This window comes from Mesocricetus auratus, unplaced genomic scaffold (genome assembly GCF_017639785.1).
Source record: "Mesocricetus auratus isolate SY011 unplaced genomic scaffold, BCM_Maur_2.0 Super-Scaffold_100027, whole genome shotgun sequence".
In the NCBI taxonomy this organism is placed as follows: Eukaryota; Metazoa; Chordata; class Mammalia; order Rodentia; family Cricetidae; genus Mesocricetus; species Mesocricetus auratus.
This window is the reverse complement of record NW_024429208.1, coordinates 19086583-19158671: the sequence shown is the minus strand read 5'-3', so window position 1 is coordinate 19158671 and position 72089 is coordinate 19086583. Positions and strand designations below refer to the sequence as shown.

General features: G+C 38.4%; 1 long non-coding RNA gene across 1 annotated transcript; it reads right to left on the bottom strand.

Moving 5' to 3' along the window:
- Positions 1-17441: 17441 nt before the first annotated feature.
- On the bottom strand, positions 17442-64149 carry LOC110341015. The gene is made up of 3 exons (XR_002382894.2): positions 64032-64149; positions 63774-63833; positions 17442-17648 (listed from the first exon to the last, which is right to left on the bottom strand). It is a non-coding gene; the product is annotated as an uncharacterized LOC110341015 (long non-coding RNA).
- Between the last annotated feature and the right edge of the window lie 7940 nt (positions 64150-72089).

Genomic DNA, 72089 nt, shown 5'->3' with positions numbered 1-72089 from the left:
ATGCTCTTCATTACTATTAAATTGACTCTGGGAAAATAATATCTAGATTTTAATATCTAAATTAACTAGATATATTCTGAAGGATAGGCTAGTAATAATGTAGGAAGTCATTTTTCTTTGGGTCTTTATGTACAGATTGGTTCAGCTGTGAATGACAGGTGTGTGAGAGAGAGAGAGAGACAGAGAGACAGAGAGACAGAGACAGAGACAGAAACAGAGACAGAGACAGAGAGGAATCAGAGGGAGAGAGAGAAAGACAGAGAGACAGAGAACAAGTTCAGAAAGACTCTGACTAGGAGACCAGGCAGTAGGAGGTCAGACAGTTGCTTGGTGATACCCATTTATTCCCCCCAAAGCATTCCTGTACCAGCAGACATCCTTGTGTTTGCTTCAAGTGTATATGTCATGTAAATTTATTCCTTGACATGCAATTCAGGAAATTGAGTCTCTTTTATAGAGTTCACTGATTGTAAAGTCCATGAACAGTTTATTGTGTAGTTTCCACTCAATCAGGCTGCCTAGTATAATTTCTCCCAAGGGACTGAAGCCCCATGTTTTTATTTCCTTCCAAGTAGCTCTACTTGCCTTGCAATCCTAGGGAACTCATGATTACCATCTGCAGTGACTTTCACAGACTTGTTATTAAATGGTTGTTTCTCTTTGTTGAATCTCTTAGCAGCAACTCCAGGAAAAAAAAAAACACTTGTAAATGAAAAAAGATTGTTTAGTGTATGCTCCATAAACTCAGAACCATCAGGAATATTATTTCTTGTTATTTTTCTTGTATTCTACACCAGAAAAAAAGCAAAAGGCAATTTGATACAAAGTTTCTGTTCTTTCTCTTTTAAACAGTAGCCATCTTAAGCATTAAGTCAATCATATTGACCACAAGTTAAGACACTTAGCAGCTACTTCAGAAATCTCCTTAAATGGTGAACTGTGCTACATTCAAAGGCTTTGTGGTATTGTTTGGTACATTTAGGCTTTATAATTTTTAATATACACTTCATAAATCTGATTGACTGATAAACAAATCAGCCAGTAATAGTTAGTCTGCTACTTTATGCCTTGTGCTGAACTCTTCACATTCAGGAATATGGTTAAAAATGTTAATAGATATCTTTCATGAGAAGAACAGGATTATGTCAATCGTCCAGATCCATACATTTCATGTGTACATATTTTAGCAATTTTTATCCAGGAAGGCCATATCCCCAAATTTTCTTTCTAAAAGTGGGTAGAACCCTATTTCTTTTATTTTTGAAACAATAAGTACATCATTTCCCCCTTCACATTTCTCCCTTCCAACCCTCCCTTAAATCCCCCTATGTTCTCTTTCAAATTTGTGGCCCCCTTTCTTAGTCATTGTTGTTACATATATATATATTGCATATACATATGTGTTTCTAAATATGACCTGCTCAGCCTGTTTAATGTTACTTATATGTATGTTTTCATGGCCTATTTGTTGGTATTAGATAACCACTTGGTATGTCCTTCACTGGAGGAGATGATATTTCTAGATTTAAGCATCCTTAGTTGACTGTAGTGCTCTGTGTAGGGTTGAGATCTCCTGGCCTTTCTTCTGTCCACATTAGCATGTCTATTGTTATTGTCATTATTCATCTCATGTTTAGGCAGTCAAGTTGGTGTGACGTTGTGGATATATCCTCTGACATTACTAGAAGACATAGTCTTAAACGAATGCCCTGATCCTCTGGCTCTTATAACATTTCCATCCCCTCACACAATTTTCTCTGAGATGTTGGTGCAGGAATCTATTGTAGATATATCCATGGGGACTAGGTTGGACAACTCTGAATTTTGATTGATTGTACTTTTTTTTAATAGTCTGTTTCATAAAGAGAAGTTTCCTTGATGGGTGAAGACTACACCTGTGGGTATAAGGACAAATATTTACAGTGCTGCTCGGGATTATTCTAGTTTAGGATATTTGTGGTTGTAGGTTCTTCTCCAAGAAGAATGACTTCACTATTCTTGGGTAGTTGGCTAGATTTGTCAGTACCAAACATGATTTCTCTCTTGTTGAGTGAGTCTTAAGTCCAATTCTACTCTGCCTTTAGGCTTATTGTGTCATTTTGGTCATTGCTGTGATCCATAGGTGCCATAGCCGGGCAGGACTGTTGCTTACTTTCCGTTTTCAGCCAGCATGGAGCCTTCTGGTGCCATGAAAGATCGTCTTCACAAGGGAGGCATTCAGGTAAGTTAGTTCCAGCTCAGAGGCCTCTGAGCCCTATGTCTGAAGTAAGAGACTTGCCTACCCTGTCTAGGGGACACCCCAAAGCAATAACAATTACATGCAATGTTTGGGGACTCTCTTTGACATTCCTAAACAACTCCAAGGACAGTTTTATGTCTGGTGTTGGGTTTTTCATTAGGTGGTTATTGGCTTTCTGCAGGTAGCATTGTCAGCCCAAATGAGGAAATTTCATTTAAAATTCATATTGTAATTTTTAAGTAAATAGTTAAAAGCATGCATGATTCTTCATGATAATCAAGTTTTAATAAAAAAACCTAGAGTTATAAGTATAGATTTATAATTAGTATATAGTTAGGTATAGAGCAAGGGACTGGAGGAGACACATATTTCCCTGGGAGCAGGAAAATAGAACAGATTTTATGGGTGGACTGGGGGATAGAGGGACAGGAGGGAGGATTAAGTGGGAAGTGAGAGAAGAGATGATATTGAGGGAGGAAGGCAGGAGAAACACCAAGAACTGAGGAGAATTTGAGAGTAGTATGGAAACCTAGTACAGTGGAAACTTCTTAAAATAGAAGAAGGTAATCTTAATGAAGTCTCCAAAATATGAGATGGAATCCAACTGGTCATCTCTTCTCACCAAAGGAAGCTTTACAGTACCAGGACTGGGTCACATCCAACTGAGATGTTGGGCAAATGAGTCTTATGAAAATCCACAAACAATCTAGGCTGTTGCCAAGAAAAGAGATTGCTCTCCACAAACTGACCACAAGGCCTAATTGCTGAAAACTGCACTTACATAACTCATTGAACACGGAGAGGTAGATCTGGGGCCTACACAGAACCTTCATTCCTATGTGTTAGTGTCTTTGGTACTGGTGTTGGGGTACCCCGAATTGAGGAGGGTCCCCAAGCTGGGTTCATCACCCCAAGAATCAAGAGTTCACGCGCCAATTGATGCAACACGCAAGAGGCTTTAATTAGGCATCTGCAGATGGGCCTCTCGGTCAGCTTTTAGACCGATTGGCCCCGAGGTTCAGTTACATTCAGCTTTTAAAGACAAAAATCACAAGCCTTTGGGAGGGGTCCCTATCTTGTGACGGGGGGGGGGGTATATGACTACTGACCAGGGGAAGTAGATGTCTTCCTGACCTACACGTTGTAAATTCCTCAAACCTTGGTATGAGTTAATCATCTCTCCCTAAGTAAATGGTGGTTCCCACAAATCTTGTTTGCCCATCTCTGACGCCCTGGTCAGTTCTTCACAGGTGATCAGCAGCCCGGAATTGGCCTTTTGTGGGTTTACAGCCCTTCTGCAAGTAAGGTTGCTAAAACATACATTCCATTCTGTGGTTTGGCCAGTTCCTGGGATGGGGTCCTTTGTTCATTTCCCAAGTTCTCTAGTGGGGTGCCCTCCCTGTTTAAGCTTATATTTTATTTCTATAAATTTGGGGTCTTTCACTGGGAAGATACACTAACCCAGCCAGCACAAAATCTTTGAGCTACAATCCATCCTACATACAAAATATGCTAGGGTAGTGGTGTCACAAAGCTGGTCAGAATAATCACCCAATGTTGAATTTGACTTAAAGCACACTCTATGATATGGAACTTATCCCCAACTTCAGTGATCAAGAACCAGAGACTAGACATCCCAGAGAAATGAAGTACAACTCAATACTACTGGATTAAAAAAGTATCAATAAATTGAATCCTAATGATATTATGCTATACTCATAGATTAGTACCTTATTCAGCCATCATTAGAGCAGCTTCCTCCTGCAGCAGATGAGAACACACACACACACACACACACTGAGGGGGGGCGGATCTTGGAAAATACAAGTCTAAATGGGATGTCTCCATCAAAGCCTTCCCTCAGAGTTCATAGAACCCACAAAAGAGGAAGTAGAAAAAACATAAGAGTCAGAGGCGATGGAGGACACCAGGAGATCAAGGCCCTCTAAATTAACTGAGCAAAGGTCTATGAACTCATAGAGACTGAAATAACAATCTCAGGGCCTACACAAGTCTGCAACATGTCATCTGTGTATATAATACAGCTTTCAGTTTAGTATTTTTATAGGACTCCTGAGTATGTGAAGGAGTGGGTTCCTGATTATTGTACCTTCTTTTGGGGACTCTTTTATTGATTTGCCTTGTCCAACTTTGATGTGATAGTTTTTTTTTTTATCTTACTGTGTTTTATTTTTGTGTTTTGTTTTAAACTCTTAGGATCCTGTTCTTTCCTAATGAGAGACAGAAAGGAAGTGGATCAGGATAGGAGAGGTGGGGAAGAGTAGAAGAAGGGAAAACTAGCAGGATACCATGTATGAGGAAATAATCTATTTTTAACAAAAGGGAAAATAGCATGAAGCAACTTAGGAAAACATGTCTCCATTTCGTAAATGTTAACATTCACCTACCATTTATCCCATTTATCTCACATGTAGGTATTTACCCCACAAGAAAGAAAACATGTATCTGTTTACAGGCTTGCATATGAATGTTTATACCAACTCTCTTATTCATAATATAAATCTAAAATTATCTAAATTACTTCAACTCCTTGTATGTAAGCAAAAGATGGCTTCTTAAAAAGGAATAAACCTTTGATACAAAAGTCTGGATAAACTGCGAACTAAATATGCTGAGTGAAAGATCTTAGGTGTGGACTATGCACTCTGTGATTCCACATTTATATAGAATAGATAAAGTAATATGTAGTGTGGTGTAACAAGATCACTTGGCCTTGAAGCAGTTAACAAGGCTTCCCAAAAGGACCAATGCTCCTTACTGTCCTGGACATCCTCTGCTTCTATTGAGGTTTGGGGATCATTTCAAATTTCCTTGTTTTTGTCTTGTGCTTTCATGACAGCTCTGTTTCCTTCATCATTCTCTCAAGGTAGAATAGAGCAAGTGTACTCAGAGCCAATATTGATTGTTTAAAAGTAGTGTTTGACAAGATTTTGAGCCACATAGCCATTGCTATTATCACACATACACACACACACACACACACTCACACCACACTGTGGTGATATCTTGCTTGTACAAATAAAGCTTGTCTGAAGATCAGAGGACAGAGCTTGCCACTAGCAAACCAAAGAGGTCTGGAGGTATGTACAGACAGACAAGAAGTGTGATATCTGGGCAGAGACAGGAAGTGAGATGGCTGAGCAGAGAGAGGATATAGCCAGGAGGAAACAACGAGGAAGCTAAAGAGGTAAGGGTGGCTTTGACTTGCTCCTTCTCTCTGATCTCTCAGCATTTTCTTCTGAATATGACTCCAGGTTTTTATTATTTAGAGCAATTAGAACCCTATTTACATACACCATATCACCAGCTCTTCTTTGGCTGTGGTAACTGTGTTGAACCTAAGTCTAGGTTTCTTTAGAACAAGAAGGCATGTGCTGGGCCTTGCATTCATCCTTCATTTGGAATCTGACTAAGGCCTCACTGCCATGTTGTTTATCTGCCTCTACAGACTGAATGACTGTGGGTCTCATCTATATCTTCTATTTTAGGAGCTACTTGGCTCTGCCAAGACTGAAGGGAATGTAAAGTAACTCAACACAAGTTATGCAAACAGTAAAGACTCTGTCAAAATGAATGGACAAAAATATATTGTGCCCACATCTCATTGGCCAAATTCCCGTGTCACAAAACCTTAAATCAATGAAAGGATGCAGTTCACACAGATACATGGGTGGATCCCATGCAATGGGTAAAGTGACTTAATTCTATCACAGGCAAATTAAGTACTAATAGTTTGGGAACAGTAATACAGTTGCAGACAACATTTTTTAGGACGATGTCCTGAGTACTAGTTAAGTTACATTTTAAGGGTCAAGTTCTTCTTTGGAGAATATAAGAAAATATTATATCATTTAAAATCATATAAAGGGTTTAGTTATTGCCATGTTGCCTCTGAACCAAAACAACTGCATGCTGTAATTTTAGAGATATATTAAACATTCTTCATATATAGAAGGACAAAGTATAGCTTCCTGCTACAAACTATCCTAGTTCCTCTCATTTCATTCTTCTCTGACAGTATAAAAATCCATCCCACATTTATTACTAAACATAAGAACAGTCCTTAAGGAAAAAATATCAGACTCTGTCACTCTGATGTGCATCCAAATGTCACAAACACCAGCCCTGCATGCTACTACTAATTCCCTTTTGGCAATGTCATTTCCTGTGATCCATCCCTATCTGTACAAATTTTCACATTGCCTATAACTACAAATCAGCATCTATAAAAGTAATTATTCCAAAACATTTGAAATATTTGGAATATTTTAAAAAATCAGACTTGATTTAACAAGTCAGATTTCGTGAGGTTGAAGTCCTTATGATGCAAATGGGATTCTACTATGTGAGTCAAATGTGCTTTTGAGGTTGTAAAACACTTTTCTAGGAAAAAAATGTTTTTCCTATCACCAATTGACTGCCCTTTGTTGATGGATGCCCTTGCCCTATGGGAAATGTCAGTTCATTGTTTCATCAGTGCTCATCTCTGGAGACCAAGATCAAGTTTTTACAGCTCAGTGTCAATCCATCTTCCTTTCTCTCTGTGGCTCCTGAAGAGCCAACCATCCTTCACCTGTTCCCCAGATGACTCAGGAATACATTTCTAAGGCAGCTGCCATAAGAGGAGATGCTGAGTCGAAAAGCTTTTCTGAGATACTAGGATAAATAACCATAACTTCCCCTTTTCTCTTTTCTAGCTTTCCTGTGAATACTAACTCAAAAATTTTATATCCAGAGAAGTTTAGAGTCCATATACACAAGGAATCCAATGTCTATAATAGGTTTTGAAAATTAAAAGGAAAAAATAATACATCTCTAAGGTACTGGATACTTTTAAACCATGACATATTAACATACTTTAAGTTATTTGGTTGGTTAAATTTATAATACTACTAGACCTTAACCATTAAGTTGTAGAATTAGTTGGGTTACTCATATTTGGTGAGAGCTTACATTTTGAAATGAGAAATAAAGATCTGAGGAACAGATAACAGGCTTAGTCTGAAAACTGGAAGTCTAGGCAATTTATGCTGGCTCTGGTGTTTTTAAACCAAATATTCTTGAGAACTTATTTTCTTCCAAAATACCTCTTGGCAAATTTATTCAATAACGAATTAACACTAACCTCCTTATAAAATTAGCCTCTCTACTTGGGATGTATGATCTGTTATTGTATACCCATTTTATAATTATTAATTAGACCCACAAACAGTATCTTTTTCTTGACATTTTTCATAAAATATTTAAATGTGTAGATGTTTGGCTACAGTAACCCATAGGTTAATTTCACTTGATAGATGAAGTTCTGATAAGATCAACATCAAAGTCTTATGTGAATAAGGGTACTTAAGTTGGTTGCCTAAATTTGTACCTGTGTCTAAAGAAATACTACTCTCTCTACAAATTAGGAAAGATATTTCAGAAAGGTTAGTCTTGTGTGAGACAATAAATTATATACTGAAGAAGCCATTTTCTTAGAATCCCAACCCTGTAATCTGTTAGGCATTTTCTTGATTAATTGGAGCAAGCCAATAAACAATACCTCCTTCTCAGTTTCTGCTACAGTTCCTGCTTCCCGGTTCCTGACTTGAGTTCATACACTGACTTCCTGTCATCTTGGAATTTGATTGTGGAATGTAAGATGAGTTAATCCATTTCTTCTGTGTGTGTGTGTGTGTGTGTGTGTGTGTGTGTGTGAAGATATCTACAGTTGCTTACTATGCAATGGACATTTTCTAGTCAGATATTGGTAAGTATCTGTGTACTTATTAATTTCTATCAAATTTTTACTTCCTTTTGTCTTGAATTTTAGTAGTTGTAATGAGAATTTATCTGATATAGAAATATTTCAGTCAACCTATATTTTCTGTTTAATCCAAAGCATGAACTTAATATACCCTTAATGATGCCCACCATTAATAATCACTTTATACAGCAAATAAATACTCATTAGTGACTAAAAATAAGACAACACACAGCAAAGAAGTCATGCAAATGACCCTACTTAGCCTGAAATACTCTCATCTGTTTCTGAGTTCCATGTTGAGGAAAAAAGCACTAAGTCACATTTTATCTTGTCATTCTAAATGTGTTTTGGTTACTTGCTAAAATTAAAGCTAAGTTTAAAGCTATCAAACATAGATTTCTAAAGTCTATTTGGAAAAAAATATGCTTGTAAAATCATGGTAGTATTAAAAGATAATAGCTGAAATTGTACTTGTGGGGATTTTCAAGTTTCTAGTGTTTCCTCTTGGAATCCAAGTCCCTGGCCATTTTGATATACAAATCACAGCACTGCCCAGTGTTTCACAGGTTCACCTACTAATGATTTTCTTCCCAGTCGGTGCAGACACTGCATAGGTAGACCAACACAGAATCTCTTACTGTTGTATTGTCCTCAAAGGTAAATAACTGAAAAACACTATAGAGAATCTCAGGGAAGTAGAAAGGCCAAAAATAAATGATGGTGCCTAATCATATCCTTTCACAAACAGCAGAAGAAAGGAATGAGAAATAGCCATGAACTAGGATTTTGTAGATTGGTGAGTAATAACCAGCTCTGGGTTGGTTCAGACCATTCATTTTTTTCCCTCAACACTGATTTTTTTTTTAACATTAAAGTGGAGTCTATCTTCCATGTCATCCTTTTATCACTCTTTATACTTTTCCATGGGCTTCAATAATGTTAGACATGGTGTTGTTCTACAGAAGAGTAAAATGTTTTCTAATACACTGGTACGATTGGGCGTGTGGAACGTGTGTGTTCCATGTCCAAACTAACTGCCTAGAAAATAGTTTAAAACTTCTTTCAACACTGGTAGAGAGAATCATTGCCTTTAGCTATCCTTCTTTAGTCGCCCTCCTCCCCTCCTCCCAAAAATTCTGTTCTCACTGAATAGAAGAAGAATAGTAGAAACAGTAGTTGTTGTGCTTAAGTATCAGGTTACTTTACTAAGCTCAATACTCCAGTAACCAGTGTGGGCATTCTACTTTATTAGGCACAGTACCACAGTTTAGTCAGAGGCTAACAAACTTCCTATTCTGTAAGAGTATCTAGGATATTTCCAAATGCGTTCTAATGGCCTTAAATTAGAAAATTGCAGACATTTTAAGGTCATATAGTGACAGAGGCAAAATATAACCGAGGAGAATATGGTAGTGATAAAACTTTAAATCTAATAGGAATTATTTAAAACTCCCCTTTTTTCACAAAATAAATGGTTTCATGAAAAAAAAAACCTGTGTCCAGATATTTGCAGGATTACCATATGAAAAGATAGTATGTTTATTCACTTCCCCACACAATTACCAATGAATAATGGTGAATAAGAGTTAGAGTGTGATTTCTTGTTTTGTATAATGATTTCAGTTGAGAAAAAAAATAAACTTCCTTTTTTTTCATGAGAAAAATTACTTTGATGGGGGAAGTCCTGTGTATATGTCAATAAAGCACTGTTGGCCAATAGGGAATCAAGATAGGTGGGACTAGGAGTCCAGGAGGATTCTGGGTAGGAGAAACACAGGAAGTCACAATGTAGCCCGCCAGAGAAATAAGATGTTCAGAACTTTGCTCCGGTAAGAGAAATACTTAAATTAACAATTATGGGGTAAATACTTAAGTCAGAGCTAGCGAGTAAGAAACAAGTAAGGCCAACAGCTTCATAATTAACATAGCCTCCTGTGTATTTATTTGGGACTGATGCGGCTCTGGAACCAGGCTGGCGAGAAAGCTTCTCTTTACGTTACTTCATGGATACCAAAAATTGCCAGACAAGGAGATAACATTGTCAAGGTTTTCACAAAACATACTGATGAAACATGCTGGCTAAGGTGGAGAGGAACAGTGACAGAAGCCTCCAGAAAGTGAGACTCAGAGCATGTTATGTATGTGACGATCCTGAGTGACTTTCGCAGGTCAACATGTGCATGCCTCACATTACATATTTCTAAAGTACAAACTCAGGTTGGGTATTTCTGAAATGAGGACTGAGATCCCAAGTTTCGAAGCATTTTGTCCTAGGTGGACTTTGAACCAACAGAGAGGGTTTGTTGGTTGAAATGCAGAAGAACACACACACACACACACACACACACACACACACACACACAAGTTTTGTACTCAAATCATCAATGATTTATTATTGTAGGGCTTCCGTGGGAATCTATGATTTGATGATTTTCTATTGAAATAGCCTGGAAATTGGAAATGTACATTATAGATCTCTGTCAAAGCAAACACTGAAAGACAAATTTCATGACTTAAGTTTTAGTTTTCAGGGCCATTTTTTTCAATGCTGCCAATGGTAGAGTCTGTTGGCCTCATGTATATGCACTTTTAAACACTACCTGGACTCAGTAGTTATATTTAAAGGAAACAAGAAGCTGCATGAAATTGGAAAGGAGATGTGTTGGGGATGATATACTACATACATATATCAAATTTACAAAGAACAAGTATTTTTAAAAAGAAAGCCATATGCTTACATGGAACTGTCTTATGATTTCATAAAATATATGACAAAATATACACACAGCTCTAGAGAATAGTATCTTGTTCTTGGAGCAGTAGAAGGAGGAAACAGGGAGAGCTCAGTGCTGTTCTAATGTGAACATTTCATCAATTATACAATGGTAGGTAGATGCCATTATAAATTTGTTCAAACCCGTAAAATACACAAGACCAGGAGTGACTCCAAATGTGAGCTGCATGGCCACCAGGTGCTAGTGTTGAATCAGCAAAGTGTAGCATGTGAAACACACATGCCAAACAGGCAGGGGAGTACTAATCACAGAAGAGGTTGTCTGTGCTGGAAAATTTGCTTTAAATACAAAACAGCTATAAAATGAAATCTACTTTTCTAAAAACCATCTTCACTCAGCACCATCATCTTAACAAAGGTTTAATGTACATTAACATGACCCAAAACAAAATGGAAACTTCCCAGGTGTGGAAACAATGATGTATAAGGTCAATCTTTTTGAAGAATGGAGAAACCCATGGGTTTCAGTATCTGAGGGATTTTAGCTTGATATGTACATTCCTGATTCACTTTACAGACATGGGTGACAACATAGTCTTTATTTTACTGTACAACAACATCCACATGGGACAAACAAAGCTAAAAAAAAAACAACCTGTATATTTCAAAATACTATATGTAAATTCTAGTCTCTAATAATATTATGCAATTGTTAACACATTTTGTTCCTCTGTCTGGCCAATATGTTTAAGAGTTCTTAGCATTTAAAAACAACTTTTTAAAAGGCTGTGAAAATACAATTTCAGCCTTAATGGTATTGTACGGTCTGAATAAAAATTCCAGAATGTTTGTAAAGGAAGTTCCTACATGACCAGTAAAGCAGCTAAAAGATTCTGTGGGCTGTTTAAGCATGGAATATGGAAAGCCTGAACAGTTCCTTGCAATTGCAAGACAGAAGAAAAATTAATTTCTTCAATACTACAATGATATGGAACCTTGCTATTGACTTAAAGGAACATTTTCCAAACAAAGCTAAATGGGCAGCAGCACATTTCTTTGTTGTTACCTTTCTGTGTAGAACAGATTAATTTTTGCATAATAGCGTTAGAGGTTACAGAAGGATCGGTTAAATTAGGAAGGCTTGTAGCTGCAGAGATATCACAGCTGATAAGCCAACAGCTACATAATGAAAAAGCTTTTCAGTCTATTCATAATAGGCAGTTTTTATTGCTCCTGTCATTTGTCTACAGGGCAAAAAGAAAACGAAAATCAAAGCAGTACAATGCTTGTGGAAAACTATTCGATCAGTGCCATAATTGTGAGGATAACAGTTCCCTTTCAATAAGTGACTATGTTAGTACATAGCATACATTTCCATGTAGTATAAAAAATATTAATGTGCACAAATGTATTTTACATATTATTGTGTCTTCATTTCTTTCTTAAGCATTTACTTCTTCAATCTCACCAATATATTAATGAATGGATGTATTGTCCTGAAAATACTAATTCTGTGTATGTTCCTTGCTATATCTGACTCAAGGAACATTCATGAAGTGATATAATCCTGTTTGATGGTGGAACACAGAAATGGAGAAGGTCTGCTGTTTTCATCGCTACTATGTACAATGTGGACAATTTGACCAACACAGTCAGGTAAGAAATACAAATAATTCCCACTATTGTTTACTACATTTAATCTTTGCTAATCATACATTCTCCTTACAGCTTTTTACTGGGAATCTGACATAGACTCTCCCCCTACTATTACCAAATACTTTTCAATACAGAAATGCAGAAGATAGGAATGTTTACTGTTTTCATCGCTACTATGTACAATGTGGGCAATTTGACCAACACAGTTAGGTAAGAAATGCAATAGGGTGGGAGGCTGGGAGGGATCATAGGAGGGGTGGGGGAGGAGGGGAGGGAGAGGGAACTGGGATTGACATGTAAAACAAGCTATTTAAAATTAAAATAATAAAAAATAAAAGAAAAGAATTCAAAATGCTGTCATATTTATGAGGAAAATCCTTGAGTTGTGAAAGTAAAGTTGAAACTGATATCCTTAGGCCTGTGAGATGGCCCAGTAGCTAAGGTTGCCTGCTGCCAAGCTTGATGGTCTGAGCTCTGTCCCTGGGACCAACATGTGACAAGAGAAAAGTGACTCGCACGAGCAGTGCAGCAACCTCTACTTGTGCACGATTACCCATACAAGCACACACAACAAATAAAAACGCAACTGAATCATTTCTATGAGGATCATGCATCCAGCAAATTTAGACTTCTTTCTCTCAATGTAAAAAAGGCAAAATGCCTGGGATTGAAGGGAGAAGTATCTAAAGGACACAACTGAATGAGTTTGATAAATTACTGGAAAGGAATAATGCAACAAAGGTCAGCAATCCTCTACGTCACGTTAAGAACCTGGCTTAATTCATCCTCTTATTGTTTCCTGCTGAGTCCTTTCCCTCAAGTTTAAATACAGCGTACTTTTAAACATTGTATTGAGTATGTTTTTGAGCAAAATGAATTTAAGGTCCACACTGAGTGTTAATCTGGGAAATCATAACATATTTGAAACCTAAAAATGTTTTCATGATAAAAATACAGAGAAATATTGAATCTATCAAAACAATGTTCTTCAAAACTATGTTCTTTAATATTTTGTAAAATGTACATGTATTTTTCAGTACTGAGCTTTTAACAAAAGCAAGTAAGATCAAGCAATTTGTCAGTTGTACTAGTTTTGAGTTGCTATAAACAAGTCCATTTTTGTGATTCTACTGAATGAGATTTTATTAGTTCTTTATGCAGAGCTGAACTTAAGTCAAAGTGTAGACATTTAGATAGAAGTGCATGAGATGCCATACATACTCAACATTCTTATAGCTTGTGTTCTAGTTCTCTGTGTAAGATGTGACTAACTTTAACAGCAAAACAGTGAAGTGTGCAAGTAAAGGTTCATTAAAAATGTGTATTAATTATTCAAAAGCCAACGGGTGACTCATTGCTACTTAAAAATAATTGAAAACATAGAGAAGAAAATGCAGAGGCTTCCATAAAAAGATACATGTGAGTAAATTCCAGTGTACCACCCAATTCTTTTTTTTTTTGCTTTTTCGAGGCAGGGGTACCACCCAATTCTTAAACTGCTCATTTATGCTTATAGAGATCACTTCTGAGATTCTGATCCATATACATCAATCTCAGATCAGACTCTATTCTGGAGGTAGCATTTTTCAGAATGTATTTTAAACATGGTCTTTTATCTTTGTTGAGGAACTCTTCATCCCTTATTTTTCAGAGTATTTTACCCCAGCAATTGAAGGAGAAAGCATCTCAGGTACCTAGCAGACAGCTAAGAGGATAATTCCTGCCAGCTGGTGGTGATTCACACTCTTAGTGCCAGCACTCGTGAGGCAGAGGCACGTAGTTTTCTGTGAGCCCAAGGCCAGATTGGTCTCAGAGCTAGTTCCAGGACAGGCTTCAAAGCTACAGAGAAAACATGACTCGAAAAAACAACAACAAAACAAAACAAAAAGGATAGAAAGGATAGTTCCCAGCCAGATTTAGAAGCATTGAGGTGAAGATCTCCTGTGATTCAGCAACGATTCTTCTACACACCAACCTTGTTCTACAACCCACTGTGAACTTCACCATCAGGATCATACTTTTGTCTCTCCCAATAGGTCTCTGACAGTTTTCTGGATTACTGCACTTGGGTGACAATGTAGGTGCTGGTAAAGAAACTTAAGTCATCTAGTAGAACATCAAGTGTTCTCAGGGGCTGAGCCATCTTCTCCATACCCCAGTAAATCTGTTTCATGAATTTTCCGTATCAAAATTACTGATGTGGTTTCATCCTCATGGAATCACGACAGATAAATCTAAAAAATTGGTGGAGTTTGGAAGCCATCAGACTTCATGAATGGCATGATCTCATCTTTAACAAAATTCTCTCTACTAGAACTTGTTGATTTTCAAGATTGTTTTGATTGTTGTTTTAGTAAGAGATTTTGCTATAGATGTATTTATCATCATTTCATAAAACTATATCTTAATTTAGCATAGTCATTTTCTAAACATGGCTTTCTTTTATAATTTTCTTAATTTTGAGGAAAACTTATGCAGAGATTTGATGCAATGCTTGTGATTGGTAGTTTGGCTTACATAGTACCTTTTATAGAACTTACTGTAATTAGGACAAAATATTTGAATTATCTATTAAAGTTGATTTTTTAGATAATTCCACATACAATAAAATATTTATTTGTACAGTTTTTGAAATATTTTTGGATATATTTTTCTACTTATAACAAAACATGATTTATTTTATTAGCTTTCATGCAATGTCTTTTGTCTACTGATTATTAGTTTTGTATTCTGTAGAAGATTATACTGCTGCCAGGCGGTGGTGGCGCACACCTTTAATCCCAGCACTCGGGAGGCAGAGGCAGGTGGATCTCTGTGAGTTCAAGGCCGGGTTGGACTGACAGCCTCCAAAACAATACAGAGAAACCCTGTCTCGTAAAACCAAAAAAAAAAAAAAAAGACTATACTGCTTTTAGTCCATCTTTCTTTTCATTTATGTGTCTTTCACATTGTGTATCTCCATCCCATTCATTTCCCTGTCCCCTCATCATATATATATCATCATATATATATATATATATATATATTATCTGCCTTTGCAAACCTCCACAATAAAATTTAAGAGGAAAATAAAATCATCAAGGAGGCTGTAGTGTGACACAGTGGGTTACACAGTAAACCCTTTTATCCATGTATCTTTACTTGTAAGTGTTCATTGCAAAGTTTCATTGGTCTAATTCAAGGCCTCTGGTTTCTGCAACACTACCAATGCTGGTCCCTCCCCAGAACTCCTCTTGGTTATCCTGCATTTATTCTGTGTTGTAGAAATCCTGCAGCTGTGGTTCTGCAGGATTGGTCCCTTCGTGTGCACCAGCAGATCATAGATGGAGTAGATGTTGGGGAGGGCCAATACATAACCCTGGTTCTGGGTCTGGGGTAGTAGCAGAATTGGTCAAATCATAGGGTGTCCCTTGTCCTCACCATCAGGATGAGTTCTCCTGCATGGCTCTGGCAAGTTCATGCCTCATGGCAATGAGCAAAGAGTAGGGCCAATTCTCCTTATTTCATGTCCTCAGTGTCAGATCTCTCACACTGACAACTCCCTGACAAACTCTATGTTGCCCAGGGATGATGTACAGGCCTCTCTCCCTAGTATTACAGTTCTCCAACCTGCCTCAGGCATTGATGGGGGGGGCATATCTCCCCTGTCCTTGCTGCCACTTGGCAGATGTGTAATGTGGACAGCTCATGAATGCTCACAACTTAGCAGCTTGTTCATCCACCCCTCTTCCAATGGGTTTGGTTCTATTGTGCTGCCCAGGCAAGGTGCAGGGCCTCCTTCCCCAGTGTTGTAGTTTATAGCAGGCAGGGGAAGCTCTCCTGCTCTTAAGGTCTCCCACCTGCCTCAGGCACTGATGGGCAGGGGACAGGGGTTAGAGCCTCTCTACTGTGCCCTTGTGAGTCCATCTTTCTAAATAGTTATGACATATGAGGAGCTCAGCATGAGGTCAATGTTGTTCTAAATAGAAGGATTTGATATTTGTTTATCAAGATTAAGACATAGATGCATCTCAGTGTCTGTGTGCTTGTTCTCAAAATAATATAATTTTATTATAGGAAATTAAAGTTTGTGGTATCTGCATATCATACAAATATGATAAATAAAACCCTAGAGAATAAAACTGGGTGGTGATGGTGCATGCCTGTAATCCCAGCACTCAGGAGGCAGAGGCAGGCAGATCTCTGTGGGTTTGAGATCATTCTGATCTACAAAGCTATACAGAGAGACCATGTCTCAAAATAATAATAATAAAAAAACCCTAAAGAATAAATGGAACCTAGTGAGATATGTATCTCCTGCTGCCAAAAGGCATGGCACAGAACATGTGTGCTTATATTATTGTAGCCAAGGAACCATATGTATGTAATGATAATAAACAAATATTTTAAACCTAAGGCATATTATTATCAGAAAAACACAGTCAAGAGTAAAGGACGTACAAGAATTTTTTTATGGAGTGATTATGCGATGTCTATGTGGATATTTAATAACAGGTAAGTTGAAAAAGGCTAGTTTATGGAAATAATAGATTTTTTTTCACACTGTTTCTTGGACTAATTACTTGTCAGGAGAACTGACAGAAACAGAGTTAACAAATTATTTTTCTCATTTTAAATACCACTTGCCTCTTTATTTGAACTATAAACCTGGCTATAATTTCCATTTTAACTATTTAGCATACTTGTTCATTCACTTAAGTTCAGTTTGTTTTTAGTTGATACGTAAAATAGAAGACGTCTGTATACATGGGTCTGTAGCAATAGGTCAATGGTTAAAAGTACTTATGACTTGATGGGGGAAGTCCTGTGTATATGTCAATAAAGCACCGTTGGCCAATAGGGAAGCAAGATAGGTGGGACTAGGAGTCGAGGAGGACTCTGGGTAGGAGAAACACAGGGAGTCAAGATGTAACTGCCATGGGGATAAGAAGTTCGGAACTATTATCTGGTAAGAGAAATACTTAGATTAACAATTATGGGGTAAATACTTAAGTCAGATTTAGCCAGTAAGAAACAAGCAAGACCAACAGCATCATAATTAATATAGCTTCCTGTGTGTTTATTTGGGACTGATGCGGCTCTGGAACCAGGCTGGCAGGAAGGCTTCCCTTTACAATGACTCTTATAGAAAACCCAAGTTCAGTTGACAGCACTTGCATACTGGTGCACGGACATCTGTAACTCCACTTGCAGGGGACGTAGTACCCTGTTCTGGCCTCCACAGGTGCTAGACATGCACATGTTTCACATAACTGAAAGCAGAAAAACACTCATATAGGCAAAGTTAAAATGAATCTTTAAAAATTATGTGTAATCATGGGTAAATTGCATGTTTATGTACATACATTCCAGGTACAGTGTTTAAATCAAGTTAGGTATATCTATTTCCTCAAGCATTTATGAGTTGTTTAACATGAATATTCTAGATATAAGCAGACAGAAGAAAAGTATTTGATTTGACCTATGAGAATTTATATCAGCTTGACATTAAATCCATATCAAACCACAACACTATGGATATTGATTTTGTGCATTTTAAATATCTTCATTCATCTCATTTTTTTCTGATCCTTTTTTTCCTCCTTGCCTTCTTTGTAGAAATCATCTCAATTCCCTATCTCATAGTTCATTCCTCACCCTCCTATAAATGAAACCACAGAGAGTTTAATAATCTTCAGGAGATCTAGGGGCAGGCTGACCACTGTCTGCAAACTCCAGCTAAAAAATAAAATACAAAATCGGGTATATTAAAAGAGTGAGTAATTGAGCAAACCAGACAGCAATGACAACAGGTGCATAGTAGGCTCCCAACTTTTAAACTGAAGTATAAATCCCAATTTTAAGGACCATGTGGGGTTAGTGATTTAATCATAGATTACAGAAAATATATCCACAGCACAAAAAGAAATTAGAGAATTTTAAAGGCCAATTTCAGATGAAAATGAGATCCATTATTCTCTTTTCTGATGTTTTTCTTTTCATATTTTCCATTTTCAAGCCCTTTATCTATATGCTTACATTCTTTAAAATACCATATGTTGGTATTTTAAAAAATTATTGCTAAGATGAACCAAATAATGCCAAGATGGTGAACACTGTAGACTAGGTCTCATGAAAGTAACACAAACTTGTTTAGATTTTTGAAACCCAAACATTTATGAGAAAATCCTTCCTCTAAAACTATAGTCTTGTGTCTGGCATCATATGAACCTATTCCTACAGTAGAAAACAAAACAAAATAGCATTCTTCATGGAGAAAGAACGGAGAAGTGATGAATCCTCCTAGGGAAATAGCAATCAAATTCCCTCTGTGTCCAAGACTTATAAGGGAATGTTTGGACTGGTTCTAAAACAATAAATACCCCCAATTATATGTATACAATAAATATATTTGTCACAGAAGAGTAGATGATTTAAGTAAAACAAAAATAAGATAAAAAATTAAACAAATAGAAACCTTAGATACTGTTAAAAATCCAGATATGGGATTTAAAAATATGGTAGGTGGGTTGCTGTTAGCAAATTATACTGCAGTTGAAGATATTCCAGAGTGAACATTAAGGTGCTGTTGATTGCAAATCCTCCTTAATGGCGACAATAAGAGCAACACCCAACTATAAAGTCAAAACAATGAAGAGAAATGAGATAATGGGGGATTTCATTTTTTTTTTCCTCCGTAAGAGTCTGCATGAATCTGGAAAATTCACTTAATGTCTGAGGATCTCATTCAGGTTATCTGCAGGATGAGACTTAAACTGGAAGGATTCCAGACTCATTCAAACCATCATTTATTAAATGAAGATATGTTTCCCACAAAAGATTATTTGAAATGTTGAAAGATCAATTTATTAAATGTCTTTCTATGTAAAGTGGTGGATTCTTACCAGAATGGTATTAACATCATTCTGTGAAAGTTAATGTTGATGAGTTGACCAGATTACATAGCAACAATTAATAAAATAAACAGAGACATCATTATTTCTTATAAAGGTCTATTTTCATCATCATATATTCTTTGTATACGTTTACAAGTTCTATTCTCTGTCATATTTTCCCAAATATGTGGTATCTGTCAGAAAAAACAAAAAACAAAACAAAAACAAAAAATATTCCTTTAATTGGGAAGGATCTCTTTGCTCTCCATTAACAGAAGTATCATAATAATTTTTAATAATTGCCTTTGGAATTAATATTGAGAATTAGTCAAATGTTCATAGTTAAATGTATATGTATAAGGATATGTTTTCTTTGAATTGTATTAAAATAAGCCAATTAATATATCTTATACATTTAAAAACAAACTTACAATCTCTTGTCAGAATTGAGAACAAAATTCCTGTTATTTTGAAATAAAAATATTAAAATGAATGATGACGGATAACTCAGAGCAAGTTCTCACCTTATTTGCTGTTTACTGAAATATTTACATGGTAAGTTTACAGAAACTACAATTTCATTATGTACAAATAAAAACACTGCAAGAAGAAAGGATTGCATTACATTTCTAGTTCATTTTCTATAGCAAGTGTGTGAAATCATGACTTCAATCCTGCCCTTTCCAACTCTAAATAAACCTCGAATCTTTCAACATACTATTGTTGCTTTAATGACAGGAGTTGTAAAGATGTGTTTTTGAAAAAGGCAATTTATATGTAATCTGAGATGCCTTTCCCTACAAAAACATGGCCATTTATGCATAGACTTACAGCTTCCCAAAATGTAGAAAATAAGTGAGGGCTGTGTTCCCAGCCTTCATAAGACATTTACACTCCTCTATTTAAGACTTGGATAACACAGCAGAGGAGGGTGAGGGAAGTATGTAAGAGAATGAAGACAGTGAAGGATTACAGATGCTATTCTCTAGAGTTGATAGAATTATTGTGATTATTAACTCACAACTATAGTTACTTGTACTGAACTAACACAGGGCCAGCCTTATTAACACTAAAACAAGATGGGGAAGAAATTCACGGTTTCATAGTCCCTGGCCCCTTTCTGTTTACTCCCTGTCAATGATGATGTGACCAACTTCTACCCCATGCTCCAGTCACAATGGTGTTCTGCCTCACCATATAAGGTTCCAGAAAGATGAAGTCAAGTGACCATGGAGCCAATTCTTTGAATATATAATATTATTATCATTCCTTCTTGCCAGAGCTAGTGGTCAGCTGTCAAGTTACCCAATCCAGTGTCACCTCGGAAGTTAGAACCTCAATGGGGTACTGCCTATATCAGAGTGGCTGTGGAATACTCATGGGGCATTTTTACTGTTAATTAATGGCAGTGCTACCTTTGAGTTGGAAGGTCTGCATTTATAAAAAGACAACTGGTCATTCCAGTCAGGAGTGTTCATCCATGATTTCTGTTCCAGGTTCTTGCCTTGAGTTTGCTTGATGATAGGCTGTAACCACTTATCTCCCAAGCTGCTTTTGTTCACAGACAGGTATAGTAGAACAAGCTCACGAATTGTATTCTCCTCTAACTTAAAAGGTGACAGTGAGGAGCAGTAACTAATGAAGACAGTTTTCCTTAGTTTCATGTCCCTGATTTTAAAATAACACAGAAAGTAGTGGTAAATAACATACATGATACTATTCTTAGGATGTTAAAAAAGGTTTTGAACAATGAAAGAAAAAGTTCAATAGTTTGAATAAAATACAGACCTGACTGACAATGAACAAAGTCACTTTTCAAACAGTGAAATTAATTCTCATTCTACTCTTGGGAACTGTTAAAGTTTGCTAGAAAGACTAGTGAGTTGTTCCTCAGTGAATGAGCACAGTATGGACAGGATTTCACTGAATGAACATATTGCCAATCATGGAATCTGCAAGTGTTGAGTAATTAAATAAAAGGGGTAAATTATATAAAAATGATGACCAGTGAAGATTATATGAAGGGCAGTCATTGAGACAGATAGTGATATACCTGACCAAATTCCTTAAAGACAAAAGAGTCATTTATTGAATATTGAATATTGAAGAGTACTGTTTGTACTAGCTTCCTGCCGCTGCAGCAGAATATCTGATAAAAACAAATTGAGAGAGGGAAAATTTATTTTGGCTCATTGTTTCAGAGGTTTTAGTCCACAGTTGGTTGGCACCATTTGCCATAGGCTAATAGCAAGATAGACCAGATTGTTGGGGAGGATGTTTAATACCAAAGATGGCCTAATGGTGGAAAGGATGCAAAGAGAGAGAACAACCAAGAAATCATATCCACAGAAGGCATAGCCCTAGTGATATATCTCCTCAAGTTAAGAGTCCTCTGAAAAATCTCTCACCCTCATAATGCCACTGGGCTCCAAATTCATCATCCATAAACCATTGATTATGCCAAATGTTCAAGAACCAAATCACCTAAACTTCACTTCTGAACATGACTGCACTATGAGCCAATGCTGCGCCACAAAAGCCTTTTAGATGTCTTCATATCGAAGCCATAACAGTGTTGTTGCATGGTTAGTACCACTCAAAAGAAATTTTAGAGAAGTGAGATATAAAATGCTACTTCTATTTCATGAAGTTATTTAACCACACTGTCAGCAAAGAAACATTTCATTTTCATGAGAAACAGCGTGACTCAATTTCTCCTTCATTCCCAACATGGTTTTCATGAAATAAAGTTACTCTATATTAGATATACTACTCTATATTTCAAATGACAGACAGAGGCTCCCAGTCACAAGGAATAGAGTCAAAAATATCTTAACAAGAACTTTAAAACCTAGCTGTTAAAAATGCTCATGGGGTGCTCAAAATTATAATTAATTTACTAGTGAGGAAAAATCATGCCAGAGTAAGACATGAGCAGTTCACCTTTGTGTATTAGAGTCTATTCAAACACTGAGCACATCTATACCTAAAATTTCATGTTATATTCTTTCATGAATAAAGAATTGCTATAGCTAAGCTGTAGATAACATTTTTTCAGCTTTGGAGGGCATTTTCCCCTTCAAGTGCTCTTATTGGGGGGGGGGGAATTAGAGGCTGGGATAACAGAAAAACACGAGAGGACCTAGGTTTGATCATCAGCATCTGTGTAAAAAAAACAGTCAGGGTTTGTAAACCCAGCACTGGGAATATGGAGAGAAGTGATGGTCCTGGGGTTTGATAGACAACTCCTTTACCTAATCGGTGAGCTGCAGGTTCAAGGAAATACCCTGTCTCAAAGATGAAAAATGAAAAGGATTAAGGAAAAACATATGAAATTTATTTCTACTCCCCACACGTGCGCACTCACACATGTGCACATGCTCACACACATACATGTGCAGCTGTACATGAACACACACATACATGCACATACAAGAAAGAATTTATTTCTTATGCTGCTTTATTATTCTGTGAAAGCAACCTGAAACTTAATAGAGCCAAGTAAAATCTGGTAGAACAAACATTGCATCTATTCAATTCTAAATTCTATCACAAATAGCCAATGATTTCCATCCTGAAACAGAATTTATTCCAAACTTGCTATTATCTAATGAATGTATGATTTATTAATGGTTGACAGCAAAGCAAATGGTAATGAAGTTGAACGAATTTTAATAGTATCTGACAAAGTTTCGAGACTTAAGACATAAAATCACATTCCCGAAAAAAATGAACTGTCCTCATTTGCATTCAAAATGTCCTCTTTGAAACTCAAATATGAACTGAGGAATGGGAGAGTTTTATAATGATACTAAAAATGTTCTTAGAAATTCTTAGGAGGTTACTGGCAGGAAGGGCCAGGAGATGGACTAATCAAAAGGGGAACATCTTAGATAAGTGTTTAAAAAACATATTTGTCCCTCTTTGGATGGTCATAAGATAGAAATTCAGATCAAAAACAGGAATGCTATTGATAGTCAAATCCTATGTCCTGACCATTGTAAGCCATTTACTATAAAAAGTATGGCTTGCTGTATTGATATGAGAGCTGCAGAAGTTCTGTCTAGATCCCTGGGATTGCCACTATTATTAGTATATGTCCACGTTATTGTATTTGTGGCCTACTTCCTGTTTGTATGATTGTTTTTCAACACTTACTGAACCACAGTATATAATTAGTAATTGAAGTAAAGGTTTTTTGGGGGTTGGAAATACAGTATATGACATATAAGTTATTTTATCCTATTTACGTATTTTCTCAGCACTTTATGTAAAATTGTGCTAACATTCACAGCAACATGACAGTGTACCTTTAACTAATGTTATACAGTCATGGATAAAACACAATTTAAACTGTGGCCTTCAAGAAATATGCCAAAGCCGGGTGTTGGTGGCACACGCCTTTAATCCCAGCAATCGGGAGGCAGAGACAGGCGGATCTCTGTGAGTTCGAGACCAGCCTGGTCTACAGAGCAAGTTCCAGGACAGGCTCCAAAACAATACAGAGAAACCCTGTCTTGAAAAAAAAAAACAAACAAATAAATAAATAAATAAGAAATATGCCAAAGAGGGATTTGGCACCTTTTCACATTAATAAATACATCTTGAAAATAACTCCTGGAAGGTTGATGTCCTCAAATCAATATCTTCCTTTTGATCTTCTTTATATCGGAGATAGAACACTGTTGACAACATTTGTATATAGGCAACCACATGGATCATCTAGCTGTTTGTGATAGCTCAACAGGATTTCATAATACTTATACCCAGTCTGGTACTGTTCACAGATTGACATTATGCAGAAGGATAGGATTATTCTGTATATTTATAATACATACTCTTAACAACTCATGAAAAATTCCAAAGTAAAATATTTTTAAATTAAGACAATTATATTTATTGTTTTCCCTTCTCCAAATTTCTTATGATAAAGATGCAAAATGCATAACCCAAGATAAACAGATTTTAAGAAAGGAAAATGAGATCTATTTCATTTGTTTTACATACTCATTTTCATCTCAATTGTGGCTAAAATTTAATGTGATTTGTAATGAGTTGAAAAGATTCCTATCACAAAAATGGAGAACATCTGGCAAATGAAAGAAAAGCAAGACTTTTAAAGCGAGTAAATATAATTTACTTTGCACAGAGGAGAGAACAGGAGAATATTCAGTAACATTCTCTCAGGATTCGCAGTGCAAGTGTCACAATTGTCTCTCAGTATCTTCCAAAAGCCTGTACTGCATGCGCTGAAGGACATGACTTTATGGTACACAGTTGAGTAGAAAGAGACAAGTGAAACGTGTAAGACTCTCAGAATATGAAATAATTATTCATGAGTTTAACACTCAGAAAGTATTATATAAAACAATATCTTTCCTACATCTCACTTAAATGAGAAAAAAATGACAAGATACCTATACAGTGGTGTCATCCCTTCTTTCCCGTCACTCTTTGCTTCTTTTCTTCCTCCATTTCTTTTTTCTTACTTCTTTCTTTCTGTCTGTCTGTCTGTCTATGTTTCCTTTGTTCCTTCATTACTCATTTGGATACCCAGAATGCATGAAAACAAAACAGCTTGGAGGCACATTTGCTAACAGCAAAATGGAGACAGAGAAGAGAAGGGTGGATTCCTTATACATCCTACTAGCCTGCATCGCATACTGGCTGAGCTACTTTTGCCTTGTTGCTGTTCATTCAAGTCAATGAGAGAAAACTTATCAATAGTACCATAGCTCTGAGACATGAAAACACTGACTGATGTTGTCTCAAAAGTAGATAAAGAGATAGATGATCATTTGGGCCATAATGGCTAAACCATAGAAACAGAGTAACAGAACAATTTGTGCCTTGCTCCTAGAATAAAGGGTTCATGTGCATCCCAGGGGATATCTGGGATTGCTGGAGATGTTTTTGGTTGTTATAAATGAAGAGCTAATACTATCATCTTGTGAATATACCCATTAATAGCTACTAAGCCCAGCTAATCTATATAGGACAGAAAGTGGTAAACACTGTAGGAAAGAGATGTGACAAGAAGGGATAGCAATCCTAACCAGCATAATGGACCCATTTTTAATGGATAACATAAAGAAAACTTGTACTAATATGCTTACATGTTCATTTTTCTCATTCAATCATATTTTCATTAATCACATGAAAGATATAGAGAGTATTAAAGCACAGTTTCATGGCAATGAGCAAGGAAGGCTGCATTCAGATAACTATCATTTTCCCAGAAAAGATCCAGACATGAACAACACATTGTAGGTACTCCTGAGATTAGTTATATAATCAAATAGTTTTTTCTAACCATCTCACATGAAAGAGAGGATGAAGGGGGAGGAGGAGGAGGAGGAGGAGGAGGAGGAGGAGGAGGAGGAGAAGAGGAAGAGGAGAAGGAGGAGAAGAAGAAAATTATTTCAGGCAATCTAAAACTAGGGCAACTGAAACCCTTCAAGTATTTCCCCTTTTGTACATTTTTATGTATTTAATATTTGGTTTTAGATAGAGGACAATAAAACTGGGGAAGTTGGATGAATCATCAGCATTTACAGAGGAAACTGAAAAGTATTAGTAAAGCAGAATTATTTAAAGTTAGCTCATTTTCTCTCTTTCTCACTGCTTATGAATCATTTCCGTGTTAAATAAAACAAGATCTTTCAAGCATGGCCATCAGCAGTTTTACCACCATCACGATAAAAAAGGTTTTAGTCAAGTATAAAAAAAACTTAAATGTTTGTACTGATTGACACTTTATATTAGTCATGAACTCTGATGACTTCAGGGTAATGCCAGATAGTCAAAGGGCTGAATCCGAGTCATTCACAAATAAACACTTCATTTAATCACAAATGCTTATGCCTCATTTACTGGGCTTTCATTTTGGTTTTCTCTGCATAGAGTGCTTTTCATTCAAAATCCCCTTTGCCCTAAATTCAAATATACTTTATACTTGAAACGAACAAAGCAAACACTAAAAACTTTGGTTTTCAATTTAAAGATCAGTGCTTATTAAAGTATCAATGGGGATTTAGTAATGTCTGTAACAACTATATCCTCATTATGGAAAATTAATGATTTTGGGTTTTTTGTAGTGAGTAAAAACATTAGTTATATTGTAAGAGATAGACTTGAAGTTATATTAATCATATCAATACATGACAAATAGATATGTGGATAGCCACCAGTATGGTTATTCTGCATAACAAATTGAAAGACAATTATTAGGGAGACATTAGTATGTAAGTACAGATGCCAGAAATGATCTGACTTCTCATTTAGCAGTGCACAGCATGGTTATGTTGCTATAAGAGTGTTTACTTCACAAAGACAGAAATTGAAATAAACTTGGCTTTCTCTAACCCCACAGTTTCTGGGGTGTTTAGAAAGCCCTATCAGAAAATAAGTGAAGCTTTAGGACCTTTGAAAAGACAGTAGGACTATAAATTAGAGTACCTGCCAGGGTGGCTGAATAGTAGCCAGAGTATGATCTGGAAAACCAACTAAAAGTTCTTGTTTGCAAACATTGAAATATCTCTTACCCTTCACCAACAGTGAGGGACAAGTCAAGCATCCTGAATATAGCACCTCCCATCTCATCATAGGAATAAATATACAGCCTCCTCACTCCTGATCAAGGACAAAGGACTACAATTTAGCATCCTGACCAGAGTAGGGATCCATCATTCAAAATTTTTGATAATAATTAACTGTTGTAAGAAGTTATGAATAAAAGTGTCTAATAATTCAAAACAATAAGAAAAAGTACATTAATAAAGATACTTAGTGAATATATGTCTCAGTCATTAAACAGTAAGAAGTTTAATTATGTTAATAAGTAGGACCTTCTGGATCTAGATCTGATACTGTATCCAAAAATTCAGGATACTTATTTTCATTTTCAAGCACATACAGAGCATTTTTTTTCTAATATGTGTCTGTAGCTGCTATAAAAGAAAGACAATTCATCTCAATAACTACCATCCTATTTGAGAAAGAGTGTAGAATATTATATAAATAGATCAAAGCATTGTGGGATTGGAGGCAATGTATAGTGAGAAACAAGCCATTGTAACTGATCAAAGAAAAGAACATATGATGTCCATCAGCCCCTTAGTAAACTAGACGAGTGGGCTGGCTTGGTCACTAAGATGTAGTTTCCTAAATCACTCCATATTACTGTAAATACATAGCTTCCTGAGCTACTACACATGCCAACTGAGTAAAACTGAAATTGGATTGGAAAATACTAACAAAGAAAAAGTAAAATATCTCTCTCAAGTATATGAACAAAGAAATCCATATATATATATATGTATATATATTCAGAATAATCAGCATAGCAGTAAGGAAATTGAGTAAATAATAAAGTAAAAAATGAATAAAATACATTAAAAGTAATCTTATATTCTAAAATGTAAATAGAGGTTTGTACAAAAGTACTGATTCCTCTGATGACAGAAAGTGAGCCAGGTACTCTCTTGTGAAGGCAGAAAGGGAAAACTGCTGAGAAGCCTCTGTAGTCGATGTCCGAGAGAGTCAGCTTTCTAAGAGTATTTTCCTCTCTGCTGAACTCAAACATTTTCCTCTACTATTCAGGGATGTAATCAGTCTATGGTAATAAAAAAGTTTAGTTAAAAAAGATTTCTCCTACAAGATTGAGACATTTTACACCAAAAATGGATGAAATGGAACATATTTAGCTAATAATGAATTATTAAATTCATAGTATCTTAAGCTTTAACTAAAATAATGAACATTGCTAACGACCATCATTGTACCCCAGAGTGTAGATGACATAGTTCAATAAGATTTAAAGCAGTTAAGCAGGTGGGTCACAGTGAAAGCGCTATCAAGTTTCCAAATGAAACAAACAGAAACAATACACACATTAAGGAAGTGATCAATATGATCTATGAAACATCACTTATAAAAGTCCAAATCTTCACCTCACTAGACCTCAAGATCAACTGCTATTTATATTCATTCAGAGATAGTGGGAGCATGTTAAATGATGTGTGAATTACAGTGGACAAATTCCTTTACACACACACACACACACATACACACACATATATAAGAATAGTATACATATTAAACATAATATATTATACATAGTATTATATACAAATATAAAAATGAATTACATTACACCTTCACAAATATATTGCAAAGGGGAAACTGGAAAACAAAGACTGGAGTTTAAAGGATTTTCTCAATCCTGAACAACATAGTACACCATATGAGTATCATATCCTTTTTTTCCCCCTGATACAGGGTTTTTCTGTGTAACTACTCTGGCTGTCCTAGAACTCACTCTGTAGCCCAGTTTTCCCTTAAAATCACACAGAGATTCACCTGCCTCTCCCTCCCAAGTACAGGGATTAAATGTATGCACCACATGGTATCATGTTCTTAAATTCTCATTTTAGCAAAATAGGTATAAAAGAAAAATGAAAACCTCACCCTCATCCGGGACTCTTGGGGGAGGGTCTAGGTCCTGCCCTGGATGAAATGACAGACTATGGACACCCCCGTGGAGGTCCTTAACCTCCCTGGTGAAACAAGGGAGTATGGGGGGGGTGGTTGGAGGGAGGGATTGGGAAGAGGGGAGGGAAAAGGAGAGGGACCTGGAATTGACATGTGAAGCAGCCTTATTTCTAATTTAAATTTAAATTTAAAAATAAAAATTAAAAAAGAGAAGGACAAAAAAATGAACACCTCAGAAACCATAGATATTGAGTGTAAATTTGTGTGTATCAAGGAGTTATTACATCAGGTAAGAGCTACTCCTGCAAGGGACCTGGGTTTGATCCCTGCTTGTAACTCCATTTTGAGGGGCTCTGGCCTCTGAGGGCAATGCACGCATACGGGCATCTGTATACAGATATACATGCAGGCAATACACTAATGTGCATAAGATAAAATACATACATATTTTTAAAAAGAAGTCATTATTTACAAAATGGAGAAATGGCCTAACAGTTAAAGACACTTACTGCTCTTTCAGATGGTCAGTTATTTTCCTTCACCTACATCAAACATTTCATGTCTTCTTATTAACCCCAGCTCCAGAGACCACAATGCATGATTCCTGACTCTGGGGGCACTCACACATGCCACTGAATTCACACAGAGACACTAATAAGTAAAAATAAAATATTGGTAAGCTGTTATTTAGAAAGGTAGATATGATGCATTATATGTTTCCAAAATCAGCCGATTTTATTGACAATTACTATCATATCTGTGGATATAATTTTATGGTATATGAATATCTATAGAGTGGGGATACATACCAAAAAAACTGATCATGAATTGGTCTTAAATCATACTATACATTGTGTGCATGTCAAGACGACACCACAGGAAACAATATAGACTAAAGTTCACACATAAAATATGTACTTGTATCTAGAGTATTCATACTGAAATTTCAGAAAAAGAATGCCAAACAAATTTCAGAGAATACAAAAAATTGATGTACGTTAGTTGTTAATGAACTAAAATGGAGGGATACAATAAAGAGACTAATTACGTCTCAGAAAAATTAAATTGATATAATAGGGCTCTATGAACACTTCAAGCCAAAAGCAAGAAAAGTTGCAAATGACAAAAATTCATGTCACAAGTTAAAGTGTTAGAAGATAAACGAAGGTGTTAGAACAGAATCTACACATTGCACAGTAAAAGGAATGTAAAAGCATTCCCACAATTTTGTATTAAAATACACTCAATTAGTTTAAATGGATAATTTTCAAGAGAAATAAAAACCTATTAATTATGACACATGAAAGAAAAGCTCAAGAGACCCATTTGTTAAACACTGAATTAATAATTTCAAATCTTTCTCAAACTTTGGTGAAGAACAGCATCAATTACTCAAAATATTTTACAGTCAATATTACTTAAGTTTCCCACAGGCAATTAAGACTTGGGTAAAGTGACTACCTTGTGTTTAATCTTTATGAATATCAAATAAAATGCATTAAATACAGACTATAAAAGAAAGCATCTTCAACAAATGGTGCTGGTAGAACTGGATGCTGGCATGTAGAAGACTGCAGATAGATCCATGTCTATCACCATGCAAAAATTTAATTCCAAATGGATCAAAGACCTCAACATAAATCCAGCCACACCGAACCTCTTAGAAGAGAAAGTGGGAGATACCCTTTAACGAATTGGTACAGGAGACTGCTTCCTGAATATAACACCAGTAGCACAGATACTGAGATGGACAATTAATTAATGGGACCTCCTGAAACTGAGAAGCTTCTGTAAGGCAAAGGACACAGTCAACAAGACAAAAAGGCAGTCCACAGAATGGGGAAAGATATTCACTAACCCCACATCTACAGAGGGCTAATCTCCAAAATTTACAAAGAACTCAAGAAGCAAATCTCCAAAACACCAAAGGAGCCAACTAAAAAATGGGCTACAGAACTAAATAGAGAATTCTCAGTAGAGGAGTCTAAAATGACTGCGAAGCACTTGAGAAAGTATTCAATATCCCTAGCCATCAGGGAAATGCAAATCAAAACAATACTGATATACCATATTACTCCTGTCAGAATGGCTAAAATCAAAAACACCAATGACAGTTTGTGCTGGAGAGGATATGGAGAAAGGGGAATACTCCTCTATTGCTGGTTGGAGTGCCAATTCGAACAGTCACTTTACAAATAAGTACGGAGATTCCTCAGGAAAATGGGAATCAGTTTATCACAAGACCAAGCGATTCCACTCTTAGGCATATACCAAAAAGATGGAGGCTCATACAACAAGGATGTCTGTTCCACTGTACTCATAGCAGCATTATTTGTAATAGTCAGAACCTGGAAGCAACCTAGATGCCCATCAACTGAAGAATAGATAGAGAAAATATGGTACATTTACACAATGGAGCACTATTCAGCAGAAAAAACAATGGAATATTGAAATTTGCAGGCAAATGGACAAAACTAGAATAAACCACCATGAGTGAGGTAACCAAGTCACAAAAAGACATACATGGTATGTACCCACTCATATATGGATTTTAGACATGGATCAGGACAGTGCCAGCCCACGATTCCACTGCCAGAGAGTCTGGGAGACAGGTACAATCCTAAGAGAGATATGCATGGTACCCAAGAAAAAGGATATGAGGCAAGTTCTCCTGAGCAGATTGGGAGCATGGGGGATAGGAGAGGGAGCCAAAAAAGAGAGGGGAGAAGGAAAGGGGAGGGGCAGAAATGGGGGACAAGGAAGGTTGAGTCAGGGGAAGAATAGAGGAGAGCAGGACAAGGAGGGAGTCATTATAGGTTTGAGGAGAGATCAATACTTGTGAGATTTCCAGAGATCTACAAGGATGACACCATCTGGCAAGCTAAGCAATAGTGGAGAGATTACCTTAAACGCCTTGCCCTGAAAATGAGTTCAACTATTTCCTTATATGCCATCCTAGAGCTTTCAACCAATGACTGATAGAAGCAAAGGCAGACACCTACAGCTAAACACTGAACTGAACTCCTGAAACCCAGTGGCAGAGAGGGAGGACTGATGAACAAAGGGGTCAAAACTGGGCTTGTTTAACCCATAGAAACAGATAACCTGAACAAGGAGGAGCTCTTGAACCCTAGACTGATGGCTGGGAGGCAAGCATGGGACTGATCCAGACCCTCCTGAATGTGGGTGTCAGTGAGGAGGCCTATGCAATCTATGGGGCCTTGGGTAGTATATCAGGATTTATCCCTGGCATACAGATGGACTTTGTGTGCCCATCCCACAATAATGGATGCTCTCTCAGCCTGGACTCTTGGGGGGAGGGCCGAGGTCCTGACCTGAATGAAATGACAGACTCTGGAGATCCCCCATGGAGGGCCTCACACTCCCTGGGGAATGGAGTGGGGATTGGGTTGGGGCCTGGGGGGTTGTTGGGATGGCATGGGAAGAGGGGAGGGAGAGGGAGCTGGGATTGTCATGTGAAGCAACCTTGTTTCTAATTTAAATTTTCAAAAAGTTAAATAAAAATTAAAATAATTTGACATTGTCCTCTTGAAATTGAAGCAAAGATCTCTACCTCATCATTCAAGAGCAGACATTGCACTATGCTTTATCTATACATGAAAGATACACAAGTCACGGGACCAGGATATAGAAAGCCTGAGGGACAAGGTGTTGGTCACTAAGCCCAAAGCCCTAAGTTCAATCTTTGGAATTTGCAAGGTTCGAATGACTGAATGGACTCCCACACATTGTCCTCTGCCCTCCAAACACTCACCATTGCACACTTGCATGCATACACACACATACACAATATATACATATGTATGTGTGTGCATGCATACACATAATGTGTAATGAAATATTTAAAGCACACATGTTATAATGATTTCATTAGATGCAAATGAAGCAGTTGGTAAAGACTTCCATGCATTTTCAATAACACAAAACTTGGAAAAACAGGCAGTGTTTTTGGAATGACATCACATCGTTTCACAAGCTGCAGAGCAAAGGCTATGGTGAAACACCCGGAGCTTTCTGTACACAGGAACTTCTCCCAGTCAGGTGAAGGCAGCTACTGTTCAATTCCATCTAGCACATTCCGTTTCCAAATTGCCTCTCCTGCTTCTCGGGCTGTCCTTGCTCCTTTACTTGACTAGATTCACCAGGGACTGATGCTAGAGAGGACTGGCAGATTAAGAACACACAGAGAATAATGCGTGAGCCCAAGGGTGGACCCACTGGAAGAGAGACACATGTCCCAACAAGGCACCTAGCAGAGGAGGTTGTCAGTCTTCTTTATTGGTTATTCCCTGTCCTCTTTTTTCCCCATTTCCTCACACTATTGCCACTTCAGTCCTCATCTCAGTGTCTGCTTCTGAGGGATCCAAACTAATTCATAGCACAACTAGTAAAGATTATTCACATTATTCACATAATAAATTCATACCTAAAAATTACAGCCTTAATATTCAACTATTCCCACCCCCCCCCACCCTTTGCCAGCTTTCTATTAAACATTAGAAAAAAAAACAAAATTCTGAGTATTCTCATTCAATTAGGATAGTAACAATACCCTGTTTTACTACATTATTTTTTAGCTAGGTTCAGGTTATTTATTGTCATAGAAACAAAATTCAGTAGGCAAATTTGAATGGGAGTTTATGCATTTGGTTGATTGATATCAGAAACTATTTCTACCACAAAATTTAAATCAGAGAGGGTTGGAGAGATGGCTAAGAGGTTAAGAGTACTTACTGCTCATCTAGAGGACAATGAGTTTAGTTGCCAGCACCCATGCCAGACAACTCACAACCAACTATGGCTCCAGCTAGATGGGATGAATGGAGTGATGATAGAAAGACAGATAAATAGATGACAATGATGATGATGATGATGATATACAGATAGACAGACAGACAAATAGATGATAGAGATAGAGAGATAATAGATGATAGATATTGAAGACATAAATAGATAGATAGATAGATAGATAGATAGATGATAGATAGATAGACAGACAAACATAGATGTAAAGCGATTTTAAGGGAACAATAAGATTTCCTTAAATGTTTGTGCTCAATCCTCACAGCTTACTGTTTGTTTCTGTCTGAAGCAAAGAATTATGTCCAATATTCAGGAGAAGGAATTCATCCTCACTAGCTCACCAGCTTTCCCTTTGGTATTAGCCTTTTCACAGATGCTTTAGGATTCCTCTCCAGTGAAGCCTTGGAGAATTTGCACTCTGAATGCCAGAAATGGTGATGCCTGCTAATTTGGAGCCCAGTCTGAGTCATCCTCTTAGCAAGAAGTTGTATCTGTATTCTTAATGCTATCAACTCAGAGCAATATTTCCATCCCAGTCTTTTCTATTCCTACATGTATCTCAGAATTCATTTTGAAAGAAGAAGGAAAGGAGTATTATGTATTGAAGCCCTAAAATAATGAAACTTTTAAGAAATATCAAGGAGAATCTGAGCCTTTTACCCTAAAATTTCACACTCTTTTTCAGATTATATGAGTACACATATAGCTCTGTTGTGAATAATATTATACTAAAACTTACCCTTTTAATTTTGAAAGTTCAATTTAAATTCTTATTCAGTGATCAATAGGATTTCTAAGAATCACAATTGTATCTACGTCATTAGCAGTAATTTCTGTCATTTGATTTCTTTATGACAGCAATTATGACTATTGGTGGTAGTATAAACTGGCACAACCACTATGGAAACTAGAGTGAAGGGGCCTTTTAAGAAGGCAGAAATGAAATTACCATGGTACTCTTCTCTACTATTTCCTGGTATTTACTTTGTATTGTATGACAGAGTGGCAGAGTACATGTTCACTCTTATTCATCCAGGTACATTTCTACTGTATACCCAACAGACAGGGAATGGAGTCAGCATAGTTGTCCATTAACTAATAAATGGATAATTAAAATGTATGTGTACATAGTGGAATTTTGTTCAGCTGCAAGAAAATGAATTATAAAATGTAATTGTGAAACTTAATAGGATTGGCTAATACTTCCATACACACACACTCCATCCAAACATGCCTTCTACTCTTGAATCCCTATTTTCACTCTCCCTTTCCCTTAAACATCTCTTTGATTTCTTATTCAAACAAGGTTGACTTATTGGGCTGCTGAAATGCATGGCAATGTGGTGTTTGTCTTCCTGTGTCTGGCTTGAATCAACACAGTGCTCTCTAGCTGCATCAATATTAAGACAAATGGCGAATTGCCTTCCTTTTATGGCTGAGTAGAGCTTTATTGTATAAACACACCACAATTTCTTCATTCATCTGCTGAAGGACATCTGCATCAGTTATTCAATATGGGTATCAAGTGCTGCCATAGTAAACATGATGCGCAAGTATCTTTTTTGGCATAAACTCTTCATCTCTGGATGTACACACAGTGAGGGAATTGCCACACCAGATGGTAGTTCTATTTTTTTTTTTGCTGTGTTGAGAAATCACCACCCAATTTGCTGTGATGGTCACACTAATCTAAATGACCCACCAGCAGTATATATAGTATCCTTTCCTCCATATCCTCACCAGCATTTTTATTTATTTATTGTCTTTTATATGATGTCCAATCAAACTTCAATGGATTTAATTTGCATTTCTCTGATAGTTATTGAAATAGTCTCTTGCATGGGTTTGCTAGTCATTTCTGCACCATTTTGATAACTACTTGCTTAGGTTTTGGACCCATTTTAAAAATGGAATGGCTTTGCCTGTGCTCATTGTTTTCTTTCTTTCTGTTTGTTTCTCTCCTGTTTTCTGCATGTCACATTTACAAATAATCTCCTACATTGTACAAATTGTGCTTAATCCTGCTAATTATGTCTTTCGCTATATTGAAGTAGAATTAATTTTAATTTCTGTATTTGAGGCATGAGTGGTGACTTACCTGCTCCATATTGCCTCCAAACAAACTCAAATTGGTTTCATTACTGATCTAAAATTCATATAATTATATTTCAGGAAATATATTGACATTATACTAGTCATCATAAAAGTGGGGACAAACCTTCCAGAACCTTGTAGTTTAGTCAACACACTATTTACAAATATAAAAGTTGAGCTAGAATTGGAGACACTGTCATTATCTGATTTCCTTAATTTGTTTCTCATTTTTGGAAATCACTAAGTTTGATTTCATTTTTCAATGAAAAAGGCCAAAGGGGGCACAAGTAATTACCGAGACCTTCAAATTTTAATTCCATGAGAACAAAAAACATTCTGCTTGCTTTGAAGGATGAATTTCCTTTAAGAGTGCCATCTGCAAATGTAGCCATACATGCCATCCAGGGAAGCTCCATGCATAGCAGCAATGAAGCCAAGGTTTGCCTTTTGGGAAAAGCAAGCCATTTTAATTTGCTAAAAGTAAGCAGAGGAAACTCTCCAAAACCAGACAAATGGACCCTTCCACACATGTTGCTATCTCACATAAGGATTATCCTATAAATAGTAAACATTTAAAATACCAGACAAGATGGTATGTTTTAATTCCAGAGTTAAACAATGCTTTATAAACACAGCACAGAAATAAAACTCATTAGGAGAAGTGCATCCAAAGTCACTATGAGAACACCCAAATCGCTAGTAATAACAATGCTTCCATTAGTGAGTTGCAAACACCATTAGAAGAAGATACATATCAAATAAACTGTATTTCACAAACATTATTATTAGCTAAGACAAACTAAATGTAGTCATATATACTCTAGTATTAAATAATGAGTTTATATACAGATTTAAATCCAAGCATATCACTGCAGAGACATAGTCATTTCTGTAAACATGTTTCCCCATTACAGAAATGATTTAATTAACATGTCCCACATAAACAGTTTTATATGTGTATATGTGAACATATATACAAATATATTCCTAAATACAACCTGTTTAGTCTTTATAATGTCATGTGTATGTATGATTTTAGGGCTAACCATTTGAAATTGGATAAGAATAATGAAATAGGATACCTTACATTTACAGGGAGCATGGGGAGGGAATATGAGAGAATTCGGAGGAAGGAAAAGGAAGGGAAGGATATTTTAATTATAATATAATGAACTTAGGGAAGGAGACATTGGAAGGGCTTGAGGGAGAAAAGGGAAGGGAAGAATTATGCAATTACATTTTACTATCTATTTTATATTACATATTTTAAAATTACTTATATATTAAAATAACATGATAAAAAGTGTTGCAAGGTTTTAAAATTTTTTTGCAGTGGTGGGAAGCCTTTGTACAACTTAAATTAAGAAAAGTCCTCATCTTGAGACCAATCATGAAGGCTAGACTGTCCTTTCCTTCTAGATGTGTGCACCTGAGTGCCCATGTACCTTATATAATGTCAGGGAACAGTGGATTGTACTGGGGATTCCCAAGCAGTATCCCCAGGATTCTGAGTGGATACCAATACCTGTAAGTTATGTCCATGAATGGGTATCAATCCTGTTGAGAAAAGAGTTAAATGTGATTTTCGATTTTGCTAAGTCTATGACTTCCACAACTCAGGACATTAAGAGCTCTGAGCTGAAGAAGTTTTCAGAGACTGAACCTGTAATAATTCACTTCCTGTAGGTTTTGTCATGGATACCATGTTAATCTCTTTCTAACTTAATTAATCATCAAGGATATAATTGTGCTGATACCTTGCTTATATTCTAACAAATAAAGCTTGCCTGAAGATAAGAAGGCAGGGGTAGTTACTAGCTAACCATAGAGGTCTGGAGGTTTGTACAGATAGATAAAAAGTGAGATGGCTGTGGGGAGAGAGAAGACAGGAACTCTATCTCTTTCAGTCTAAGGATTTCTCAGAGGTAAGAGCTGAAGTGTCTGGCTGCTCTGAATCTCTGATCTTTCAGCTTTCATCCCCTAGTATCTGACTCCAGGTTTTTATTATTAAGATCTATTAGAATTCGTGCTACATATGACGTTGTTAACAGGATAGATTTGGAACATAAGAAAACATAACATCTTCCATGCAATGATTTCTAGGCAATGATATATCCATGTTGTGTGTGTATTAATTTTATGCTTTACATTAAATTATATTTAATGTGTAATTTTTTTTCAACACAGGGTGTCTCTGTAGCATCAGAGCCTGTCCTGGAACTTGGTCTGTAGACCAGGCTGACCACAAACTCACAGAGATCCACCAGCTTTTGCCTCCTGAATGCTGGGATTAAAGGCATGCACCACCACCTCCCAGCCATGTGTACATTTTATAATTAATACATTATATATACACAGAGAGAGCACACTTCACTGCAGTCCTGGCTGACCTGGAACTCATTTTGCTACAGACCTAGCTGCTTAACCTTGCGGGATCCTCCCAGTCTCTGCCTCCATAGTGCTTTCATTACAGGTGTTTAATGCCATCCATGCTAAGAATGCCTGTAAGTAGAACACTACCAGAAGCTGCTTCAACAATTTCTAAACACTTTTCTCTAGAAAAACAAAACTCAGTTCTTTAATCTATGGAAAGAAAGGTTATAAATATAGAACTTGGATTATGTAGAGATGGGTAAATATCATCTGGATACACAATGTTGACATCACAAGGTTCCAAGTAGAAATGCTATTCTGGCTACATCAACAAGCCAAAACTGATGGGGAAAACTTGACAAAAATTTAAGAATAATACCACAGATTTATTTTCACTTTGATTTACACAAATATAAAACACAGATGGGTGTCTTGGAGTTCAGGTATGTATTAAATGTCTGATGATAATAAAAATAAGTTTAATATAGTTACTATCATGGTGATAGTAAAATATGTATCTTTCAAAGAGTTGTGGATCTGACTCCATGAGTATAGAACTTGATTTGCAATTGGGAAGTCCTGAATTTCATATCTGGTGCTACCTAAATCCGATACAGTGACCCATACCTATAGTTCCACAACTTGGATTGTAGAGATAGAAGGACCATAAGTTTAAAGCCATCCTTGGCTACATAGTGACTGGAGACCAGCTGGGATTACCAAAAATCCCATCTCAAACAAAGTAATGATTTAATTGTCTTTTACAGATCCAGTAGAATATGTGGGAAAATAGTATGATGTCAGAAATCATTTCAATGTGTTATTTTAAAATGTGGACAATTAAAATTATAGAAGTGTTAGGATTAGTGGGCTGGAATCAGTCACGGATGAGTGACAGATTCACCAAAGTGTGTCTTAGGTGGCAAGATGCTCAGAGGGTAAAGGTGCTTGCTGTGGAGCCCAATTATTTGAGCTTAATTTCTGAGATCCTCATGGTGAAGGGAGAGGATCAATACTTATGAATTGTCCTCTGAATGTCTAAGACATGCTGTGCATGCAAACACACACACGCACATACACACACACACACACACGCACACACACACGCACACACACTCACAAAATAACTAACTGTTATACCCTTTTTTGTTGCCCCTATCACTACTTTGGCAATGGTACATTTTACTTTCCTGTTTCTGCATGCCATGCAGGATATGTACTTACATCTGAAAATTTGTACCCAAAAGACGCCAATGATGTGACATTTGTCTTTCTAGGTCTGAGTTACGTCATCCAATATGACCTGTTCTAATTCAACGCATTTACATGCAACTTTCGTGACTTCATTTTTCTTTACAGTTGAATAGTATTCCGTAGTATATTTGTACCATGGTCATTATCCATCTGTCAGGTGAAGAACATTTAGATTGTTTCCATTTCTTAACGACCTTGAAAGACCACCAATGAACATGTCTGAGAACGTGGCTGTGGAGTAGAATGTTGCTTGCTAAACATCCCCCTTCACCTAAGGTTCAGAGAACACTGCAGAAGAGAGAAACGATTCTAAGAGCCTGTAGATCAGTTAATTTATGTGAGACTGTTCTCCTTGGAATATCAGAAGTCACAGCCATAATATTTCACAATCACAACTTCCTAAACATGAGCCACAAGAGTATCAACAACAAATACGTTAAGGTGGATGAGGAAAAGCCCTGGAGACCAGCCTCAACCTTATATAAAGAACTATAGGCCATTGAGAAATGCCGAGAGTGGGAGAAAATGTTTCTCTGGGAAGAACACACCAACTAGTTAGTTATACAACACCAACTGTTCAGCCCTAGAAACATACATATAAGATTATACAGACCAAGCAGATTATATGTAGAAACATTTATCTATAAACATGTGTAGCTACATCATATACCTAAACATTATATACATGTACACACACACACACACACACACACACACGTATACAAGTAACAACAACAAAAATATAAGTCATGAATTTTAAAGAGAAAGGAGGGATATGTAGGAAGGTTTAGAGGGAGGAAATGAAAGTGAGACATGATGTAATCTTATTATAATCTCAAAAAAGGAGTCATTTTTAAAATATGAAGTGCAACTTGGTATGCTTTTTCTTTTGACTTATATACAAGTCTCTATAATTAAAAACAAACTGAATAAACACACTCAGGACCATTTGTAAAACTGCTAGCCCAAGTCTTCTATACTGAACCTGGCAGAGGCACAGATGCATCTGGAACACAGCTGTTTTAAATAGGGCCTGGGATTACTACTACAATGCCTTGAAATGTCTCCCATGCTCTCATTTGTCTGAACAACTGGTTCACAGTTTGTGGTGCTGTGTGGAAAGCTTAGGGAACATTTAGGAAGTAGAATCTTAATGAAGGAAATACGCCACTGGTGTTGGGTGTTGAAGGTTTACAGCTATCTCACTCACTCTCTCTCCACTTCCTATGTGCCAGTGACAATGTGGTGAGTCAGCTTCCTACCCTGGCCATCATGAAATTCCTGCCTGCTGCCATACTAGACTCTATACTCCAGAATCTAAATCAAAACAAACTCATCCTTAAAATGATTTTACTCACAGCATTTTATAAGAGCAACAGAAAAGTCACTAATACAAATAGTTATATAAAATGCAAATGTTTTTATTTGCTTTTTAATTATTTAGATATGGATCACATGAAACCTATGTTTGATGAGTCATGCAAGTAATTAAAGAAGCTAGGTATGTTTACATTTCACAGAATTGAAATCTCACTTTGACATTGATGCTTATGATTGTATAAATCAAACAACAAAAAATTTTAAATTTGTATTTTCATGCAATGCAACACTTCTGATAATTATTTTACTTCCTAAAATATCATAATAAAGATTTGAGAAAAATTAGTTTACATTAATCTAAAATATCTAATAGGGAAAAAGAAAATTTAAAGATTCACTTATACAGGTAAACAAATACGCAGAGTTGGAAATTTTAAAGGAAGTAATAACTGAGAATTTGATGGAATGTTTGAGAGAATATAATCATTTTCACACACACCAAACCCAAATTTTAAAATGGCAATTTCATTGCAAGTGCCAGGTATTCTCAAGCTGGACTGTATTCAAATGACCACATACCAAATCGAAATGTGTTGATATCACTGATCTGGAACAGAGTCAGAACATAGTAATGTTGGTTCTCTATACTACCTACCTGCACTGGGAAATATTTTGTTGTGGATAAAACAACTTTCCATTCGGATAAGATTTATGACATGTATTTTAAAAATATTATCCTAGTTAACACAATGAAGCCTCAGAAACCAGTTCAAGACTTCAGAAGGTTGTTTAATGGTTTTGTCTTAATATGCCCCTATTTTTTTCTCCTTAATATTAATCTCCATGTGTTGTCACATAGTATTTAGTAAACATGTGCTTTGTGTATAAACCTCTAATGTGATTTATTAGAATAAGACTAGTTGGACACATCCTCCATAGGCATTTTAAATGAAGCTAAAAATAGATATGCGATCATGAAACCAGGATGTATTTATTGAATGATTGCTGTATGTAAGGCCTTTTTTGATGGGGGAAGTCCTGTGTATATGTCAATAAAGCACTGTTGGCCAATAGGGAAGCAAGATAGGTGGGACTAGGAGTCCACGAGGACTCTGGGAAGGAGAAACACAGGGAGTCAAGATGTAACCACCATAGGGATAAGAAGCCCGGAAACTTCTCCAGTAAGAGTAATACTTAGATTAACAATTATGGGATAAATACTTAAGTCAGAGCTAGCCAGTAAGAAACAAGCAAGGCCAACAGCTTCATAATTAATACAGCATCTTGTGTGTTATTTGGGGATTACAACGCAGCAGAGCCCAGGCGACTGGCGGGGAAAAACCAAGCTGCTGGCAAGGAAAAGGCTTCTCTTTACACTTTTTAAAAATCTTTTTATTTAAATTAGAAACAGGCTTGCTTCACAAGTCAATCCCAGGTCCCTTTCCCTCCTTCCTCCCTTGCCACCCACCAACTCCACTAACCCCACACACAATTCCAACTCCACTCCCCAAGGAGGGTGAGGCACTCCATGGGATATTTCCAAAGTCTGTCATATCATCTGGGTCAGGCCTAGGCCCTCAGCAATTTGTCCAGGATGAGGGGCGCATTGCTCCATGTGGAATAGGCTCCCAAAGTCCATTTGTATGCCAGGGATAAATACTGATCTACTACCAGAGGCCCCATAGATTGCCAAAGGCATCCTCACTGACACCCAAATTTAGGGGGTCTGGATCAGTTCCAGGCTGGACTCTCAGCCATCAGTCTGGGGTCCATTAGCTCCCCCTTGTTCAGGTCAGCTGATTTTGTGGGTTTCACCAGCCTAGTCTTGACCCTTTTGCTCATCACTTCTTCCTCTCTTAAACTGGGTTCCAAGAGTTCAGCTAAGTGTTTAGCTGTGGGTGTCTGCCTCTGCTTTGATCAGCCACTGGATGAAGGCTCTAGGGTGGAATATAAGGTTGTCGTTATTCTCGTTATTGGGGAAGGGAATTTAGGGTAGCCTCTCCACTATTGCTTAGATTGCCAGTTGGTATTATCCTTGTAGATCTATGGAAATCTCCCTGGTGCCAGATCTCTCCTCAAACCTATAATGATTCCTTTATTATGGAATCTGACATTCTGCTCCCCTCTATTCTTCCCCCAACTCAACCTTCCTGCTCCCCCATGTCCTCCTCTCCCTTCATCTTCTCCATGTCCCTTTCTCCCTCTCTTTCTCCCTGATCCCTCTCTCCTTCCCCAATGCTCCTAATCCTCTCAGGAGATCCTGTCCCATTCTCCTTATCTAGGTACCATGTATATCTCTTTTAGGGTCCTCCCTGTTTCTCATAGTCTCTGATGGTAGAATTATAAGCTGGCAATGCCCTGTTCCATGTCTAAGATCCATATATGAGTGAGTACATACCATGTTTGTATTTTTGTGACTGGGTTACATCACTCAGAATGGTTTATTATAGTGCCATCCATTTTCCTACAAATTTCAAGATTCCATTGTTTTTCTGCTGAGTAGTTCTTCATTGTATAAATGTAAAACATTTTCTCTATCCATTCTTCAGTTGAAGTTGCTTTCAGGTTCTGGTTATTTTATTTATTTTTATTTTTAAATTTAAATTAGAAACAAGGTTGTTTCACATGTCAATCCCAGGTCCCTCTACCTTCTCCTCCCCTCCTCGCACACCCTCCCACGAAGCCCTGCCCCAATACCCCCTACTTTCACCAGGGAGGGTGAGGCCCTCCATGGGGGTGCCCATAGTCAGTCATTTAATTCCAAGGCAGAGCCTAGATCCTCCCCCAAGAGTCCATGGTGAGAGTGCATCTCTTGTTGTGAGATGGGCACCCAAAGTCCATTTGTATGCCAGCGATAAATACTGATCTACTACCCAAGGCCCCATAGATTGCCTAGGCCTCCTCACTGACACCCCCATTCAGGGGGTCTTGATCAGTCCCACACTAGATTCTCAGACATCAGTCTGGGATTCAAGAGCTAACCCTTGTTTAGGTCAGCTGTTTCTGGGGAATAAACCAGTCTAATCTTAACCCCTTTGCTCATCAGTCCTCCCTCCCTGTCACTTGGTTCCTGGAGTTCAGCTCAGTGTTTAGCTGTGGGAGTCTGCCTCTGATTCCATCAGTCATTGGATGAAAGTTCTGTTTCCCAGACTCTGTGGCCATGGAATTGTAGGCTGGAACTCCCCAGATCTATGTCTTAAATCCATATATGAGAGAGTACAAACCATGTTTGTCTTTTTGTGACTGGGTTACCTCACTCAGGGTGGTTTCTTCTAGTGCCATCCATTTGCCTGAAAATGTTAGGATTCCATTGGGTTTTTTTCTGCTGAATAGTACTCCATTGTGTAAATGTACCACATATTCTCTATCCACTCTTCAGTTGAGGGGCATCTAGATTGCTTCCAAGTTCTGGCTATTACCAGCTACACTAAACCTCTTAGAAGAGAAAGTGGGTGGTACCCTTGAATGAATTGGTACAGGAGAGCGCTTCCTGAACATAACACCAATAGCACAGACACTGAGGTCAACAATTAATATATGGGACCTCCTGAAACTGAGAAGCTTCTGCAAGGCAAAGGACACAGTCAATAAGACAAAAAGGCAGCCCAAAGAATGGGAAAAGATATTCACTAACCCCATATCTGACAAAGGGCTGATCTCCAAAATTTGCCAAGAACTCAGAAGCAAGTCTCCAAAACACCAAAGGATCCAATTAAAAAGTGGGCTACAGAACTAGATAGAGAATTCTCAATAGAGGAATCTAAAATTGCTGAGAGGCACTTGAGAAATTGTTCAACATCCCTAGCCATCAGGTAAATGCAAATCAAAACAACTCTGAGATACTATCTTACTCCTGTCAGAATAGCTAAAATCAAAAACACCAATGACAGTTTATGCTGGAGAGGATGTGGAGAAAGGAGACCACTCCTCCACTGCTGGTGGGAGTGCCAACTCGTACAGCCACTTTGGAAATCAGTATGGAGATTCCTCAGAAAAATGGGAATAAGCCTACCACAAAACCCAGCATTTCCACTCTTAGGAATATATCCAAAAGATGCACATTCACACAACAAGGACATCTGTTACACTATGTTCATAGCAGCATTATTTTAATAGCCAGTTTCTGGTTATTATAAATAATGCCGCTATGGAGATACTTGGCACTCCCACCAGCAGTGGAAGTGTGCTCCCCTTGCTCCACATCCTCTCCAGCATAAACTGTCATTGGTGTTATTGATTTTTGATTTTAGCCATTCTAAGTTAGTATATCAGGATTGTTTTGATTTGCATTTCTCTGATGGCTACAGATGTTGAGCACTTTCTCAAGTGTCTCTCAGCCATTTGAGATTCCTCTATTGAGAATTCTCTAATTCTGTAGCCCAGTTTTTAATTGAATCCTTTGGTGTTTGGAGACTTGCTTCTTGAGTTCTTGGTAAATTTTGGAGATCAGCCATCTGTCAGATGTCGGGTTAGTGAATATCTTTTCCCATTCTGTGGGCTGCCTTTTTGTCTTGTTGACTGTGTCCTTTGCCTTACAGAAACTTCTCAGTTTCAGGAGGTACCATTTATTAATTGTCGATCTCAATGTCTGTGCTACTGGTGTTATGTTTAGGAAGCAGTCTCTTATAACAATTCATTCAAAGGTACCTCCCACTTTCTCTTCTAAGAGATTCAGTGTGGCTAGATTTATGTTGAGGTCTTTGATCCATTTGGACTTAAGTTTTGTGCATGAAAATAGACATGGATCTATCTACAGTCTTCTACATGCCGGCATCCATTTATGCCAGAAGCATTTGCATAATTTTCGCTTCATTGTCAAAGATTAGGTGTTCATATGTATATGGGTTAACATTGGGGTGTTCAATTTGATTCCATTGGTCTACCTGTCTATTTTTGTGTCAATACAAAGCTATTTTCAGAAATATAGCTCTATAATAGAGCTTGAAGTCAGGGATGGTGATACCTCAGTATGTTGCTTTGTTGAACAGGGTTATTTTGGCTATCCTGGGTTTTTTGTTTTCCATATAAAGTTGATTATTGTTCTTTCAAGGTCTGTGAAGAATCGTGCCGGTAGCAGTCAGAATAATTAATAGTTTAAGTTATACTGGATTCAATCCAAGAAAAACTGAGCCACAATTAAGCTGGAGCATGGTGATTTTAGACTTGATAAATTCCCTACCTGACATGACAAAGACTTTTGGAGTAGGGGTCACTTTACACAGAGCTGAGAAAAAGCTCAAAATTTTAGCTGCCCTTAAACCTAGTAGGAGGAACAGCCTCAAAAGATATAATCCAGAGAAGAGCTTTGTTCCACCCGGGAACAGCAAAGAAGACAGAGTGGTTGGGGTTTATTGAGCAAGAAGAGGGAGAAGAATATGAAAAGGTCAGAGAAGCATCCAGAAATCAAATAAAGCAGTGTCTTCAGGCCATATCAATGAGGTTTGTTTTGTTTTTTTTTCCCTCGGGGCAATAAGAAGTCTATTAAGAGTTCTAGGCAGGGAAGATGCAATCAGATTTATACTTTCAAAAGGCCACAGAAACTTGTGAAGAACCAGATTAAAAGGCAACCACAGAAAGAGGAATCCAGATAGGAAATAATTTCTATTATCTAAGCAGGAAAGAAAATGGAACATTAAATAAGATTTATTTATCCCATAACATGAACAAATAATATCAAATATTGAAGTAAAAAGAGACACCACTGTGGGTACAGATGGTATATTTGTAAATTTACAACACAGAAAAGTTTCAAAACCATAATTCCTAGTTGGTTCATTACCCAATAAGCATCATATAGTTGATAATTCACAAGCCAACGTTTTGGACTTTTGAAAGCATATAGATATTTAACTCTTATGCTCAATGGTTATGATAGCATTACAGAAATGTGTAGCAGCCTTTAGTTGATGTTGAGAGATGTAAATGGGAATCACAGAGAACCAGTTGGAGCTTTTAGGTAAGATAGTTCTAAGGATGAGTTTTTGCTTTAAAAAGTTTACCCTTGCTGGAGTCTAAGTGGAGCAAGAATCATTTATCTTTTAAAACTATAAATCAGGTGCCACTGTATTGCTAAAAATTCTTTTTTTGTCTTTTGCATGAAAAATTCTTTATTAAAATTCTCTTTGACCCTGAACTCTTGGGGAAGGGTCTAGGCCCTGCCCTATATGAAATGACAGACTATGGACACCCCAATGGAGGGCCTCACCCTCCCTGGGGGAATGAGGGGATAACGGGGGGGGGGGGTTGGAGGGAGGGCATGGGAGGAGGGGAGGGAAAGGGAGAGGGACCTGGAACTGACTTGTGAAGCAACCTTGTTTCTTATCTAAATTTAAACTGGAAAATAAAATAAAAAAATATTCTCTTTGACATCTTCATACATGTACATCGTACTCATTTTCCATTCATCCCCTGCTCTCTCTTAGCTCCTTCTTATCCTTGTCATCACTACCTGCCTTCTACATGTCCATTGCCTGAATTTATGCCTTTTAGTTTTGTTTTGTGACTCACTGACTTAAAATAGGAACATCTGCATGGCCATAGATTAGCGTCTCATACTTCCTGTTTAGTACAAAACTGAAGGCAATAACTGTCCTTCTCCAGAATTCACAAATTGCTAAAAGTTCATCAGGGACTGATAGAACTTCATGAGCCCCTCACTAATCTGTGATTGGTTCTTGACAGGAACAATCATATGCAGACTCAGCACAGTCAACTTCAGCTGCCAGGATATCATATTTCAATGGCTAGGTCATATCCAGAAGACAATATGTCACAACCCCTATCCCTATGGTCTGTCACTTCATTCTGTTCCCTATTCTGTGCTGTTTCCTAAGCCTTAGAGGGACTGCATAAATGTATAAATGTGCTGCTTATGCCCAGGCATTCAATGTCATTTATTCTAAGCATCTTGAGCAGCCATGGGTCTTTATACCATTCATTGTAAATAAAAGCTTCTCCTAGCCTGTTCATGCACCAACATATAAAATGTACTCACCACTCTGCCCAAACTGCTGCATTTGATTCTGACTCCAACAAGAAAAGTTTGAGCTGAGTGCTCCTGAAATGAAATGAAGTGTCTCCAGAACCTGATCATAATCTCAAATTCCCTAAAACCATAGGTTCTGGCACTAACAAGTATCCTTAGACCCTGAGTTTTCAGCCTCAAATTCTGCCACTCACTAGTTCCTGAAACAAACAGATAAGTCATCTCTTGATGCTGAGCAGAGCCCTAGGCACACACTTATACAGGTCTTCTAGCTCCCAGGGCTGATTGGTATGCACTCCCAAGACCATCAATACTCCTGTCTCACATTTTCATGAAATCAACAAACTCCAGATTCACAAGTCCTAGCACAGAAACAAACAAAACAAAAAAAAAACATGAAAATCCAAGACATGTCTCCTCCAAAAATTACTAATCCTCTAACAATGGACCCCAGTGAAAATGACCTAGAAGGACTCTGTGACAAGGAACCTAAAAGAATGGTTAGAACTATGTTAAAAACAAATAAAAAACTCCCATTAATGAATTTGAAGAGAACATAACCAAAGGGAGATGAAGTACAATACATGAAAATATAATTCAATAAACAGTTGGAATTACTGAATAAAAAACAAGCTAAGATTATGTTGGAAATGAAAAACTCAATCAGCTAAGTAAAATCTTCAGTGCAAAGCCTCACTAATAAATGGATCTTTTGGAAAATGTAGTATCAGTGCGGCAAGACAAAGTTGAGAGACTGGATCACAAAGTAAAGATCTATGTTACTTTGGGAAAAATCCATGAATGGAACATGGGAGAGCTTTGAGACACCATGAAAAGACATAACATCCATATTAAGAGCAGCCACGATGTGTTTGCTGGTGCAATAGTGACACAGCTGCTTTGGGGGTTCACTCATCAATTTCTAATTGGTTTGTGTCCTGATACTCAGAAAGAAGTTTCATGCCTTGTAATATTGGTCCAAAGCCAATGGCTGCTCTTGTTACTTGGCTAAATATTAATGCTGTCAAATCCCCTTCTATACATTTATGTTTGTAATCATAGACCTAGACCTTTCTCAACCTTGGTGAGAGGAGCTTCTTTTTGCAATGGGCAGCAACCAATGGAGAAATGCACGACTAGTCACATAAGGATCTTAGATTGAGTGCCTAGCCTTTACCACCAAGGTTCAGAGAACACAGAAGAAGAGGAGGCAGATAGAATGTAAGAAACAGAGAAGGTAATGAATGTTGTGAAATTCTATTTTCTGGACATGACATAGTTACCACATTCCTGAACTTACAGAAGTCATGGTTATCTTCATAAGACTCCCACATGAGCAATGAGCCAGCCAGCTAAGATTCTGATACAGATTGTATTAGATGACCTCCAGGCTGCATCTCTTACGGAAGAGCTATTGACAAATGAAACTAGGAGAACGCATACATATGAAATTCTCAGGGATAAGTAAAATTGTCTTTTTTTTTTTTGGTTTTTGGAGACAGGGTTTCTCTCTATTGTTTTGGAGGCTGTCAGTCCAGCCTGGCCTCGAACTCACAGAGAAAATTGTCTTATTATTAAGAGCAGCTTCTCTGACTAAAGCTCAGAGTAGCATTTGCACATGAGTGCAACATATTTAGACCACAGTTTGGTGTCATATCAATTTACCTAAACAAAAGTCATGAGATTCTGCCCAGGGCTTATGATACCTCCAGACATTCTGTTACAGGACACAGATTTACAGTACCATGCTGAAACTTCATAATTCCAAATACATTAATTTATCTTTGGCTCCTGTGATAAATCATAGGACATAACTGTATGAAGACAAAATGAGTCAGAAGCAGATGAGGAAAGAAATAAAAGATATTTCTTTGAGTTTCATACTAATTAAGTAGATGACTGAGAACCACAAATCTGAAGTAAAGTCTAGAAAGAGGATAGTTTAAATAAAAAGTCAGAAGATAAATGTAGAATTCCACTTTGATAATGTTGTTTTTATTATATTTATAGTGAAAGAGAGACATTTAGAGCTGGACATATCCAGTTTGCAAGGATAGACATCTGAGATGAACCAGAAAAAAATCACCCATCACAGAGGTAATAGCCATAAAGAAGACTGACGACTGATCTCTCAGTTACTCAAATATTCGAGAAAGAATGAGACACATGCAAAGAAGTAAGAATACATGGGTGTAGATGCCCAAGAGTGTTAGCTTGGAATTTAAGGATAAAAACATTTCAAGATAATTCTAACAGTCAATGAAATCAAATATGTTCAGGTATGAACAAATACTCTGGATTTCCCATCCAAGAACAGAATTGAGTAAGAACCAATTGGGGATGTTTCAAAGAAATTAATGCTTAGTACATAAAGGAAACCTAAATTCTGTCAAGTAAAGTAGATCATTTTTGGACTTGGGTGGTCCTGAACATCTCTGTCATCTGCTATGAATTGGTACAGTCAGACATTTTAGTGACTCCATCATTCCCTGAGGACTGAGGGATCCTGGGAATTATCTTATTCTCAATAGCAAGGAAAAGAGATAAGAGACTGGGACAGAGAATAGATAGAGGCTGTTAACTGCTCTTGATTCTAAATGATACATCACTTTGGTCAACTTTTCCACTGAAAGGGGAGGATCAATATGGCAGATAGGGTGAGGCATTTATTTCTTCATTCTGGTCCCTGTAACAGATAAGCTCAACAATGTCCAGCAAGTCTCTGCTACATAAACGGGTCTCAAGTCATTTCACTGTTATCAAGTTAATCAGATAAAATATTGAGAGATTATCCTATGGGTCATTTGTCAGTGACCTAATTTAAGACATCTGATCTCTTCCTCCCATTCACCAGGTACAGACCTTAATAATGATATTAATGCACAATTTATATGCTTTGCTGTTCTAATTACTTTTCTAAGTACCCTTGAATTTGTATGATTATCAAATGAAATACTATAAAATCCTTTCATCAGATATATTTTATTCAGACTCCCTTCTATATAACAAAATAAACTTTTATCATATACTGTCTTTTTATTATCATTTTGCATGACATATTAAAATGCTAGTTTCAAGTCTGCTTACTTAGTTCAGTCAAAAATATTGCCATTATAAAAAATATTGTCATCAGAAAGGAACACAAAACTACAGATTTTTTTTAGTGTTGACGTTATGTGCTATTAACTTAATGTACAGTTTTATCATATTATGGGCAGTTACACATAAGAATTAAAGCTGTTGTGACAGCATGCATAAGACCTGGGAAATATAAAGATGGATGAGATTCCAGCTACAGAGGAGAGATAGATATGGAATTCTACCCATAGCTAAAAATTTATTGGCAGTTGATAGATGCTGAGGGAGGGAGAGTCAGTTTTAAAGGTGCTGGCCCTCACAGGTTGACCATGCTCCAATGAAGACCAAGTGTCCAAGAATATAGGAGCATTACAAAATAGACTTTATGGGTTAAAAAAAGGACACAACAGGGTGACCTACAAAGATAGATGATGGATCTGGGGTGATGATCTGGGATTATGGATCTGGGAGGATTGGAGGAAGGAGTGTGTATTACCATGATACATTGCAAGAAAGCTTCAAAGAACTAATTAAAAACGAGACTGAGAAAACAAAATCCGGGTATATAGAGAAGTGGTCGTGGATCTGGGAGGAGCTAGAGGAGCTGGTGGAGGGGTGTGTGTGTGTGAAGATAATCAAAAAACATTGTGCGAAATTCTCAAAGACCCAATAGAAATTTTCAAAAGAAAAGCGAGAAAGGTTCTCTGGGTTCATATTCATTTGAATTCAAATTTTTAATAAACTCACTTGCACATCTAGTATTCAGGATGTTGTCTCTCTGATAATTACCTTAACAACACATTAGATTCACTTCAAACCCAGCCTCTGTGACTCAGAGGCACACTCCACGAGCTGCACAAATGTGTCTATTTTAACGTGAAAGGCATCGTTCCTTTGAACTACAGCATTTGAAAAGACGTCTTTCACAGTGTCACTATTACAACAGTGTGAATAGTTCTAAAAAGAACTGGTTAGGTGAGCAAAGAGGCCATTGACTTGCTAAGAGTGCCTTGAATAATTATAATAAACATGTGCAAATTAGCTGCAGCTGGCCGAACAGCAGCTAGTCCCTCCCACACAATTAGTAAAATAATATCCAAGAGTTTCAGGGACAACCTTAGCCTATGATATATATCACAGGTCATGAATAATTTCTCTCTGAGCTTATTTACTGCACATGCACACTCATGCCACCCTGTCAATGAGTAACATTACCTGAGAAGTACTGAATGGCTATCTTCAAATGACCTGGTATATCATGCTTTCCTCTGTTCCCTATTCTAAATTTTAGTGTCTTGACTTCAGAGTTATCAGGCTCAGTGATGAGGTGATTAACCATGCTCACCTAGATGTTCATATTTTAAAGCATTCAGAGGAGGTTAAAAAAAAGAATTAATTTATACAAAATTATTTGTAAAACTTAGTCCAAAAATGAGTCAATCTAATATATACATTTCTCCACAACATAAATAACTTAAAACATATCAAGATCTGTACATATTCCTGTTTATAAATGTGAAAATTTATGTAAATATTTAGATACACATATGGACAGGTATACACATACATACATATATAAATCATATATGAATATGTAAGAAAGTATGCTCAATTAAGAATCTATATTTTGCATTATTTCATTTTGTATTGCCTTTTGCCAAATACTTGTGAAAACAACTTAAAGGCCAAAGATTTGTTTGGGTTCATGGTTGTGAGAAGCTTTAATCCATCATGTTGAGGAAAGCAGAGTGGAGCTGCTTTCTAGATGATTGAGAAGTATACGGTGGAGGCTTGTTCACAAGGTGGTGGATAAAGAAGCAGAAAGTATGCCAGAATCAAGAACATGGCTATTCCCATCCTAGGCCCATACCCGGTGATGGACCATTGTTGTAGAAGCTAGCCTACAAAAGCATACATTGCCTTCCAAAACAGTATCATACACAACTGTTGTGTGCTAATTTTCACCTAAAATAATGAAAGAGGTGTATCACACCAGATACAAGGAAAAAAATATGAAGATGCAGGGGACTGGGCTATAAGATGGCACAGCAAGTAAAGCTGCTTGCTACCAAGACTGACAGCCTCAGTTCAATCCTCAGGACTAACATAGCAGAGAGACTTTCAAGCAATCCTCTGACTTCCACACCTGTGCTTACTGCAAAGCACCTATGTAACACACGCATGCACTTGCACACACTCACACACACTTTTAAAAAAGACAATAATTTTTTGTGTAAATGCATTCAAAGCAGAACAAATTTCAAATACTATTCTAATTAAGTTAATCACCACTCTCAAACCTCACACAAAAACCAATGCAATAAAGATTGTGTGCAATAGTTAACAAGGTAGACAGCAAAGTTCTTAAATGAAATCATGTGTGAATGCATCTGTTTAGGTGAGCAAAGATTATTTCAGCAGAATCCTGTAACCCTTATAAAGGACAAGCCAATTAGGAATTTGTTCTGCAGCTGGTAGATGCTGTCACCAAAACGTACAATTAATGGGATAAAAATGCAAATTAAAATCTGGAAGATGTCATTTGTGCTTATCACCTTAAGAGAAGCAAGTGTATCCACACTTGGTCAAGACAAGTTGCAAATTAATTAGATAATACAGTAAAATTGGACAAAATATTGATGAGCCATGTGCCCACATTGGCGGAGCTGCACGTGGCTTATAAGAGATAAAAAGGTGTTTCCCATCACAGTCATCCCAGAAAAAAAAGGTCTAATTATATATAAACCTACAACTCTCAAAAGATTTGTGGTTAAAATAAAAAAAAGGTGTGAGGATGTGGGAACACCAGACCTTGAGCAGAGACCTACTTCCCCTTCTGCCTGGGAGTTGGCAGCTGTAAGACAATGTTTACTAAAGACATGTTTACTAAAAACAATACAATGCCTGGGGGCATTAAGTTCCTGGAAAAGGCCTGCCCACAGAAACCACCCTGACCTCGACCTTGTCCAAAGACTAACCGCCCCTTCTGCCACGCCCAGATCAGTTTCTGGGGTCAGAGCAGAACCAGCCAGGGTAGAGGAGAGAGCAGAAGCTTCTCTGGTGGGAGCCTTTCTTAGGAAGTTTTCTTGAACCTTTTTGGAGCCTGCTTAAAGTTTTCTTTACATCGTTGAACGAGTCTCTGTGTTGTCAATCCCCGACACCCTCCGCACGTTCTCAGACACAGGCCGCGCAGCAGACGCGACAATTGGAGGTCCCACCGAGATCGTGAAAGCGAGGTAAGTGGACGGGGTTAAGAAACTATGGGGAATAGTTCCGGGAAGCTAGAATCATTGCAGTATCAACTAAAAAAGTTACTTAAAGAACATGGGACTGCAGTCAAGTCTAAAACCCTAGAAGGCTTTCTAAAATCGATCGAACGAGCCAGTCCATGGTTCATTACTGGGGGAAACTTAAATATTCCAGATTGAGAGGAGGTTCGCCATGATCTTCATAGACTTTTACGAAAAGAGGGATCTGAGTCCTTACCCCCTACGACATTCTCCTTATGGAGATTAGTGAGGGGAGCACTTTTGACAGATAAGGTTCGTCACCGCCAGGTAGTTCAGGACACAAAAGAGGCTTTTTTTAGAATTACAAGAGACTGAGACTCAAGCCTCCTTGAGTTCAGGGACAGAGAGTGATGATGAATCATCTGAAGGGACCCTGACTGAAACTAGAGGCTCCATTGTTAGTGAGGATGAAGGGGAGTCTCTTAGTAACAACAAAAAAACGGGTAGAAATCTCCGGGCGCGACCCAAACAGAAGAACTCCGGTCAGAATCGGTTATATCCTTCTCTATCAGACCTAGAAAATGGAGGTAGCTCAGACTCAGACTCGTCACAGTCTGAAAAGGAACGGTTACTTGCTGAGATCACGGCCCTTAAAAAAGAACTAAAAAAGATTCGATTTAAGGAAAGACAGGACAGGGAGAGAAACCCTTCCCCATACTTTGAAAAAAGGGACTCCTATGAGATAACCTAGTCTTTCTCGGACCTGGAGGGAAGACCCAGAGGAGGGGTCCAATGCTGCCCGGTGGTGGCCCCAGTAATGGAAGTTCCAGATCCGAACAATTCTGGACAGATCATTCGGCATCATAACCCTTTAAATTTTAAGGATATAAGACAACTTAAAGAGGCAACTTTAAATTATGGAGCACAGGCTCCCTTTACACTTTCCTTAATGGAATCTTTTGTGTCTCTTAACTTGACACCTAGTGATTGGCAGCAGCTTTGCCGAGCTATCAGGGGGAGATTATTTGATTTGGAGAGGTGAGTTTCAGGAAAGATGCAGCCAGACAGCCCAAAGAAATGCACAGGCCGGACAGCCCCAGAGAAATGTGGAGATGCTTACCGGGAGTGGTCAATATGCCACCATTCAGCAACAAATGCAATATGACATCGCAGTCTATGCCCAAGTGGCAGCAGCGGCCCAAGGGGCTTGGAAAGCATTGCCTTCCAAGGAAGGAGGGGATCATCTGTCCAAAGTCCTTCAAGGACCCTCCGAACCTTTTCAAGACTTTGTAGACCGTCTCAGTCAGGTAGCAGAAAGAATATTTGGGGGTATTGGGCCTGCGATGCCAGTCATCAAGCAGATGGCATTTGAAAATGCAAATAAGTACTGTAAGGAGGCTCTTCGCCCCTATCGTAATAAAAGTCTAAATGACTATATCCAGATTTGTAGGGACATTGATGGGAACTTCATCCAGGGCCAAGTGTTAGCTGCTGCCATTTGGCCCCAAGTGGGCAAAGAAAGGCCTACTCTGGGAGGGAGAAAAACATGTTTCAGCTGCGGTAGGGAGGGACACTTCCGTAGAGAGTGCCCTCAAAATAGTACTACGGGTCTCAAGCGACCTGGTTTATGCTCCCGTTGCCGAAGGGGATATCATTGGGCCAAAGACTGCTACTCTAAAACTGACCGGGAGGGAAATTTCCTTCCTGCTAATAATAATCAGGGAAACGGGAGGAGGGCCCCGCCCCAGGGCCCCAAAACCAATGTGTACGGGGCAATGACCCCTGCTCCGGACAGTGGCAGGATTCATTTTCTCCCCCAGAGCAACCCCTTCATATCTCAGACCTCCTTAGAGCCACCTCGGGGAGTGCAGGATTGGAACCCGCACCCTCTGCCCGGGCAATACTAACACCGGAAATGGGGATACAGGTCCTCCCTACTGGGGTGCATGGGCCATTGCCCCCAGGCACGGTCGGACTACTCTTGGGACGGTCCAGTACTATTCTTCGAGGCATCCAGGTACACCCTGGCATTATAGACCAGGATAGTGAGGGGGAGATTAAAATAATGACATCAGTGGGCAGTGGGGTTGTTGCCATCCCTGCAGGAGAATGGATTGCTCAGTTACTCCTTCTCCCTACAGCTCCTTGTGAGGCTAGAAAAATTAAAGAGAAAAGGGGCAACCAAGGTTTTGGAAGTACCGGCCCAGCAGCATTTTGGGTAGCCACTATGGAGAACCGCCCCCAGCTTACATTAAAGATAGAAGGCAAGTTCTTTAGGGGCGTCTTAGATTCTGGGGCAGATTTCTTTGTCCTCTCAGATAAATTCTGGCCCCCCGCTTGGCCGAAAGAGGAAGGGACAGTGACCCTCCAGGGAATAGGACAGGCTGTGCCCCAAAAAAAGCCTCAGAATCCTAAAGTGGCAAGACTCTGAGGGCCACACAGGGCTTTTCCAGCCATATGTTTTGCCTGGCCTCCCTATTAACCTCTGGGGACGGGACCTCATGCAAGAAATGGGAGTGGTCCTCACCACCCAGGCACCCAAGTCCAAAAGCAGGGGCCCCCAGATGACGCAAGGGAGGGGCTGGAGCCCGGGGAGGGAACTAGGTAAACTAGAACAGGGAGAGGTTTGCCCTGTGGCATCCCTCCCTTTGGAGAACAGGGCCCCAGGGGATAGGAAGGGTTTTGGCCATTTTTGATGAGGGTCACTGTTGCGCCGCCAGCCCCCATACCCATCACATGGCTATCAGATGATCCGGTATGGGTGGAACAGTGGCCCTTACCAGCGGAGAAACTAAGGGCGGCTCACCAGCTAGTTCAAGAACAATTGGAGGCAGGTCATTTGGTTCCTTCCACGTCCCCTTGGAATACCCCTATATTTGTAATAAAAAAATCTTCAGGGAAATGGAGGTTACTACAAGACTTGAGGGCCGTGAATGCGACCATGCAGCCTATGGGGGCTCTGCAGCCTGGCTTGCCCGTGCCTGTGGCCATTCCTAAAGACTGGCATTTGATTGTTATTGATTTGAAGGATTGCTTCTTTTCTATTCCCTTGCATTCTCAAGATAGTCCTCGGTTTGCGTTTAGCCTTCCTTCGATTAACTTTAGGGAGCCTGCCCTTCGCTTCCAATGGGTGGTGCTCCCCAAGGGATGGCTAATAGTCCAACTATATGCCAGATTTATGTAGCTGCCTGTTTAGATCCCCTCAGACGTAAGTTCCCTGACCTTTACATTATCCACTACATGGATGATATTCTTTTGGCCGCGGCCGAAGAAAGACAATGTTACATAGCCTTTGCAGAGCTACAGGAGCTTCTGGAGGCCCGAGGATTTATTTTGGCTCCGGAAAAGATCCAAAAGAGACCCCCTTATACTTATTTGGGTCATCAAATTCAACAAACTGGCCTCCGGCCACAAAGACTCCAGATCGATTGTTCAAATTTAAAAACTCTTCATGATTGGCAGAGATTTTTGGGAGAGGTGCAATGGTTTCGTCCTTCTCTTTCTATTAAAACAGGGGCTCTTAAAGCGCTTTATGATATTCTTCCTGGGGATCCTGCTCCAACTTCCCCTAGACAGATTACCCCAGAGGCCAGGGAAGCCCTACAATTGTTGTTAAGAAGTATAGAGCAAGCCCACCTTCGGCGTATAGATTATGGGCAGCCCCTTGCTCTGGTTGTACTTTCATCTAGCTTTTCGCCCACTGCCGTGTTTTGGCAGACTGGTCCTATTTATTGGGTACATTTGTCAGCCTCCCCTAAGAAGGTAGTGACCCCTTACTATGATCTCATTTTACAATTGTTGTGGAAGGCACACAAGTTTAGCATTCAAACCTTTGGAAAGAGTCCTGATAAAATTATCCTTCCTTATTGTAAGGAGGAGGTGGAACATCTACAGATCTTCCATGATGGATGGACCCTGTTTATTACATCTACAGGCTCTCAATTTGATAACCAATATCCCAACAGCCCCTTGATGTCTTTTTTCAAAAAACACCCTGTGATCTTTCCCAAGATTTTAAAGGAGAACCCTCTAGTTGGAGCTCGCTCAGTCTTTACAGACGGCTCCTCCAAGGGTTTCGCGGTGGTGGTTTCTTCTCAGGTGCAGAAGAGGGTACCCATAGGGCAGATGTCAGCACAAGCCGCCGAGTTGTTTGCATGCTTGATGGCTTTCCAAATGTTTGAGGGAGAGCCCTTTAATTTATATACTGATAGTGTTTATGTTGCCAACATTGTTAGACCTTTAGAAACTTCTCCATATATTCTTCCAACCTCCCAGGTTCGTTCCTTATTAGTTCAGCTCCAACATCTTATTTGGCAGCGCATCCACCCTGCTTATGTGGGATTTATTCGTGCACATACTAACCTTCCAGGGCCCCTTGCCCAGGGCAATCAAATTGCTGACTCCTTGACCCGCCCTAGGGTCTTATTTACTCAGGAGCAGCTGGCCCACCAGCTCCATGAGCGGTATCATCTAAATGCCCGCTCCATTAAATTTCACAGTGGGTGCCCCTTATCCATAGCGACACAGATTACCTCTCAGTGCCCTGATTGTGCCCCTTATCATAATTCTCCCAATGAGGGGGTAAATCCCCGGGGCCTCAGGGCCAACCATCTCTGGCAAATGGATGTCACTCACCTGCCACAGGCAGGGAAATTAAAATACATGCATGTCTCGGTGGATACATATTCTAAACTGATTTTTGCCTCTCTCCACTCAGGAGAGAAAATTAAAGATGTTATTTCTCATTGCCTGCAGGCCTTTGCCTACATGGGCGTACCCGATGCCCTAAAAACGGACAATGGCCCTGCTTATGCCAGCAATCGCTTTGCTGCCTTTTGCAGGGAACATCACATTGTCCATTCTTTTGGTATTCCTCACAACCCCACAGGACAGGCTATTGTGGAGCGCACTCATGCCACTCTCAAACAGTATTTTAAGAAAATAAAAAAGGGGGGAGTATGTTACCTCCCCCAATATTCAGTTATCCACCATACTTTACATTTTAAATTTTTTGACCATAGACCGTAATAATTTGTCTGCTATGGAGAGACATTGGAACAAACCCTCCCAGTCCTTGGGATGGGTCAGATGGAAGGACTTAATTACAGGAAAATGGCAGCCACCCACCCCCCTATTAGCTAGGGTCCGAGGGGCTATTTGTGTTTTCCCTCCAGGAAGTGAGAAGCCTATTTGGGTCCCCGAACGGTGCATCAGGCATGTCGACCCCAATACTACTCCGGATACTAGGAATGCTCACCATGATAAAGATGATCCAACCATTGCTGAACACTCAGGTAAGGGAAATATGGGCGTTGGTGAGTATTCCCCCCCCATGTTGATGCCAGTTAGTCATTCCAGCTCCCTGTTCATCAAATTTTAAAACACCAAGAATACATTGGGAGCGGCTGCCGCCAATGAGATTAAAAAGTCAGAAACTAGACATTCTGAGTTTCCCCCTCCTAAGCCTGATACCAGGGTCAGAAAGTAGGGGAATCCAAGAGATTGCCAGCGGCATACGCCTTTAATACCAGCGGCACACGCCTTTAATCCCAGCACTTGGGAGGCAGAGGCAGGCGTATCTCTGTGAGTTCAAGGCCAGGCTGGACTGACAGCCTCAAACAATACAGAGAAACCCTGACTTAAAAAAAAATGGGTGGAAAAAAATTTGTAACAGTAAAGAGGTACTGGTATTAAGTAAAGAAAAAGAAAAAGAGAAAGGTATATAGAATGGAAATTTTTGTTTACATTTAAGTTCTATTTTGTGAGTCATCTCTAAAAACTTTTGGCCAAAAGCTTGGCCTCTCTACCTTGCATCTACAGTTACAAGGAGTAGGTACAGCTGTACCCCATGACTGTAGCTCAAATGGAGGAATGATAAAGAACATACAGGACTTTTTAACCCTTTTAGTTCAAGGATTGGCTGGAGTTGTTCTTTTACATAGATTTCAATTAAGGAAGCTTCATTGCAACAGACTAATCATGACCTAGGGAAAAAGGATGACTGAAAGATGCATGTATGTTCTGAATGTATGGTGTGGCCACACCGGTATGTATGAAATGTGATTGTGAATGCATGAGTGTGAACTGCTTATATGATTAAAAGAATACTTAAATCCCTTCAAAAATAGTTCAGAAGCTACCTAGATTGCTTTATATATAGCTAAAAGTAACATCCAGCCAGTCTGTTAATGTTTTAACAGAAAAATTTAAGATACAAATGAGGCCTTGTCAGCTAGTGAGAGCTCTACAGGTTAGATTGGGAAAGACTGCTCACAGACTTCAAATAATTTTCAAAAGTTATTTGGACACAGTATAGTTTACAATCTTTGAGTGATTTTCAGAAGTTTTTGGGAAATATTTAATGGATATGTCCTTTTTAATGGGCATCTACAAATAATCTAAGTAGTAATCCCAATTTACCTAGATAGTTAACCAAGGAGGGTAGACAAATCCTTCTACTATTATGGTCCAGCTTCAACAGTTCAAAAAAAATTTTTTTTAGAAAATAAAAAAGGGGGAATAATGTCCCCAGTCCCCACATGACTCATCAAATAATACACTCCTCATTTAAAATTTTTATAATGTGAATGCCAGTGAGCTTCAGACAGATTCTGGCATGATGGAACTTGAACAACCATTGCTCAGGTCAAATGGAGACATCCATGCACTAAACAGTGGAGAAGACCCTAATTTGGGGTCGAGGGCATGTTTGTGTTTTCTTGTAGGAAAAGAATAAAAGCTTCAGCATGGAGCAGAGAAAAACTGGACCTGAGACCATGGGAGCCTACCTAAGCCAGTTTGAGTGAGATCTCCTAAATCAGTGTTCCTGACCCTTGCTGTCATCGAATCTAGAGCCCAAGAAAGAAAGAAAACAGTCGGTTCGAGATTTCCAGTTTCTCAACAGACCTGCTGCATCAACCTTCCAGACCCATGAGTTTTCATTGTGAAGCCAACAGAAAAAAAAAGGACCCATTTAAAACACTTGGACATTGGTATGGACTGTGATGAGGGGCAAAAGCCTCTTTTAAGTAATTGAACAGGACATGGTCACTTGAAATATCAGACTTGATGGTTCCTGTTTCTGGAATCACGACTAGGCCAGTGTATTTTTCTGGAGAGATGCAACTTGTCCTAATGTGACAAAAAGGAGACTTTGACTCAAGTCGCATAATCAGCTGACGTTAAATCAACAAACTGCATCACCACAGGAACAAATTGGTGCTCTGTGGATAGTGCAACAAGCCTATTGTTCATATTTTTTATAATGCTACATGTGTAACATCAATGATTGTACCTAATGTATCTGTGCAAGTGCACTTTCTAAATGCTTTCCTGAGCAGATCTTGGAACAATTGTAAATTTCATCAAATTGTAAATGTAAGTCACATGCGGGTTACCCTTGTAACAGAATGTAAATCACGTACATGTTACCCTTGTAACAGACGAAGGCTGGTAGAATGTTATGGCCCAGATCTGGTGATGGGTACGGTGATGGAGAGGCGCTATGTCAATGGGGGTCCTGGAAATGGTGGCAGTGGCGGTAGGCATTCTGGCTTTATGCCGGGCTCAAACGTGCCTTGTTCCAGAGGCAAGAGATCCGTAACCAAGTATTGCTTAGCCTAGCCCATGGCAATCCCGATAGCCATGAAGGTTGGTTACAGATGATTTAAAGTTGGGGTGCTCTGATGACGGGCCACCTGTGGGGAAGACCCCTCCCGCCTAAGACAGGGGTTCAAGGTCCCCCAAGGACGGGAAAGGGAGGGTGACCCTACTTGACCTAAGCCAGGAGTGCCTCATTTAAAAATAAAAAGGGGTGAATTGTGGGAACACCAGACCTTGAGCAGAGACCCACTTCCCCTTCTGCCTGGGAGTTGGCAGCTGTAAGACAATGTTTACTAAAGACATGTTTACTAAAAACAATACAATGCCTGGGGGCATTAAGTTCCTGGAAAAGGCCTGCCCACAGAAACCACCCTGACCTCGACCTTGTCCAAAGACTAACCGCCCCTTCTGCCACGCCCAGATCAGTTTCTGGGGTCAGAGCAGAACCAGCCAGGGTAGAGGAGAGAGCAGAAGCTTCTCTGGTGGGAGCCTTTCTTAGGAAGTTTTCTTGAACCTTTTTGGAGCCTGCTTAAAGTTTTCTTTACATCGTTGAACGAGTCTCTGTGTTGTCAATCCCCGACACCCTCCGCACGTTCTCAGACACAGGCCGCGCAGCAGACGCGACATGAGGAGAAAACTTGAGATTTTTGGCAAGAGTATATAACAAGAATTCTCCTCATACACTGCTGTTAGTTTGCCTGTGACCAGTAACACTAAAGCAGTGACCAAGGACTTCTGTGGAAATGTTAAAAAATGTAGAGATATGTTCACAGGTGTGGAGCTTATGAGTACATCGCCTTTTCTCTGTAACCAAATCTCCAATAGAAAACCTGATGAGGGAGTGTCACCTAGATATTGTTACGGGTAAATGTCCCCCCAAAGACTCTTGTCAGTGACCTCTGGGTTCCCAGCTGGTGGCACTGCTGGGGAAGGTTAGGAACATACCAAGTGATGTTGGGGAGTCCTGTTATTTGCCTGTTATTTGTCAATAAAGTACTGTTGAGCCTATAGGAATCTAGATAGGTGGGGCTAGGAGTCCAGGAGGATTCTGGGAAGGAGAAACACAAGAGAGTCAAGATGTAACGCCATTGGGGTAGGAAGCCCGGAAACCTCTCTGGTAAGAGACATACTTAGATTAACAATTATGGGGTAATTACTTAAATCAGAGCTAGCCAGTAAGAAACAAGCAAGGCCAACAGCTTCATAATTAATATAGCCTCCTGTGTGTTTATTTGGGACTGATGCAGATCTAGAACCAGGCGGGCAGAAGGCATTCTCAAAGGGAAAAGCTTCTCTTAACAAAGTGATTCCTAACCTTCCCCAGCAACTAGCCTCTGTTGTTTCTACCCAGCCTTGCCTCTGATCCTCTTTGAATCTTAATCCACCAGGACACAGGCAGCCTGGCCACCACCCCTGCCCCAGGAGACTGTTACTCAGTTTCCTTCCTTATATAAGTTCTTATGCTAAAACAATGACAAAACAAAATAACAGCTGTTTAATGAATGGGATATTTTTCTGTTATTAGAATTCTAGTATAAATGTCTCCTTTTCTCATGATTGGCAACCAGGGTCCTCTCTTTCTCCATCTCTCTCTTTCCCCTCTTATGTTTCTCTAATTCTCCTCTCCTCTCTCTTTGTACTTCCCCATCTCTTCAAAACACAGACGTTTTTGTCTCCTTACTCAGTTTTTGTTCAATTTTAAAAGTTGCAACGTCAATGAATTTTTATCCATCTTATTTATCACTATATCTCAACACAGGGCCATTCATATAAATATAAACTTCTTATTTTGTATTAATAGACATTTTTGAGGGAGTGATGGAGAATAGACTTAGAAAATAGCTTTTAAATGAATGTGTAGTTGGATTTTGGATTTTCCTGGGCCTATTTCCATTATTACTACAAAACTGATTCATAAACGTCCTGACACTGGTTTCTGCATCTTTATGCACTTTATTGATGATACCTAGAATGAGTCTCACATTAAATATACTGGCTATACACAGGCTCACGATGATTTTGTGTGTTAAGGACACCATGAAGAGAGAAGGGAAAAATCAGTGGATTGCTTCAGTAACTGACTTCCTGAGTTCATCCTTCCCACCCGTACATCTATGAGAATCGAGTTTAGTTTACTTTAAAAAATCACAGATCCATACAAGAAAATTACTAAAAGAATAATTTCCATTTTAGTGTCGTGACAATGTCAAAATTTATGAGTTTATAAATAATCAGTCTTTTGTCACTTACCTCCTTGTGGACGGGACGGTAGTGAGAAGTTGATCTCGCTTCAGTTGCTGCTGCTTTGTCCTGTAAAGGAAAGAATCAACTTCAAGGCTGCAGTAAACTGATGACATCACCTAACAGAGTATTTAAGTATAGTGTATTAACAAATGCATAACCACCAAACAGAACAGACGTACAGGGTGGCCCAGTTTGATTGCTCCACTGCTGTGGTAAAACACTTACTAAAATCAAGTTGGGGATAGAGGTGCTTGTTCAACTTACAAATTGCAACTCATCACCAAAAAAGCCAAGGCAAGGAGTCTGGAACTGAAATAGGAACCAGAAGAACACAGCTCACTGGCTTGCTCCCTCTGGCTTTCTAAACTGCCTTTTATATACAGCCAAGGCCCAGGAGCCTAGGGCTGGTAACACCTGCTGTGGGCTGGCTGGGCCCTCCCACATCAATTAGCAATTAAGAAACTGATTCACAGACACGCCCACACACCAGGTACAGAACTCTTTACTTGAAGTTTCTTTTTCCCAGGTGTGTCAAGTTGACACCTGAATCTAACTATTTTATTAGGAATAGTAATAAAATGCTTGAGAAAATCCTTGGCCTCTTCTTAGAAGTTAACTATGCCAACCAAGGTCTCACGACAGATGGACAAACTCTGACCCATGATTGAAGACCACTCAGCTTGAGCTCCTGGGTAAAGTAAGAGATGATCTCCAGAGACAGCTGTAGTAGGACATTTGGAATCATAGGAAGGACAGGGATGAACCTAATTTATGAATAACTATAAAATAATTACTATAGGCTTAATTTATTGTGCTGGCTGGTTTTATGCCAACTTGACACATGCTAGAGTTATCTGAAAGTATGGAACCTCAATTGAGAAAATGCCTCTGTAAGATCCAGTTGCAGGACATTTTCTTAATTAATGGTTGGTAGGGAAGGGCCCAGCCCATTGGGGGAGGTACCCTCCCTAGGCTGGTAGCACTGGGCTCTATAAGAAATCAGATGGAGCAACATACGTGGAGCAAGTCATCAAGTGTCACTACTCCCTGGTCTCTGCATCACATCAGCTCCTGCCTCCAGATTCCTGCCTTGTTTCAGTTCCTTTGATGATAAACTACAATAGGGAAGCATAAACCAAATAAATTTCAGTTCCTTTGATGAAAAACTACAATAGGGAAGCATAAGCCAAATAAATCCCTTCCTCCCCATGATGCTTCGGTCAATAGTAACACCTTGACACTCAAAATGATTTCTCTCTCTCTCTCTCTCTCTCTCTCTCTCTCTCTCTCTCTCTCTCTCTCTCTCTCTCTCTCTCTCTCTCTGTCTCTGTCTCTCTTTCTCTGCCTCTGTCTCTCTCTCTTCTACAAACTATTTTCATGCATACACTTATGCACACTTACTCTACTACATAAATCTGTGGGCTGGAGCAACAGTTCAGTTGGTAAAGTGCTTGGCACACAAGCAAGAGGACTTGAATTCAACTCCCAGCACCCTTATAAAGAAAAAAAAAATGAAGGTGGTGGCAAATGCCTGTAATCCCCAGAAGTAGGGAGGAAGAGACAAGCTGATTCTGGGGCTTGCTGGCTAGCCAGTCTAGTTTAACTGGCTAGACCTAAGTCTCAGTGAGAAACCTTGTATAGGTAACTGGGAGATGACACCTGAAGTTAACCGCTGACTTCCATGTACATCTACGAACACATATGACCCCCTCACAGATAAGCCTGCATACATACATACTCACCACGAGACACCTATAGCTGCTGATAAACACATAGATGACAACTAAGTGCGACAATGAAAATATAAAATTGCTTCCATTCTTACTTCAATAATTAAAGGAAATTCACTTTAAGATTTCATTGAGCCTTTGAAAACATTTTGCTCAAAGGCAGAATTCCTTCCTTTCAAAGTTTCCATTCTACATCTGCTACTCTGCTATGAACACCTTTTCATTTATGTTATTATAAAAAAATGGATATAAAACATTCATTGTGAATGATATTGTCTGCTTCAATTTGTTAGAGGAACTATAAAATAAACCCAAACATGTAGATAATTGATATTTAATAAGAATTGCATGTTTGATTAAATAATAAATCACAAGGACTTTGAACCAAAGCCTTTTATCAAGCAAGTATATAATGATTCCCTAATGCAGATTAATATTCCAGTCCTGAGTATTCGAAAAAGAACTGTTACGCAAACATGCCACTATACAAATTATTCCTACTAAAAAAAGGTACAAAGCTATTGCTAGTTTTCTCACCTAGGAAGGCAGATAAAAATCTAGCATTTCCTTTTGTAGTTCATAATTATAAAATGTTGCAGTCACCCTACACCCACGGAATTATCTCCTTGATTCAGTTGTTTATCCAGTGGTGACTCCAAAAGGCAGGCTCCAGTGAAAAATCCCACTCTAATGGTCACTAAACTAAATGTGTCAATAAACAACTCCAAAAGTCATGAATCTGGGAAAGGAACTAGTGTGAAAAAGAGGGGTTGATAAGGCTGACATGGAGGAAGAGAGGGTGAGGGAGGACAGTCAGTAGAACGTACTACACACATGTGTAAAATTGACAAACAACTAACTTATTCAATAAATTAAATGCTTCTATCATCTACCATTACCAAATAAGGTACAATGGGTTGATTATGATGCAGTCTTCTAAGATTACCTTCTTTAAACATATTTAATTCATTTCAAAAGCTTTTCATTTTAGTTCATTTAAAATGCTAATTTGCATAGTGCCTTAGTTACTGCTCTATTGCTGTGAAGAGACATTATGACCACGTACCTCTTACAAAAGAAAGCATTTAATGAGAGCTTGTTTACAGTTTCAGAGGATTACTACGTGATTATCATGACAAGAAGCAGACAGGCAAAGCACTGAGCAATAGCTGAGAGCTCTAAGTACTGATCAGCAAGCAGCAGCAGGAGAGAGAGAGAGAGAGAGGGAGACAGAGTAACTGAAGCTGGGATGGGCCAAACCTAAACAAACACACCTCCTCCAACAATACCACATTTCCACCTCCTAATCCTTTCCTTCCAAATAGTTACACTAACTGGGTCTAAACATTCAAACACATGAACCTATGTGCATCATTCTCTTTCAAATCAACATATTCCACTACCTGGCCCAAATAGGCTGGTAACCATATTGCAATGCAAATGCATTTGATCCAACCTCAAAAGTCCCTATAGTCCTTTTACCTAAACTCTGTTTAAAAGTCCAAAGTCTCTTTTGAGACTCAAGGAAATCTCTTAATTGTAACCCTGATAAAATTAGGGAAAAAAAACAGATCACATACATCAGCATAGAATATTCATTGTCCTTCCAAAAGGGAGGAAGTGGGGCATATTGAAGAAATACTGAACCAAAGTAAGACCAAACATACATCCAATCAAACTATAACTCCAAAGCTGATGTCAGAGCTTAGATGGCTCCACCCTTCCAGCTTTGCTGATGGCAACACACATCTCTCTCTCTCTTGGGCTGTGTCCTTGACTATTCGTTTTCTCTCTTTGAAAGGTATCCCAATGGCTGTGACATCTACAATATCTTGGGGTCTCCATTGCAACTCAGGTTTCATCTTCACATTCAATCAATGGCCTCTCCAGGCCTCCATGCTGGGACTCTTCCTGCCCTATACCAGGCACCAGCAGGTTTCCTTAAATTCAGAGGAAGATTCTACAACCCCTTTACTACAGTATACTTCTTGACTGTAAACCAAAAGCATGCACCCAAAGCTGTCAAGTTCTTCTGCTAACTGGAGCTGGAACTCATCCTCCTCCTTGACTTGTTTGCTTAAGCTTTGGTGTGTTGATGGTTTCCTTTGCTGCTTATACTTTCCTATAATTCTTTTTCACAAGTTGGAAGCTTAGATGGTGTGGTCTTGCCCTGGGTGCACCACTCCCTTTGCTTCATTTTGCATCAGGCCTTGAAAATTCTCATCTCATGTGAGCAGGACTTTCCTCTACCATAGCCATTCCTAGTGCTCTTCTTCTCTTCAAGCTGTACTTTTTGTATTTCTCTTTGCCCTGCTTGCTCCGTTTTATTGTAGATCTGCATAAGAGTGATCAATAATAGCCATGTGACAAAATCAATACTAGGCTATCTTGTAATCTCTGCCAATGACATTAACATAAAACTCTTCAATGCAGCTTCAGGTTGACTGTTTTTGGAGAGCACATAGATCAGCCACATTCTTTGCCAAAATAGAACAAGGATGCTCTCTAGGCCACCCAATAATATGCATTACCTCTGAAATCTTTTGCGCCAGTCTTGTATCGTCCAAACTGCCCTCAGAACTACTGTCTTCAATGTTCCTAGGATTATCCATTAAGCCCCACTTAGTGTTTCAACCACTTTTCTAGTCCAAATTCCTATTCTTCCATATTACTCCAACAAACAAAATGGTCAAGCCTGACACATCAATAATCCAGTCTTGGTACCAGTGTCTATCTTTGTTACTGTTCTATTGCTGTGAAGAGGCACCATGACCAAGACAACTCTTAGAAAGATTTATTTGGAGCATGGCGGGAAACAAACAGGCATATCACAACAATCCCTCAGAGCTTTACCTCCTCATCTTCAGGTATCACACATGGAAAGAGACCATGAATTGGCATAGGGTGGGCTTTTGAAACCTCCAAGCCTAAGTCCCCATGACACACATCCTCTAACAAAGCCATGCCTCATAATATTTTCTACAATGGGGAGCAAAGAATTCAAACATATAACCCTTTGAAGGCCATTCTCATTCAAACCACTGGCAGTGGACATACCTTGAGGATATATTTATTTGTTGCTGCCACCATAAAGAAATGAGCAAACCAACAAGAAGTGCTGAGCTAGTTGAACACTTCTTAATTTTTTCCCTTCAGCACTTCTTGTTGGTTTGCTCATTTCTTAGTTTGATAAATGTATGACTTTCAGTCAAATTCATCTTTAGAAATATTTGATGATTATTGAATAAGAAAATTACTTCCAGCCTGAAAGTCTACCAAGCTCCACATCTATTGTATCTTTTTTAGCTTTTTCAAGTTCAAATCACAAGAAATTAAAGCCATTGTAGCCATTTAAAAAGCACAGCAATTTTAAAAGTAACTACAAATAAAGCTAACCAGGTAATACTACAAATCATGTGTTTTCAATTAGATGCCCAGAGTATGCAAGTTAATTCAGTTAGGCCAATGTATCCACATCATCAACAAAAATATTCATCATCATTATCACTTTTCAGCTGGCAGAAATTAGCGCAGATGTTATGGAAGGTTTCCATGTTTATATTCGGAGATGTTCAACATCCCCCTGTGAATTCAAAATAGGAAAACACAATGAATCATGTTACCCTGTCATAGCAAACCATATTTTGAATCATAATAACCATTTGTCTAACTAAATTCATCTCAGCTTTGTTTCCCCTCAAAGGTAAGGGAGCCAGAGAACAGTTGGGTGTCAATATAAGACACTTCTCAGACTCAGAAAGAGAAAATGTGTTTGTTTATAAAATGTTCTTTGGAGTCCAATAAAATAGAGGACCTAAGATTCACATTAGCTGGTAATTCCACCATCTTATTGGTATTTGTTTAGAGTTTATCATGTTTTATTACTAGACCCTTCCAATTTCATGACAATAATTTGTTTGAAAAGGCTAAAAATGAACCACCACAAAGATCTCAGGCACCAAACATGAACTTATAAGTATATTCTAATGACATATACTTTGCTCACAGCAAGACCAAACAGAGATCACCTTATAAGCATATTGTTTTTCTATCATCAATTTAGAAAAATAATTAATGCATGGATTTTTATATAAGAAGATGGGATATGGCCAATGCCATTTTCAACTCAGTTTACAGTTTACTGTTGAAATAAAATCATTTTCTCAGTGATGTCAGTTGCACCAGCATTGGTAAGCACTGGAAAAATGACATTTAATTATAAGCCCTAAACACATTGGAAGTAGTAGATGCATTAAAATGGGTGTATAAATTACCAGTGATGTATGTAAGTAGCTTATGTACTTTAGTATGCGTTTTATAGAACGGCTTCCCAGAGTAATTTCTAAAGGGACTATATCATCAAGGCCTTCTTTCTTTAAATCACTGTGGCAGCATCCTTCTATTCTCTGGTGCTCAATGAAAAGTCAGTGTGATATTTGCTATTTTTTGAGTGATCAAGATATGTTACATAACTGATGTAGAATGCAGTCCCATGGGCAAAATAGATGCCACCTTCAGTAAGGCATCTGTGCCTACTGGCAAGAATCCATCACAGTCAGGCTTGTTGACATTTCTTCTTACCAGGAATTTCTGTACCAGGAATTCAGTTGTACTTCCTAGCCCTTTGTATGTAAATGTCATAATTGAGTATGGTCTTAGGTTTCAGAAGATGCTGAAGGATGCAGACTGAGGGAGACTGACTGAAGATGGGCTCCAGATATATAGTTGGAGGCAATCAATAGTCCATACGTAGTGACATGCAGTGCAGCTGCTTTGATGTCACACATATTCCTCTAGGAACGCTCACCCACACAGTAAGTCAAAGAAATTTACTAATATCCCAGGAAGTACTAATAGACTCCAGTTTTGTCAGGCTTGGTGGCAAGTGCCTTTACCACTGAATCATAATGCTAGATAGACTTTCTCTTCTTTGGTACATAATTGTCATTCATTATCTGATTTCTAAGGTGTCACCCTGTAATATACTGTCTATCTTCATCTCTGGTGTTTGAAGTAGGTCTCAGCAATGATGTTTGAAACCAATGTAACCTCTGTAAGCAGGTACTCAAAAGGGATTCCTGAATGAGTTCATCTATACTGGCTGGCCACAGTCAGGTGGGTGTGGTACTTGGTGTGCTGTTAGTTCTCTGTGGTAGAGGCTGGAGATGAGGGGGATGCAGACTAAAGTTATACTTAATAAAGTAGTAGCTGCACCCAAATAGTATCGACTACCTTGTCATAATCTGTACATTACATGCCATTCTCAGTTCTTGATCTTATCCTAATTAAACTGGCAGTGCAATTTGTCATTCTTAACCACTTGTCATTCATGGTTAGAAACTGTCCCTCAGTCTCACACTTTGCAGGCACTTCTTATTCTTTAACATTTATTTATTCATTTTTTGACAGTTTCATGTGTGTATAATTCTAGTCCTTTTTTCCCTGTATTACCCTGTCTCACCCTCCCTCCTTATCCCAGTAAGATTCTTCTCATCAAGTGCCCTGCGTCCTTTACACACATTGTGAGTATGACTTCTTGGTATGAACAGAGTGTCTTGCAAATGTGGAAGCAAGAGTTTTTTACAGGAACAAAACCTCAACCTGCACTTTTGAAATTTTGGTGGTTTCCTTGAATTTGAACCACCTCCAACTATAAGAAAGACTCAGGGCAACTAAGGGATCAGATTTTATCTATGTTCCTTTTCCATCATCCCTCAATTCTGAGGTGATTTCCTACAGCCTTTCTGCTGTTATAATAAGGTCTATATGAAGTGTACTTAGCTTTGTACTCATATTATCATCTGAAGCAGAAATCTAACACATTATCTCCTTTCTCAAAGCTTTCTTTATTTTTCTGCAGTGTGATACATCTGAATCATTATCCCTGTTAAGGTATCTTCCAAGTCCTTCTCTGGTACCAATGTAATCTTTCTCTCCTCTCACAGTTTTCTCTATACAGAGGTTGTAACCAGTGTTTTTAGATTTACATTCATTTACTCACTGTGTGTGTGTGTGTGGAGGTGTGTGTGTACATGAAGACATGCCATGGCACACATGTGTTGGTCAAAGAACAACATGGAGGAAATGGTTTCTCCTTCCACAGTGTAGGTCCCAAAGGTTAAGCCCAGGTTAACAGTCTTGGAGACAAGTGCCTTTACCCACTAAATCATCTCATTAGCTCTCATTCTTAATATTTTTTCTATTTCTCTATTAACCCTTATTCTTAATTTTTTCTACTTCTCATCCAAATTTCTAGAATGTCCAAATGATTATGTTTTTCTTTCTTTCACCTAATTGATTTAGTGTTACCTTTGAGAGGGTAGCACTTAGCTGCGTCTCCTGGTGCAGGTATTCAAAGTAATATCCTGTCTCAAAATTAAAAGACTGTAAAGCCAAGACATTTCTGTGTAATACAATCTTTGTTCATAATTAATAACTCTAGAAATAGGTCAGATTGGCTCCAATGTCATAAATGGTTTTAACACAAGAGCTTCCCTTTGGTTTATATCCTAGAACATAAAAGAGTTTCTTAGATATTTCACATATTTATATGAAAACATGTGGGGTTTTCTTGAATACAATCTATCAGTAC